General features: G+C 41.7%; 5 protein-coding genes and 1 pseudogene across 5 annotated transcripts; 5 read left to right on the top strand and 1 right to left on the bottom strand.

Moving 5' to 3' along the window:
* Positions 1-26,323: 26,323 nt before the first annotated feature.
* LOC140715629 (histone H1-like) lies at positions 26,324-27,016 on the top strand. The gene has a single exon (XM_073027995.1). The coding sequence runs from the start codon at positions 26,366-26,368 to the stop codon at positions 26,996-26,998; it is 633 nt and encodes a 210-aa protein (XP_072884096.1). The 5' UTR covers positions 26,324-26,365; the 3' UTR covers positions 26,999-27,016.
* Positions 27,017-27,873: 857 nt separating this feature from the next.
* Positions 27,874-28,284, top strand: LOC140715764 (histone H3). Its single transcript, XM_073028135.1, has one exon. The coding sequence runs from the start codon at positions 27,874-27,876 to the stop codon at positions 28,282-28,284; it is 411 nt and encodes a 136-aa protein (XP_072884236.1).
* A 57-nt stretch (positions 28,285-28,341) lies between these two features.
* Positions 28,342-32,223, top strand: LOC140715763 (histone H2A-like). Its single transcript, XM_073028134.1, has 2 exons — positions 28,342-28,368; positions 31,686-32,223. The coding sequence occupies exons 1-2, from the start codon at positions 28,342-28,344 to the stop codon at positions 32,088-32,090; spliced, it is 432 nt and encodes a 143-aa protein (XP_072884235.1). The 3' UTR covers positions 32,091-32,223.
* A 425-nt stretch (positions 32,224-32,648) lies between these two features.
* LOC140715762 (histone H4) lies at positions 32,649-32,960 on the bottom strand. Its single transcript, XM_073028133.1, has one exon. It carries the CDS (start codon positions 32,958-32,960, stop codon positions 32,649-32,651), a length of 312 nt encoding a protein of 103 aa, XP_072884234.1.
* A 5,634-nt stretch (positions 32,961-38,594) lies between these two features.
* On the top strand, positions 38,595-39,408 carry LOC140715628 (histone H2B 1/2-like). Its single transcript, XM_073027994.1, has one exon. It carries the CDS (start codon positions 38,620-38,622, stop codon positions 38,989-38,991), a length of 372 nt encoding a protein of 123 aa, XP_072884095.1. The 5' UTR covers positions 38,595-38,619; the 3' UTR covers positions 38,992-39,408.
* Positions 39,409-41,797: 2,389 nt separating this feature from the next.
* LOC140715626 (histone H2B 1/2-like) lies at positions 41,798-63,428 on the top strand (annotated as a pseudogene).
* The last annotated feature ends 8,661 nt before the right edge of the window (positions 63,429-72,089 follow it).

Raw genomic sequence — 72,089 nt, 5'->3', positions numbered from 1 at the left:
TGCTGAGTTCCTACAGCATTTTGCATGTGTTACCATATTCTAAATACAATATTCCAACTGGAAAACAAGGGCACTTACGTCAGAATGCTGTTTCTGGATTTCAGTTCGGTATTCAACATTATTGTTGCTCAGACCTGGTAAACAAACTCTTACTCTGCAGCTTAAATATACCACAGTGCAACTGGATGTTGGATTACCTAACCACAGACATCAGAACACACAACTGCTCCTCTGTCTCCCATCATCCTCAATGCACATGACACCCACCTGCCACCCCCAGGCTGCATGATAAGCCCATTGCAGTACACTCTGCTCACAAGAGACTGTATGGCCAAATATGCAAGGTTGCAAAATATGCATCATTGTCAAGATTGCTGATGACACGACAGAGGAGGGACTCATTACCAACTACAATGAGGCAGTCTACAGGGAGGAGTGGAGGAGCTGAAGGCTTGCTGCCAGTCAAATAACTTCTCCCTCAATATCAATAAGACAAAGGAGATGGTTATCGACTTCAAAAGTCACACCACTCACACTGCTCTTTACATCGGCTGCAGAATAGTAGAAACTGCGAGCAGTTTCAAACTCCTGGGAATGTACATATCGCCCAAACTCTCATGGTCAAAGAAAACATCTGACAGAATCAGGAAAGATCACCAACTCTACTTTCTGAAGAGGCTGAAGAGAGCTGGACTATGCACATCAATGCTCGCGACTTTCTACAGATGTGTATTAGAGAGCATCCTAACCTCCTGCATAATACATAAACTGCACTGCGGCAGACAGGAATGATCTGCAATGGGTATCCAAACCTGCCCAACACATCACCAGTACCAGTTTACCCAGCATTAAGGACATATATACAGAAAGGTGCTGGTAAAAAGTCAGCAATATCATGAAGGATACTAGTCACCCAGCTCATGGACTGCTTGATTTACTCCCATTAGGGTGGAGGTTATGTAGCAACTTCACCACGATCACCAGGCACAAAAACAGTTACTTTCCCAAAACAATAAGTCTGATCAACACATCTAACCACTAACCCACCCTTGCTCACCTTCCCCTCTACTTCTTCATTTCCTGTCAATGTCCTTATGTACAGACAGTCCTGTGCGTAGCATCACTTTATGGACATACAATCAATCTGTGGAAATAAACTATCTGTCTATTTATATTTGTGTTTTTTTATTATTGTATTTTTTGCTGCATCAGATCTGGAGAAAAACTATTTTGTTTTCCCTTACACTTATGTACTGGAAATGACATTAAACAAGCTTGAATCTTGAAATATGGCCACAGTGCCATGTTGCACAACTGTAACATTACATCCCAACTTTATACTCGGTGTCCTGACCGATGACAGCCAGAATTCCAAAGACCTCCTTCGCTACCCTGTCCTCCTGCGACCCAGTTTGAGAAACAGTCAGCTGGTTTGGTGAAAGGTTTGTCTGGCACGTTTGTCAAATGTGCCAGAGATCTTCAAGACTTTACAGGGGAAGCTGAAGAAGTTGTGTGTTTGGATTTTCAAGGTGCCACAAAAGAGGTTGGTGCACAAGACCAGAGCGCATCGTACTGGGGTGAGTGTGTTAACATGGAATGAAGCCTGGTTATCACATAAAGACAGAAACAGAATAAACAGTCCTTTTTCAGGCAGGGAGGATTGGAGTATCCCAGGTCTCTATAATCGGATACAAAGTGGGTGAAAACCTGCTGAATGGAGCTTTATGTGGGGAAGTGTGACGGCATGTACAGTGGTAGAAGGAATCAACAGGCAGATTCCTATTTATGTAAAAGGAAATTGACAGTGAGAGAAATAGAGAGGGATCCATGTGTTGTCCTACACAACAAAACAGCAGACAGGAGCAGTGCGATGTTTGGAAAGTGAACGGTGCATTGACATTCATTGCTGGCTGGTTGGTGCAGACAAATACTGAAGTGAGTGAGCAGTTTTAAACTCCTGGGAGTGCACATCACACACAACCTCTCATGGTCCCACAGCACATCTCCACAGTCAGCAAAGCTCACCAATTCCTCTACTTTGAGGAGGCCCAGGAGTACTGATCTGTGCACATCAATACTCAGAACCTTCGACAAGCGTGCAGTAGAGAGCATTCTAACATGCTGTATCACTGTATGGTACAGATACTGCCCTGCAATGGACAGGAAAGCTGAGCAATGGGAAGTGAAAACTGCCCAACACATCACCGGTACCAGCCTACCCATTATCAACAAAATACTGTATATATACAGAAAGGTGCTGGATAAAGGCCAGCAATATCATGAAGGATCTACCCACAATGCCTATGGACTTTTGGTTCCAATCCCATCAGGAAAATGCTACGCAGCATCCTCACCAGGACCGGGAGACTCAAGAACAGTTAGATTCCCCAAGCCGTCAGGCTGATCAACACCTCCGCCCATTAACCCCCACACTACCACTACATTCACATCACCAAGCGTCACTTTATGTACAGAGTACAATCGATGTATAAAAGTTACATTACATTGTCTTATAGTTACTTCTACATCTTTAGATTTTAAAAAAAATTGTGTTCTTGATGCTTATTGTGTTTTTTTATGCTGCATCAGATCTGGAGTAACAATCATTTTGTTCTCCTTTACAGTCATGTACGGAATAATGACAGTAAACAGTTGTGAATCTTGAATCATTGTTACAGTGATGGACTTTGGCAAGCTAAAGCAGTCCAGGACATACATAGTGAATGGGAGAGTCCTGGGGAGTGTGAATGAAGAAAGAGATCTTCGGATACAGGTACATATTTGGCAGCACAGGTAGACAAGGTCGAGAAGGCGGCACATGGTATGCTTACCTTCATCAGCAAAGGCACTGAGAGGAGTTGGGACATCACATTACAGTTGTACAAATCATTCAGAGCACCCTGTGCAGTTCTAGTCACCACACAATAGGAAGAATGTGATTAAGCCAGAAAGGTGCTGAAAAGATTCACAGTAACATTGACTGGACTGGAGGGATTGAGTTGCAAGGAAAGATTGGATGGGCTGGGATTGTTTTACACAGAGTAAAGAAGGCTAAGGGGAGACCTGACGGAAGTTTATAGAACTATGAGTGTGTGGATAAGGTAGAGAGTCAGAATCCTTTTCCCAGGGCGGAGACGTCAAATACGAGGAAAGATAACTTTCAGATGACATGGTGAGAATTTAAAGCTGGTGGCAGTGCAAGTAATAGTTTTGTTTTATTTATAGTGGTGGGGTCTGGTGTGGGCTGCCATGGAGACTGGGGAAGTAGATAATAGGCTTTTAGACATGAAATGAAAGGATATAAATCACATGTAGGCAGAAGAGATTCAGTTGCATTTGGCATTGTGTTCAGCACAGTCATCGTGGGAAGCAAGACCTGTTCCTGATCAGTACTGTTCTGTGCTCTTGGTGAGCAACGGTGACAGAAAACTCTTCAGCCAGGGGCACACACAGGTGTATCTGCGGCAATGAGTAAGGTCCTCGAGAGAGTTGGAGAACAAAAAGGCCAAGAAGGACAAGTACTGTAAATAGTTTTCTGAAAGTGTAGACAGGGTGGTGAAGACATTTGGCACATTGCCTGTATCAATTGTGGCTTGGAGTTCAGGAGTTGGGCCTTCATGTTGTCACTGTACAAGTTAGTGGTGAGACCACAATATATTATGTGTGGTTCTACTCACCCACTTATAGGAAGAATGTCATTAAGCTGGAAAGGGGCAAAAAGTTTAGGGGAGTCTAAAACTCTCCTAATGTAAAAGAGAAAGACTCATCATGGGGAGAGTGTGTGGAGAGTTTGAAAGGAGAAATTAGAAGGACAAAGACAAGTCACAAATTACCAGTGGAAAGAAAGATTAAGGGTATGCTCAACAGAGGTTAATAATATATACATACTAATGAGTGGTTTAAGGATATTAAGAACAAGAGTGTAACCAGGGAATGAGTGGGGCCTGTTGTTGAGCAAAGTGACACCCTGTGTATGGGAGGAGAGGAGGTGGACAGGGTCCGAAATGAATAGCTCTCCGCTATATTCACCAAGAAAAAGGCATTGCATTTGGAGATTTCAGTTGGTGCACTGAAATTCCAGAGCAGATGAAGGTTAACAAAGGAGGCGATATTAGATGTCTTAGCATGGTTAAAGGTGAATAAATCCCCAGTGCCTGATTAGATATATGTCAGGCTACTGTGGGTGACAACAGCAGAGACTGTTGGGGTGCTGAAATACTTCAATCGCCATGGCCACAAAAAACTCAATCTTGATAACTGTGAGGCAACACTTACCTTCAGTTAAATAAGGGTAGGACATTCAACAAATGGTGGGGTCTGAGGGAGTACTGAGAAATAGAGGGATCTTGATGTACAGATACAGAAATATCTGAAGGTGGCAGAAACAGATAGAGTGAAGAATGTCAGTGTTCATTAGCTGAGGTTCACAAAAGAAGTGTTGGAAGGACTTTTAAAAAGATTAATCAGGCCACAGCTGGAACATAGTGCACAGTTTCGGAAGGGTGAGATTGCACTGGAGAGGTGATTCACCATGATATTATGTGGGAAGATAGATTGAGTTAGATGTAGAGGCTGCATAGGTTGGTCTTTTTCCCCTGGAGCATAAGAGGATGAGGGGTAAAATTAAAGAGAGCATAAAATCATGAGGAACATAGACAGTGTGAATGGTCACAGACTTTCCCAAGCACAAAGGAATCTAAAACTTGAGGGCATATATTTGAATGGGGAAAGGCTGAGAACAGAGCGATGAGGGACAATGTTCTCTACATAAGCTCAACACTCAGCTTTCCACATTCTGGGGAAATAGGCCCAGTATTTTCAGCCTCTCCTTTGAACTCAGTCCCAGTCACATCCTTGTGAACTTTTCCTGCATCCCCTCCAGATGAATCATTTCCTTTCCATTGCTCGGCAACAATTCAACTCCAGCCTCATCAGCGTATTGTACACTTGTAACAATCCACCCCAACTCTTGTACTCAGTTCCCTTTTGAAGGATTTATGACACAGGACTTCTTCACCAACCAGTCTCCACTGTCATCACTTTAAATAAACCATGTACTCTGAGGTCTTGCTGTTCTACAATACTCCCTGGGTCCTGCCACTTACTGTCTAAGTCTTGTCCTCATTTAACTTGTAAAAATGCAACATTTTGAACTTCTGTAAGTTAAATTCCATCTAGTTTATCCACATCTTCTTGTACCTTACTACAAGGTTTGCAACCATCAGTGAATTTATTTATCAACAATTCACATCCAAATCATTAATGTAAATGACAAACAACAGGGGAGCAGCCATGGATCCCTGTAGCACACCACTGGTCACAGGTCTCCAATATGAAAAGGGAGCGGATGTGTAGATGCAGAAGGGCCACAGAGGGATGAGAGCAGATCTATGAGAGTTTATCAGGATGGGAGGAGGTTACAGAGAGAGTGAGGGGTGAGGACCCAGGAGGGATGTGAGCCCGAAGATCGGATGGAAAACATCAGGTAGGGAGCTGGGACACTAAGGAATTGACAGACACTTACTGTCCCCAGGACAGCAGGCAGGAAGTGAAGAAGATTAAGAAAAATGCTGGAAAAATCCCTTCTTTTTTACCCTCTTCCCCTATAGTTTTATGTATTCTGTAAAAGTGTCTCCCCTTATGGCCATTATCCCACAAATCTTTATGGAACCCCCTAAATCTTAATCCTACGAACCCCTTCTGATTTGCTTAGTGGGAGGTTTATATCCACTCCTGAACTTTTAATGGCTTTCTCAGCAAAACAATCACCCCACTCATACCCCTCAACACCTCTATGTGTTGGGACCCTTAAGAAGCCAACATATAAACCAAGAATTTGTATACAAAATAATGTTTAATGAGCTTCCAACAGTAAATCTGACCTACTGCTAGAATAAACTGTTTTAAGACTCATCAAAACTGAAAAGGAAATAAACAAATTACAAATTTACATGGACAAATTTCCTCCACCCACTTTAAGCCTCAGATGATGGCAACCAGTTCTGTGGTATATACTGATAAATAGTTAATAAGTTGTTTTTTGTTATTGTTACCTGGAATTCAGGCACAATAACAGCACACCAACATTCCCAGTTAAATTATCTTCTGTAAAAATCGTTAACATACCGTAATAATTTTTCTTAATATATTGATGAACCAATACACCCTCAGGCAAAACAGAATCCTTAGACCTTATTAAAACGTGTAATCTAAAATCAACTGAAGTCAATGGAAAAAGCAAGGTGGGGTTACCAAGAAAGCTGCAGAACATATTGTGTAATCCAACAAACATTTTATTCCTGGTGTGATAAGAACCCAGCCACCCAAAAGTAAGAACACTTCTCCTGGTGTTCCTAACAATTTCCACCACACGTTTAACGGGGTGATCATTCCTCTGCCCAGACAAATTAATCCAGTATGTTAATATCAACTTCAACCTCTATTGTAAGGGTAATTGTTCCACTTCAACTAGTAAAGCCGGACGAGGGGACGACCTTACTGCACCACAACACAATCTTAAATCCTTTGCTTGTATCACATCCAAACGTTTTTAAAATTGACGATGAAGCTGACCATATGCCATACAGCCGTAAACAAGAAATCTAAACAAACAAAGATAAATTGCCAATAAGGATTTTCGTGTAGCATCCCAAGAATATCCACTAAGATGCCTGAAAACATTAAATATTTAATATTTATCAATTATTTTACTGATATGGTGCTTCTACATCAGATTACTATCCATCCACATGCCTACAAATCTTACCGCCGGCAGTTCTTCAAGTAAGCTACTATATAATTTCCATTCAAGTGCAGGTCTATTAATCCTTCTTGTGAAACATGTTTTGAGTTTTAGCTATTGAAAGCTTAAATCCCCATCCGTCTGCCCACTTTGTCCTTGCCGCCCGGGGCTGACCGGACCGTTGCCGAGGAAACGACGTCGGTGAAGAGCCCTCTCTGTGACGTCAACGCGCCAGGGGTCGCAATTCGCAGGCTGTCACGTGATGGTGAGGAAACAGCCCGGCCAGGGGAAAGTGGCGCTGTTAATCAGAGGAGACGATGGGAACCTGGTGAACATTATAAATAAATCACCGAACCCTTCATGAAAACAAAGAGCGTCACCGAAGAACATTTGTCATGGTCTAAGTAAATTTATTATCAAACCATATGCTACCTTGAGATTAATTTTCTTGTGGGCACTTACAGAAAAATAAATGCAATAGAATTTATGAAATCTATAAATGGCACAAAATCAGAATCAGGTTTATTATCACTGGAATCTGACGTGAAATTTGTTCTCTTAGCAGCAGCAGTTCAATGCAAAACAATCTCTCAGAGAGAAAAAAACAATGATAATAAGTACAATAAGACAATAATAAATAAACAAGTAAATCAGATTGACAACCAATGTGCAAAAAATTCGCATCATGCAAATTATATAAACAATCAATAATATTGAGAACATCAGTTATAGAGAACTTGAAAGCGAGTCTGCAGATTCTGGAATCAGTTCAGTGAAGTTATCTCTGCTGTTTCAAGAACATGACTGGTGTAGTGTAATAACTCTTCCTGAACCTGGTGGTGTGGGACCTAAGGCTCCTGTATCTCCTTCCCAATGGCAGCAGTGAGAAACAACATGGCATTGATGAGGGATGTCCTTGATGAGGTAGAGCTCCTTGTAACTGTGCTCAATTATTGGGAGAGCTTTGCCTGTGAAGAACTGGGCTGTATCTACCACTTTTTTGTCATCTTCTGTGTTCCTGGGCATTGGTGTTTCCAGACTAGGCAATCATCCAACCAGTCAGGATACTCGCCACTGAGGATCCCTCAGTGGTACATATTGCAAGAACAAAACACTCGATTAATTACAAGTTGCAAGAGAAATACAGGAATGGTAATATTATAATTTAAACAGCGGGGTTATCATAACATTAATTTCATTTAGGTAACAAATCACTGAACACAGGAGAGGCCTGACACTGCAGCTGCCGAATCTCTTGCTTAAAGCAGTAAGATCAAATAAACTGTGCTACAAAGCTAACTATTGTATGACTTTGACAAGATTGAAAAGGATCCAAGATGCAACATGAACTGATCCCCGTGGACAATAAAAAGGCAGGCATATCTATTTTTTCTAAAACTTCAAAAACCTGCCTCTCTCGCAACTAAGTTTCAGTAAAGGCTACAACATTGCAGTTGCATGCCCTAAGTGCATTATCCTTAACTACAATACTTATGTTGTTAAAACATACAGTCTTCAAACTATCTGGCCCATCATACCTGTTATGTTGATTTTGCCTTTCAATAATTTCTCTAACATCTGCCTTCTGTTCTGATCCTTACCTTGCTGACCTGGTGCTTTGGTTCACACCCCTCTACAAAACTCTCCCAAGTAGCATCAGCAAACTATCTTGGAGTATAATCAGCATGTCATCTAAACCTTTGACTACTTTTGTAGATTCACAGTGGTTCGATGACAGCCTGGTCTGGAAACACCAATGCCCAGGAATGGAGGTCTACAAAAAGAGATGGATACATCTTAGTTCATCCCAGGCAAAGTTCTCCCCGTCATTGAAAACAGTTACAAGGAGTTCTGCCATAAGAAAGCAGCATCCATCAGCAAGGACATCCGTGATCCATGCTGTGTTCTCCTTTCACTTCTGCCATCAGGAAGGAGATACAGGAGCCTCCTTCCGATCATGCTTTTCAAACAGCATAGATAACTTCACTGACATGATTCCACAATATGCAGACTCACTTTCAAGTTCTCAACAACACATGTTCTCAGCATTATTCATTTTTTTATTATTTGCACGTTTTGTCATTTTGACACGTTGGTTGTTTGTCAATCCCTGTCATTTATAGATTTCATAAATTCTATTGCATTTATTTTCCTGCACATGCCTGCAAAGGAAGAATTCTCAAGGTAGTAAATGCTGACATGTACATACTTTGATAGTCAGTTTACTTTGACTTTGACAAATGTTTTTCAGTGACGTTCTTTGTTTTCATGAAGGGTTCAGTGATTTACTTACAACGTTCACAAGGTTCCCAGCGGTTCCTCTGATTGACAGCTCCCTCTTTCCCTCCTCCCGGGCTGCTGTCTCACAGTCACGTGACAAGGCGGCCCTTTTTTCCCTCCCCCCCAGAGCGCGTTGACGTCACAGATGGTGGTGCTTCGTAAAGAAGCACGTTTCGTGACGTCGTTTCCCCGGCAACGGTCTGGACCGGGGCTGAATTTTTCTTGCACAATGGAGAGTCATTTGAGACTCCTGGGCCTTCCTGGAACACAGTGAGTTTTGAGAAAATTGAACTTACGTCTCCACTTTCTCTCCAGGCACTTCCTGTAAAACCATCTTTTTAAACATTTCTTATTCAGTTTTTATTGAACACATACAAAAAACACTGAATATATGCTAACAAAGCCAGGGAATCACACTTAAGCAGCAACAAATATATAACTATTAACTTTAAATGTACAAATAAAGAAAAAAAAAACACTCTAAATACTGTTGGACAGAAGGAGCTATTTTTAAAAGGAGTCACAAAACAAAAACATTTAGAGAAATAACCCGAAACGTTGACAAACTTGTACAGTCTTTACCGCTTTCTGGTTATGGGAAGTTTTCAGAGTACTAATGTATAGTTTGAAATTTGACATAAACTATAAATGAATGCTTCTCATTGCTGTATTTCCATTAATGGATATAAAACTTGCTGTAAATTAACAAAAGATTTATGATAAAAAATGATCCCTATGAGATTTGATATTATTAGTAAACCCAAATAAAACATTTTCAAAACAAAATGTAAAATCCGCATTAATATATTGATCTATAAATTCACAATCATCAATCCGAAATGTTTTAACACATTCACAATCACAAAACAGATTAAATAAATCCTCTGGATATAAACTACAAAAAGAACAGTTAGTTTAAATATCAGAATTAAACCTTGTCAAATAAACATTAGTTAGATAATATCTATGTATAATTTGAAACAAATTTCTTTAATTTTTTTCCTCAATAAAAATTAATTAAATTAGCCCTAAATACTCCTCCACCTCAGATTCCCCAAGCAACTATTCCAAAAACTAACAGCTGTAGGAATAGAAGTAATGTCTTTTTGAAACAAACTTCTAATACTTATATTATTTTTTTAAAAGACAGAGGAAAACAAATCTTTTCTACAGCTGTACTGGATGGATGCAAGCTGGGCAATTCAACTACCCACTATTTCTAAACAGCATAATTACACCATAGGGAATTGCATCCATAACAACAGCAAATTCTTTTGGAGTCACAGTAAATTCAAAGGTGGATAAAAAAATCGGTATAACTCAATAAAGTACTGGTTTAATTAAATAACTGTTTAACTAACAAAATATTATTATCAAACCAACCTTTATAAAACAAAGACATATTCTTATAAGTTATGTTGTGGCTATTCCAGATAAAATAACCATGAGGAGAAAAACTGTAAATCATAGACTAAGGTAAAAGCATCTTTTTATGAAACTGAGATAAACGGAAAGGAACTTTGTCTATTTTGTAAATTCATGTAAAACCATCATGTGCAGGTCGTTGGGACCTGGTGACGTTTTGCTTTTAATCCCATTAGTTTTTTTTCCCTCTCATGTTGATGACTCTTGTAAATTATTGCAGTGTTGGGATGTTTGTTGTGTTTCTGATATGAACACAATTGACAGTACTGAATTTAATTTATTGCCATTTCCCTGTTTTAGCTTTTGAGTGTCTCACCGTTGGTTCTTGATGGATTTTCAGTCTGCTGGTCTACCTCTAGCCCTTGTCACCCTCTGTGCTCTAGTCTTTGATTTAATATTTCCCTTGACCTTGTTTGTTGACCACAGATGTTCAACTTTCTCCTGGATCCCTCTGTCTAATTGGTGTCAATGTCACTTCATCTACTGATCTGATCCCTGAGCCTAATTACCCCTGTTACGTACCCCGTAACTGGGTCACTTACCAGCAAAGATAGAGAGGTCCGTTGAAGTCTGATGGTACTATTTTTAAAAGTCTTTATTTATAAAGGAGCGCAAAAATAAGATTAATACAAACATTCAGATAATATACGTCGTCAATACTCAATCTAAAAGCACGGGTATAGTAATAATCATCAATAAGAAATAGCTCTATCATTTGTCTAGGGGATAATATATTGTCCGATGGAAATATAAAAGTTACTCAGTTCCTGCAGGCTTCAGCCTTTGGGGACCGCTGGGTTTTCACTTGTTGGAGAGAGAGAGATTTGTAAGAAAAAAAACTTGCCCGGGTCTTTTGATGAGGCCAATCCGTTGAGTCAGGGGAGTTGGTTCCCCGTTGTTAGTTCAAGAAAATCGTTTCTGTGGTACCCACCACCGGCTGCCAGGCAAGGGAACCGAACGCACGTGGCTTCCTTCAAATGGCTTCCCGCTATTACGGGATCGCTAGCGTTTCTTCTGGTGCGTCTGAGGGGCCGTCTCTACAGCCCCTCTTTTATCTTGACTCACAGGGTAGTAGATGTCAATCAGGTTGGGGGTGATGCAATCTCTCTCTCAAACAGCTCACTTTGCCCGAGGGCTTGCACGTAGCCTCGTCCCCAATCTACAAATGTGTCTCCAAGAGACAATAGCCAATGTCGCGTTATTTTGCATTGCCGGGGAACGAGGCATCCGGCACATCTCTCTCCCATTTCCTGGGTCCACTGACCCACCCCCCCTAGTGCTCTTGCAATTCTCACAAAGGAGGGGGCTCTTCCGGTAAGATGGCGATTGCTTAGCTGCTCTGAACTTTTGTTCAGTTATTGTCGCTATCTTTGCACTAAATGTCTCCATTTTTTAAACTTTAGTTAGGAACTATTTTGGTTTCTTTTACTTGCCTGTGAACACATCTACCTTACAATGTCTAGCAAGAGTTCTAAATCCGGGAGAAAGGAAGTTCCGGCTCTGCTGGCTGAGACCCTCGCTGCGCTGGAGCAACTCCGAGATGATATTTTAAAGGAATTGAGAACCGCTTTCAAACAGCTGGAAGCCAAACTGGATCGGATCAACGATAGAGTGGACGAACATGCTGAACACTTATCTCGCATCGATTCGACTTCTGAAGATTTAGAAAGTCGTGTTCGATACTTGGAGACTCTCTGTTCCAGCCTAGAGGAAAAATGTAACAAACTCCTTTCCAAAATGGTGGATCTCGAAAATCGCAGCAGACATCGTAACCTGCAAATTCTTGGGTTGCCATGGCCACCGAACAGGGATCAACTGTGAAGTTTTCTGCCGAGTTTCTCTGTGAGATATTCGGGAAAGATTTGCTTCCGAACCTGCCTGAGCTCGAAAGGGCACCCAGGGTCTACGTTCTCCCGGAATTCTGGGCTCCCGCCCGTGACCGGTAATTTTGTGCTTTCATCAATACCAGGTAAAACACCATCTGATTATGGAGGCACGTCGCAGAGGTACTTTTACTTTCCAAAATACGATCATTCGCTTTGTGGAAGATTTTGCACCCCAGACCTTAAAGATGCGCGCTGAGTTTAAAGGCGTAATGAAAGTGCTTTATGATCGTGGTTTTAAACCCTCTCTTCGCACTCCTGCCGATTTACGAATCACGCTTAATATTGGAAAATATAAGTGGCTTAAGTCAGTGAAGGAGGCTGAGGCATTTGTTGCAAGTCTTCCGGCTATCCAGTCATCTTCGGAACCCGATCGGACCTCCTAAAATGATGGATAAGTACTTCTCGTAGTAAAATTACTTTTTCTGGACTCAGACTTTACTTGAATCACTCAGACATTATTCATTGAAACTCTAAGGGCTGTTGACAATCTCTCCCTGGATTTGGTGTGTCTTTTTTAAATAGACATTCTGTGCTTAATGTTTCCCTATGGATGTTTAAATAGTACTTGTGTAATCTATTTTATTCTTGTATAACTTTATCTATAGAGTTCTACAACTGACTCTAACTTGTTTTGGAGGTTTGAAGTCTTTATTGAAGGCCTCCCTGTTTGTTGGTTCACAGCTTAATTGCTGATTTATTTATTTTTTTATTTATTATTTTTTTTCCACCTTTTTTTTAATCTTTGAGTTTTTTTTCTCCTCTCTGTAAATGGTTGATAAGTACTCTTCTTGAATTTATAATTTTCCCCTTCCTCCCTTACTTTTTTTCCCTTTCTCTTACTTTATTCTTCCATAATTTTTCGCGGGTAGGTTAGTTTTGGTTTTCTTACGATTTTCTCTGTATTAAGTTTTATATTTCTGCAGAAGATGTTCCAATTTGTAGTTATGTTTTCTAGTGCATAAACTAGTTACTATTTGCTATGGTATTTATACGGAACTGCTGTTAATGACACAGATCTGGAAGTTATATTTGGGTTAATTTTTTTGGTAGAGCTAGCTGCTTTTTTTGGGTTGTGTGGATGGGGTGGATTTTCCAGTTCCAACATCACTCACTGTAGTTATTGTTTTTCTTTATTGCTCAGGAAATGTCTATGTTTTGATTTTACGAATCTATTTTTACATTTCTGCTCCCAGACTGCTATTGTATTGCTTGACTTTTTATATGCCTGCTGCCGTTTATGCATTAGTAATTGATAATGGCTAGTGTACTTAAATTCGTGAGCTGGAATGTAAAGGGATTGAATCACCCTGTTAAAAGGAGGAAGGTATTCTCACATATTAAACAACTCAAAGCTGACATTGCTTTCCTTCAAGAAACTCATATTCGTTGTTTTGATAACTCCCGGCTTCTGTCAAAGTGGGCGGGTCAGCATTTTCATTCATCCTTTGCTGCTAAAGCTAGGGGAGTCTCCATTCTTATTAATTCAAATATTCCTTTTGAACTCCATAATAAAATATCTGATACAAATGGCCGTTTTATTATTGTTTCTGGTAAACTATATAACACTAAAGTTGCACTAGCAAACCTGTATGCCCCCAACTTTGATGATGTTAACTTTTTTGAACAGTTTTTTTCCTCACTACCAGACTTAAACTCATACTCTCTTATACTGGGTGGTGACTTCAACTGTTGGTTAGATCCTAATCTAGATCGATCGTCCTCTGTTACCAGATCACCTACTAAATCTGCCTTAGCTATCCAATTGTTTCTCTCTAATTTTGGTATCTCAGATATATGGTGTTTCCTTCATCCTACTGAGAGAGATTATTCTTTTTTTTCACGTGTTCACCATACCTTCACTAGAATTGACTATTTCTTACTCAATAACCAACTTATTCCATTTGCCTACTCTTGTGACTATCAGAGTATACTGATTTCTGAGCATGCCCCAATTACTCTCTCTCTGAACTTTCCTGGTCTCCCTCAGAGGAATAAACACTGGCGGTTTGATTCAACTTTACTATCGGATGATGATTTTCTAAAATTTATTAAGGATCAGATAACCTTTTATTTTAACACTAATACATCACCTGAAATGTCATCCCAGATTGCCTGGGATGCCATGAAAGCATATCTGAGGGGTCAAATAATCTCTTACACAGCAAATCTCAACAGAAGATCCTGTGCAGATCGATTAGACCTCATTAACCAGATTAAAGAATTGGATCAACTATATGCTCAAACTAAGAACCCTGAACTATACAAGAAGCGTGCTGAACTCCAAACTAAATTTAATCTTCTGTCTACTCAACCTGTTGAACGCCAACTTCTTGAAATCAAGAGTCGCTTTTACATTCGTGGGGATAAGTCTGGTAAATTTCTAGCCAACCAGCTGAGGCGTTCCAAAGCCAAACAACATATTACAAAGATCCGGAAGGAGAACGGAGACTTTACATCGGATCATTTAGAAATTAACGACGCATTTAAAAAATTTTTATTCTCGGCTTTATTCCTCTGAATCTTTGAATTACAATATCTCTGTTGATCAATTTTTAAAGAATCTGAGCATTCCCTCACTTTCATCTGATTTTAAAGCCAAACTTAATGCGCCTATATTATCAGAAGAAATATCTTTTGCAATCTCTGCACTGTCCTCAGGGAAATCTCCTGGACCTGATGGGTTCCCTGTAGAATTTTATAAATCATTCTCTTCACTTCTTTCTCCTCAGTTACTTTCAGTATTATCTGACTCGTTTAACTACGGCAAATTGCCACCCTCTTTCAATGAGGCATCTATTATTCTTCTATTAAAAAAGGGCAAAGACCCAACAGAGTGTTCCTCGTATAGGCCGATTTCTTTGCTCAATGTTGATGTAAAGATCTTAGCTAAAGTGTTGGCTCATAGATTAGAAACAGTTATTCCCTCCATTATCTCCGATGACCAATCAGGTTTTATTAAAAACCGTCTCCCTTTTTTTAACATTCGGCGTTTATTTAATATCTTATACTCACCTCCAACTGGGATTCCTGAATGTGTTATTTCCCTCGATGCGGAGAAAGCATTTGATCGTATAGAGTGGAACTACCTTTTTGCAGTCTTAGAAAAATTTGACCTCGGTCAAAGTTTCATCTCTTGGATCAAATTGCTGTACCTGTGTCCTACTGCTTCTGTTTTAACTAATTTTCAGAAATCCCAGGTATTTAATCTCAAACGTGGCACCCGTCAGGGATGCCCCTTAAGTCCCTTTCTTTTTGATTTGGCTATAGAACCTTTGGCGATAGCATTTCGAAATTGTCCTGAATTGACCTGGATTTGGAGAGGGGGTGTTGAGCATAAAGTTTTTCTTTATGCTGATGACTTATTACTCTTTCTCTCAAATCCGTCTACATCCTTACCTCTAATGTTTTCACTTCTTGACCAGTTTAGCCAGATCTCTGGCTATAAACTTAATTTACATAAGAGTGAACTTTTCCCAATTAATAAAGAAGCACAAGAACTAACATTTCGTGATCTCCCTTTTAAAGTAGTCCATAATCAATTTACTTATCTTGGAATTGCAGTCACAAGGAAGATTAAAGATCTCTTTCGTGAAAACTTTGCCAATCTTTCATATACTATAAAACAGAGTCTAGTACAATGGTCACCTCTATCTATGTCTTTGGTAGGTCGTATTAATGTTGTTAAAATGTATGTTCTCCCCAAATTTTATACTTATTTCAATCTATCCCAATTTTTATTCCTAAATCTTTTTTTGATTCCTTAGACTATTATTTTGTCATATCTGTGGAAGAATAAGCGCTCTAGAATTAATGAAATCCATCTCCAAAAATCTAAAAAAAAAGGGTGGCATGGCTTTACCTAACTTTCGTTTATTATTGGGCAGCTAACATACGTTGTGCTACCTTTTGGCCTTTCTTCCACGGCCAACCCGAGTGCCCTAATTGGGTGGCAATGGAGTTGAGCTCCCCTAAAGAATTATCTATCTCTGCACTTCTTGGCTCTGCACTCCCTAGTAGTCTGCCCAGATTAATAGCTAATCCTCTTGTTAGACACACTTTGCGTATATGGGCTCAGTTTAGGAAATGCTATGGTTTCCATGGTTTTTCCGTTTCCAGCCCTGTCGTACATAATCACCTTTTTTTACCTACTACGTACGATTCAGCATTCCATGTTTGGTATAGGAAGGGCATTAGACATTTTGAAGATCTTTTCATTGATAATCGCTTCGCTTCTTTTCAGCAGCTCTCTGTTAAGTTCAATCTGCCCAATGCTCATTTTTTTAGATATCTCCAAATTAGACACTTTATTCCTCCTTTAATTCCTAACTTTCCTGAAATGCCTGCGAAAAATGCTATGGACTTATTTCTTTCCATTAATCCACTAGGTAAAGGTTTAATATCAATTATTCAAGATAAATTAGCAGCTTTACGACTGGCCCCTGTGGATAAAATTAAAATGGCCTGGGAGCAGGATTTAAATACCTCCTTATCTGATGAGAGCTGGGACTTGATTCTCAAATCGGTTAACTCAACCTCTCTTTGTGCTCGCCATTGCCTTTTACAGTTTAAGATTGTTCATAGAGCCCATATGTCTAAATCTAAACTATCTCGATTCTACCCTAACATTAGTCCGCTCTGTGATAAATGCAAGAGGGGCGTGGCCTCTCTCATTCATATGTACTGGTTCTGTCCTAGCTTGGAGAAATTTTGGAAAGATGTCTTCACTACGTTATCGTATATTCTGAATCAGCACCTAGAACCAAACCCCTTAATTGCTTTGTTCGGTTTCTGGGGCGAAACAGATTTACGTCTGAGTCCAACCAAATGCCGAATATTATCCTTTGCCTCTCTCCTGGTTAGACGCTTGATCCTCCTTAGATGGAGAGATGTTGCCCCGCCCACCCATGCTCAATGGCTTAACGACATTATGGCCTGCTTGGACCTCAAAAAAATTCATTATTCAGTTCTTAATTCGGATCTAAAGTTCTATAAGGTCTGGGGACCTTTTATCGAGTACTTTCATAACCTTCCTCTTGACTAGGGTTTTTTTTTCTTTTCGGTCCCTTGCTTTCTGCTCCCTTTTTTTTTCTGGTAGAAGGCATTATTATCCTCTGTTGCTAAGTGTATTCACAGTCTGGGAGTTTGATTGTCCTGATTTATATTCTCTATATTGTGTTGTGGTTGGTCTGGAGTTTTTTTTTGTGTTGTGGGGCTTGGGGAGGATACTAAGTTTACTTGTCTTTAATTTAGGTGCTTTTTTGTTAAATTCTCTTCCTTTGTAGCATATTGTCATTGTATGCTTAATTTTGCACTGTATTAATGTTCCTTATTGTGACTTGGGGTTTTTTAATTTGTAAAATATATAGATAAAACTAATATAAAAAAAGGAGGGGGCTGCGGGCATAACACCTGCGATTCTCACAAAGGAGGGGGCTGCGGGCATAACACCCCATCCACTCCAGACAACACCATCCTCACATCCGTGTAATTGGCCATATTTAGTTAGACGACATTGCTTCAAAGGAGGTTCACGAAAATGATTTCAGTATTGAATGGCTTGTCATATGTTGGGCGTTTGAATATTCTGGGCCTTTATTCACTGGAATGAGGGTGACCTCTTTGAAACCAATCAAATGGTGAAAGCCCTTGTGATAGACTGGATATGGAGAGGATGTTTCCGAAGGTGGAATTCTTTGCCACAGGCAGCTGTGGTGGCTAAGTCTTTATGTATATTTAAAGCAAAGGTTTATAGATTCTTGATGGAACAGGGCATGAAGTGATATGGGGAGAAGGCAGGAAATTGAGACTGAGAGGAAAATTGGATCAGCCATGATGAAATGGCAGAGTATGCTCGATGAGTCAAGTGGCCTAATTCTCCTCTGATATCTTATGGTCTAAACTGTGTCATGTTGGGGGGTGGGGGGTGCTGGTGGAATTTTCCACCAGTGATCCTTCACAGTAGATCTGTTATTAATCTCACCTCATTGTGCAAGTTACAACTAAAGTGACCTGTTCCTGGTTAGGTTCTGTAACAGACTGCTGTAAGAAAGAGTCCCTGACCACTCCACAAATTCCTCTTCCACTCTACCTTGCAGTTTGATTAGTTTTATCTCATGAAGAGGTAACAACTAAGGGTGCAGAGGCTTCTACTGTTCATACTGTACATATCTCCTCACCACACCATGATGAACAAGGCCACCCTCCTCCTTTCCCTTGTCCCAATCTGTGTGGAACATTGTTAGTTAGTTGAGGCCATCACCCCTACTGTGATAGAGGCCATTGACAATAGCTCACCAGAGTCCACTGTCCTGGGTCAGTCTTTCATGGACCTCAGGTGAAGCCCATCTTCTTGGAGGATCCATTCTCTTCCCGGGTTGAGGTCCATGGAGCTTCTGTAGCTTTGGGTTTTTACAAGATGGGGCTACTAGCCCTTTGTCCAACCCTCCTTTTGCAACTGGGCTTGGGGCCATCCATGGCAGAGTTGTGGAACACTGAATATGCTGGAATACTGAGTTCTCAGTCCTGGACAGCCTTCCACCATGTCCCTGCAATAGCTGTAAGATCAAACACATTTGTCACAACACAATTCAATGCCTGCACTCACTCCCCCTACTGATTCTCCTCATAAATTTGTATATTCTGTTAGATCTCCACTCATTCTCCTACACTCCTGGAAATAAAGTCCTAACCTGTTCAACCTTTCATTATAACTCAGGTCCTCACATCCTTGCACTTTTTCTATGCACTCTTTGAATCTTATTGATATCTTTCCGGCAGATAGGTGATTAGAATGGCTAATTTGGCCTCACCAATGTCTTACAAACTTCACATAACATCCCAACTCCTGCAAATAATTTATAAGGATTAATTGACCAAAAGCTCTCTTTCCATCCATCTTTACCTGCAATGCCACTTTAAAGGAATTATGCATCTATACTCCCAGATCCCTCTGTTCCACTACAGTCCTCAGTGCTGTACCATTCGCTGTATAAGTCCTACGCTGGTCTGTCCTCCCCAAGTGCAACATTTCACACTTGTCTTCATTCAATTCTATCTGCTCTTACAAAAATGCAAAGTACTCATTTATAATCTTACCCTCTGGCTTCAGACAGAAATTCCGTCATTTATCCTTGAGAGGTATATGTTCTCCATAGAAAAAATCTTCTTTTAAACATATGTATAAAAAACTATTGAAAATTTTCTTAATCTTCCTCATGATATTTCATGTTCCCTTTTTGAGCTCTTGGAATACAGAACAGATGAAGAGGAGTACAGGCCATTCAGCTTCTGATATTGATGCAACACACACAAAGTGCTGGAGGAACTCAGCAGACCAGGCAGAATCTATGAAAAAGCGTAAACAGTCAACTTTTCAGGCCAAGGCCCTTTGGCAGGGCTGGAGAAAGAAAAGATGAGAAGTCGATTTAAAAGTTAGGGGGAGGTGAGAGAAAGACAAAAGGTGATCGGTGAAAATTGAAGGGGGAGGGATGAAGTAAAGAACTGGGAAGTTGATTGGTGAAAGAGATACTGGGCTGGAGTAGGGGGAATCTGATAGAAGAGGACAGAAAGCCATGGAAGAAAGAAAATGGGGTGGGGGGGGATGACCAGAGAGAGGTGACGGGCAGGTAAGGAGATAAAGTGACAGAGGAAAAAGGGGATGGGGGATGGTGAAGGGGGGTGGCATTAATAGAAGTTCAAGAAATTGATGTTCATGCCATCAGGTTGGAAGCTACCCAGATGGAATATAAGGTGTTGTTCCTCCAACCTGAGTGTGGCCTTACCACAACAGTTGAGGAGGCCATGGATTGATATATCTGAATGGGAAGTGGAATTAAAATGGGTAGCCACTGGGTGATCCTACTCCTTCTGGCGGTTGGAGCGTAGGTACTTGGCGTAACGGTCTCTCAATCTATGTCGCGTCTCACTGTTATACAGGCGGCAACACTGGGAGCACTGGACACAGTATATGACCCTGACAAAGTCACAGGTGAAGTGTCGCCTCACGTGGAAGGACTGTTTGGGGCCCTGAGCTGCACTGAGGGAGGATGTGTAGGGGCAGGTCTAGCACTTTATTCGCTTTCCAGGATAAGTGCCAGGAGGGAGATCAGTGGGCTGGGACGAATGGAAAAGGGAGGTCAGTGAAACCCTTTCTCACTGCTCCCCCTCTGTGATCTCGGCAGTCCTCCGGCACTTCATTGACTGTACTCTTTTTTCACAGATGCTGCTTGGCCAGCTGAGTTGCTCCAACATTGTGTGTGTTCCTTGGATTTCCAGCATCTGCAGATTTTCTCTTGTTTGTGATTGGCCCCTGATATTGTGCTAAGTTTGATGCCAGTTTATATGGCATGCTCATTTGTCTATCATCTATATCACTCTAGTACCTTTATATTCCCATGTCCACAATTAAGCCAATCTCGCTCCTTCCACTCCATATCACACTGTGTTCTTTGATAGTTCTTTACGCCTTCGACAATCTCCCAGTCATCAGTTCACAAGTTCAAGGTAAACTTACTATCAAAGTATGAATGTCATCATATACTCACTTGCAATTTTCTTTCAGGCATTCACAATAGAACAAAGATATACAATAAAATCAATGAAGAACTACACATAAACAAAGATTGACAAAGAGCCAATGTGCAAAAGGAACTGCACAAATCAATCAATCAATCTGGTAACATGATTTGTAGAGACCTTCAAAGTGATTCTGTAAGTGTATAGAATCACTTAGAGATATAGATATAAGTAAATAGATAACGTGAGTAATATTTTTCCAGGTGTCTGATGTCTAAAACTGGAAGGCAGAGATTTAAGTAGAGAGGGAACATGAGGGATAACTTTTTTTACACAGAAGCTGCAAGAGGAAGTGGTAGAAGTGGGTAGAATTACAATATTTAAAAGGCATTTAGATAGGTACGTCGAAAGGGAAGGTTCAGATGGAAATGGATAATATTAAGAGAGAGAACTGACAGGTCAATTACAGTGTGAGGCTCCCTGTATCATCTCAGAGGACATGGGGTTCAGTGAGGCAAACTCAGAGCTGAGGTCCAAGGCAGCCGAAGACACTGCAGGCAATGTGGAGTGTCGTGGAGTCATAGAGTTGTACAGCACAGAGACAGGCTTTTTGGCCAATCACATCTGCTCACCTATACTAATCCCATTTGCCTGCATTAATTCCATATCACTCTGTGCCTTGTTCATTGAGGTGCCTCAGGTGTTGTTACACAGTTCCTGAAAGTGGCATCACAGGCTGACAGGGTTGTGAAGAAGGTGTGTGGTCTGCCTATTTCATCAGCCAAAGATTGAGTACAAGTGTTGCGACATCATGTTTTCGATGTACAATGAGTTGGTTTGGCTGCATTTGGAATATTGTGTACAGTCCTTGTCACCACAATACAGACGTGATGTGATGAAGCTCTGTTTGACTTTGCTGTAGTGAAGAAAACAGGTGTCATGAGAGGTATGGATAATGATATGTGGAATAAATTGGATAAATAGACAAACTATGTTACACATGAGATGGGTGTCGAAAGCTAGAGAGTGTTAGAATCAGCACCTTCTATGCCTGTTTTGAAAGGGAGAATATAGCTAGAGCTGTGAAGATCCCTACTCCACCTGATACCCTGTGATCTCTGTCTCAGAGGCCGATGTTAGGCTGTCTTTAAAGAGAGTGAACCCTTGCAAGGCAGAAGGTGGAAGGTCCTGATGGAGTTCCTGAAAAGGCTCTGAATATGTGTGCCAACCAACTGGCGGGAGCATTCAAGGACATTTTCAACCTTTCACTGCTGCAGGTGGAAGTTCCCACTTGTTTCAAAAAAGCAACAATTATACCAGTGCCTAAGAAGCATAACATGAGTTGCCGTAATGACTGTCACCCAGTAGCACTCACATCTAAAGTGATGAAATATTCTGAGAGGTTGGTCATGACTATTCTGAACTCCTGCCTCAACAAGGACCTGGACCCATTCCAATTTGCCTATCGCCACAATAGGTCAACTGCAGATGCAATCTTAATGGCTCTTCACATGGCTTTAGACCACCTGGACAACACAAACACCTATGTCAGGATGCAGTTCATCAACTAAAGCTTAGCATTTAATGCTATCATTCTCACAATGATTGAGAAGTTGCAGAATCTGGGCCTCTCTACCTCACTCTGCGATTGGATCCTCGACTTCCTAACCTGAAGACCACATTCTGTGCAGACTGCTGATAACATCAACTCCTCACTGACGATCAACATTGGTGCACCTCGAGTGTGTTGTTAGCCCACTGCTCTACTCCCTCTGTACCCATGACTATGTAGCTTGGCATAGCTCAAACACTATTATAAATTTGCTGATGATACGATTGTTGATGGTAGAATTTCAGGTGGTGACGAGAGGTTGTACACGAATGAGATATGCCAGCTAGTGGTGTGGTGTCCCAACAGCAACCTGGCACTCAATGTCATTAAGACAAAAGAGCTGATTGTGGACCGGAGGGTAAGACAAAGGAACACAGACCGATCCTCATAGAGGGATCAGAGGTGGGGACATTGAACAGTTTTAAGTTCCTGGGTGTCAAGATCTCTAAGGATCTAACCTGGTCCCAAGATATAGATGCAATTACAAAGATAAGACAGTAGCTATACTTCATTAGGATTTTGAAGAGTTTTGGTATTTCAACATGTACAGTCAAATACTTCCATAGATGTGCCATGGAGAGCATTGTGATAGGCTGAATCATTGTCTGGTATGATGGGGGGGTTACTGAGGGTTAGCTTTACAAAGGCTACTGCATTGGACTGAAAAAAAGCTGTAGAGGGTTGTAAATTCAGTCAACTCCGTCTTAGGTACTTGCCTACAAAGTACCCAGAACATCTTCAAGGAGTGGTGTCTCAGAAAAGGCAGCGTCCATTGTTCAGGACCTCCAGCTCCCATTGCATGCCCTTTTCTCACTGTTACCTTCAAGTAGGAGGTTCAGAAGCCTGAAGGTACACACTCAGCGATTTAGGAACAGCTTCTTCCCCTCTGCCATCTGATTACTCACTACCTCACTTTTTTAATATATATTTCTGATTTTTTGCAGAATTTTTAATCTATTCACTATACATATACAGTAATTGATTTTCTAATTTATTATTATTATTATTATTATTATTATTATTATTATTATTATTATTATTATTATTATTATTATTATTATTATTATTATTATTATGGCTTTTTCTTCCAGATTAGGTATTTCACTAAACTGCTGCTAAGTTAAAAAATTTCATGTCACTTGCCAGTGATAATAATCCTGATTCTGATTTAAAGTGACAGTATGGATGTTTGAATGGATCTGAAGGGTATATTTTTCTCACAAACAATAATTATCATATGGAATGAGTGGCCAGAGGTTGGTGGTGGAGCCAGAAATACACAGGATCTCTCTTCAGCAACGCTCCCCAGGGCCCTGCCATTCACTGTGTACTTCCTGCCTTGGTTTACCTTCCCTGATTTGTACAACATGGAAATAGACCCTTTGTCTATCTGCATTCTCTGTTACCTCCATTCAGGACCCCAGAAAATCCCTCCAGGTGAGGGAATACTTCACCTGTGAGTCTATTGGTGTTGTCTATTGTACCCAGTGTGCCCAAAGTGGCCTCCTCTACATTGGTGACACTTCTCATAAATTTGGGTACTGCTTATCGAGCGCCTTTGCTCGATCAACCAAAAGTGGGAAGAACTGGTGGCCTAAGTTTTCAAATACGATTCCAATTCCAATTCCAACATGTCGTAACAAGAACATAAGAAATAGGAGGAGTAGGCCATCCAGCCCATTGAGCCTGCCCCGCCATTCAGTAAGATCACGGCTGATCTGTCTGTAAATTCAGATCCATCTCCCTGCCTTTTCCCTATAACCCTTAATTCCCTTACTTTGTAAAAACCTATCTAACTGTTTCTTAAATATATATAGTGAGGAAGCCTCAACTGCTTCCCTGGGCAGAGAATTCCACAGATTCACCACTCTCTGGGAAAAGCAGTTTCTCCTCTTCTCTGTCCTCAATCTTCACCCCTGAATCTTCAGGCAATGTCTGCTAGTTCTAGTCGGTTCCCTGGCCTCCTCTTGTACCAGAATGAGGCCACCCTCAGAGTGAATGAGCAACATATTCTGTCTGACTAGCCTCATAAACTAATGGCATGAGTTCCAATTACCCTTTCTGATTAAAAAAAAAAACAATCCCTTCATCTCCCCACTTGTTCTGTTCCCCACTCTGGCCTCTTACCTCTTCTCACATGTGCATCAGCTTTCCCTGGTGCCCCTTTTCCATCCCTTTTTTCCTATGGTCCCCTCTCCTCTCCTCAGTGGTTGGGAATGTGTTGGAGTCCATTATAAAGGATGAGGTTTTGGGAAACTTGGAGACTAATGATAAAATAAGTCAAAGTCAGCTTGGTTTCTATCAAGGGGTATCTTGCCTTACAAACTGTTGGATGTCTTCAAGGAAGTAACAAGGAGGGTGGATAAAGGAGGGACAGTGGATGTCATTTACTTGGATTTTCAGAAGGCATTTGATAAGGTGCTATACATAGAGCTTCTTAACAAGATAAAATCATATGATGTTACAGGAAAGATACGGGCATGGATGTTCTTATAGTGCGGACTAATAGCTAAGTGTGGTGAAGGTTCAAACATCAGAGGTGCAGGGGGACCTGGGAGTCCTCTTAAAAGACTCCCAGGTGGTTAATTTACAGGTTGAGTCTGTGCTAAAGGAGACAAATGGAATGTTGGCATTTATTTCGAGGGGAATAGAATAAAAAAAGCAAGACGATAATGCTGAGCCTTTATAAAACACTAGTAAGGCCACAATTAGAGTATTGTCAGCAGATTTGGGCTCGATATCTCAGAAAGGATGCGTTGTCATTGGAGAAAGTCCAGAGGAGTTTCACGGGGATTATTCCGGAAATGAAGGGGTTATCAAATGTGTAGCGTTTGGCAACTTCTGGCCTTTACTCACTGTAATTCAGAAAAATGGGGGAGGGGCGGTGTGTCTCATTGAAAGGAATAGATAGGGTGAATGTCGAGAAGATGTTTCTAATGTTGGGATATCGAGAACTAGACGGCACATCGTGGAAATTGAGGGACGACCTTTTAGAACGGAGACTAGGGGGGATTTTTGTAGCTGGACAGTAGTGAATCTTAGGAATGCTCTGCCATTGGCTGAGATGTTACTGAGCTGGGAATCTACAAGTAACAGGCGAGCGGAGAGGAAACCCTGTGCACCGGGCCCCCAGTTTGTGCTGTAATTATGCCGATATGAACGGTGTGTCGAATAGTGTTAAAGGACTCGACGGCTCAAGCTGGTGTCACTGTCGGGCAAATCAAGTTTATTGCCATTTTACAGTGTACATGAAGACGTACCGGCAAACGAGAAAACGTTTCTCCGAACATGAGTGTAAAGGATGAAATTTCCAGATAGATTACACATAAATAAACAAACTAATGTGCGTAGGTTAAAAATTGCAAGATACAGAACTGTTAAGCCAGTGACAGTTTGAATGCGACGCGGCTGTGTTTGTAAATCCGATCACGTCGCCGCATTTCGCCGGCCCTCCTGTGGAAAAATACAAAGATTTCCCTGTCACGAGATGGCCCAGTTCCCCAGCTCAGCCCTGAAGTGGGAATTATTGCATATTTTTAGTTGGTTGCAGTATTTCGGGCGGAAAACGGCGAACATGCCGGTGATTGCGGGAGAGAACGACTTTTAGTGTAGCAGGTAAACGGGTTAATATGAAATCTGTTGCCTTTAATTCGGACCAGACTTGTTTTACAGCAAAGAATCCGGCCTCGGACACAATCATAGAGCGGTCTGGGTGATGGAGATGCCTTATTTTAATTGGATTCCGCTGGAGGGTTTTTGAGGAGAAAGAAACAGAGTTGGAGCGGCCGGGGGCAGGATGACTCCGCCCCGTCCGCTTGCTGCCTTTAAATTGCTCCGCACGGCTGCCTCTCGCTTCATTTCTCACTCAGTTCTGAGTTTTGGGAGAGTTTGCGCAGAGTAAACGACATGACCGAGACGGCAGCAGCTGAAGTGGCTCCTCCAGCGGCGCCTGCCGCTGCACCCAAGGCTCCCAAGAAGAAGGCGGCGGCCGCCCGGACCAAGCCAACCGGTCCCAAACTGGGCGAACAGATCGACAAGATTGTGGCGGATTGCCGCAGTCACCGAGGGGTGTCCATAGTCGCGATAAAGAAAGGGTTGGCCGCCAACGGCGTAGATGTGGAAAAGCTGAAAAGTCAGATCAAGATGGTCATTAAAAGGAAGTTGGAAAGCGGCTCCCTGGTTCACACCAAGGGCGCAGGTGCCTCCGGCTCCTTGAAAGCCGCTAAAAAGGACAGTACCGCGAAAATCGCGAAAAAAGTGAAGAAACCAGCGGCCAAGACTTCTCAGATCAAGAAGCCAGCGATCAAGAAAACTGCGGCCAAGAAAGCAGCAAAGAAATCTCCCGCCAAGAGACAAAGTGGTAAGAAACCGACGGCTAAAAAAGCGGCAGCTAAGAAACCTACGGCCAAGAAGTCTGCGAAGAAGCCCAAGAGCCCCAAGAAGATTTCAGCTCCGAAGGCGAAGGCGCCCAAGAAGTCAGCAAAACCTAAGCCGAAGGCGAAATCCGTGAAAGCCAAGAAGACGGCTGCCAAAAAGTAAATAAAAACCGCAACTTTAAATACCTGAAACCAACGGCTCTTCTGAGAGCCACTCACATCCCACGAAAGAGTTAGACAATTTACTTTTGTAGTAACGTCGGGAGGGAGCTGGAAGATAGAGGTCTGTCTCTGCTCTATTACTCTGATGCCGTCTCTCTTGGGCAGGTCAGGGCGATGTTATAAAAGGAAACAGCGGCCGTCGGTTTGCCTTTAAACAGCGATTTGGAGCGGGAAGAGATAAGGAATTTGATTATTTGGTTGTAATAAATATTTTACTGATATATTAAGCAGCATTTCATTTCAGTGTTGGTTTCGATGGTCCTTTTGAAAACCTTGCGGCTGTTTTCCCGCAGAACCATTTAGTAAACATAGTAAAGTAAAATCAATCGAAATCCTCTCTGTCCTCCCGTTTACGGCAGGACTGAATTCGCTCACCTTGAGAAACTATTCAGTCAAAATGCAAACATTCAGTTTCAGCGAATTGAGGAAAGAAAATGGCGATTTAATTGAAGGTGGAATTTGAGAATTCATTATTCTGTTTGATGTAAGAAACCCTTTTGCCCTTAGATTTGGCGGGCGATTTGAAATTGAGCCGCATCCAATCACTGGAGTCAGATTGGCTGAATCGTGACTGTCTCCAGTTTCCATATTTGGTCAGAGGTAATATTCCACACCTCCCTCCAGCCCCTCCATTGGCCAGCTTCAAACTGCTGATGGAAAAACAGCCAATCGCAACGGTACAATGCTGCAATCTCCCTTGTAACCAATCAGAGAGAGAGGGGTGCTCCTTCATCAATTCTTTAAAATCCGGTCCCCGAACGCGTTCCGATTGTTTCAACCTAGAATTTGAGCCCGCTTTAAGGTTGCTGTAGGACAATGGCCCGGACCAAGCAGACAGCGCGGAAATCGACTGGAGGGAAAGCTCCCCGCAAACAGCTGGCCACCAAAGCTGCGCGGAAGAGCGCTCCAGCCACAGGGGGAGTGAAAAAGCCCCATCGCTACCGGCCTGGCACTGTGGCCCTGAGGGAGATCCGGCGCTACCAGAAATCCACCGAGCTACTCATCCGCAAACTGCCCTTCCAGCGCCTGGTGCGAGAAATCGCTCAGGACTTCAAGACCGACCTGCGCTTCCAGAGCTCGGCCGTCATGGCTCTGCAGGAAGCCAGCGAAGCTTACCTCGTTGGACTCTTTGAGGACACCAACCTGTGCGCCATCCACGCCAAGCGAGTCACCATCATGCCCAAGGACATCCAGTTGGCCCGCCGCATCCGCGGGGAACGCGCCTGAGTCCGGCCTCGGTACCAAGTACCACAAAAGGCTCTTTTAAGAGCCACCAATCCGACAATGGAAAGGGCTGTCTGTTTCTGTTCAGTAACCTTTGCATTCCCCAGCTTTTACTGTGTGCTTTGTGTCATAACTGCACCACAACACAGACGTTAAACCTGGCTGTCAAAGTGTTTACGCTGTGTAACTCAGCTGCTGTGTTGATTCCATCTGTGCTTTATCAACATGATGGAATGGTTCCATTGTTTACAGAAGGTTCTAAAGACCCAGTCTCTCAGAACACTGGTGCAGCAGTCAATGTACACCCAGTTTCAAGTGTCAATTAGAAAAAGGTTATCTCATGATTTTCCAGCTCAAACTATTGAAATAGTGGCAATCATTGCATTGGATAGAGGAATACAGTCGAACTGTGTTGTCTGTTCTGATTCCTTCCCTGTATTTTTTTCTTATCTTAAGGTGGATCCGTCCAATAGTTTTCCAAACATTTTACTGGAACTTAGACAAACAGTCTGCTTTTCTGGATCACAGCTCATGTTGGAAGTGAAGTAGTTGATAGGTTTGTTAAGCAATCTATGAAGGGCAGTGCTGTTCATGTTGACATTCCACTAAGTAAAAGAGAGGCAAAGGTTTTAATTAAGGGTCACATTCTCTCAATCTGGCAAGGACTGCTGGAAATTCAATTGAAGGGGAGACATTTATGGAATTCAGAACAAGTTTACTTCCCTTTGGAGATGTGCATCCGAAAGGGATGAAGTTATAGCTACTCTGCTTGGACTTTTCCATACTGGTTTAAATCTACGTCCATAAGACATAGGAGCAGATAACGGCTATTTGGTCCATTGTCTACTCTGCCATTTCATCATGGCTGATCTATTTCCCTCTCTGCCCCAGCTTTCTGCCTTCTCCCCATAAACCATCAGGCCCTGACCAATCAAGTATCTATCAACCTCTGCCTTAAATAAACCCACAATCACTTGGCTTCCACAACCACTTGTGGCAACAAACTCCACAGATTCACCATTCTAGCAAAATAAATTGTTTTTTTTTTATCTCTGTTCTAAATGGATGTCCCTCTTTTCTCAGTCTGTGACCTCTGGTCCTAGACTTCCACATCATTTGACATATTCTCTCCACATTCTCTCTAACAGGACCTTTTTACCTTCCATCAACTTCAATAAGGTCACCCCCATTTTCAGAATTCCTATGAGCAGAGGCGGAAAATCACCAAGCTGTTCATAAGACAAGCCTTCCTATCCTGAACTTATTTTAATGAACTTCCTTTGATACCTGTGCAATGTCGGCACATCCAACAAAAGCTGCTCACTGTTCTCCAAGTGAGGCCTTATCAGTACCTTATAAAACCTCAGTTTTGCATCCTTGCTTTTATATCTAGTCCTCTTGAAATGAATGCTAACATTGTGTTTGCCTTCCTCACCACCGACTCAACAAGCAAATACACCTTTAAGGTATCCTGCACAAGGACTCCAAAGTCCCTCTACACCTCGGACTTTTGAATTTTATCTCCAATTAGAAATAGTGAACGCATTTATTTCTTTTACAATGTGTGTGAATGTACAATTCCCAACTCTGTATTCAATCTGTCACTTCTTTGCCCCTTCTCCTAATATGATTAAGTGATTCTGCAGACTCCCTGCTTCTACAACAGTATCTGACCTTGCACCTATCTTTGTATCATTTATAAACTCAGCAAATAGCCATCAATTCCATCATCTGGATCATTGATATAAAACATAAAAAGTGGTACCAACGGAGACCCCCGTGGAACACCACGAGTCACGGACAGCAATCTTGAAAAGGCTCCCTTTATCCTCACTCTTTGCTTCCTGCCAGTCAACCAATGCTCTATCCATACTAGTATTATTTTCGGAATACCATAGGCTCTTAACTTGTTAAGCAGCCTCATGTGTGTCACCTTGTAAAAGACCTTCTGAAAATCTAAGTACATAGCAGCAACCGATTCTCCTTTATTGGATCCTGTTTGTTATTTCTTCAAAGAATTCCAACAGATTTGTTAGGCAACATTTTCCCTTAAGGCAACCATCCCGACTTCAGCCTATTTTATCATGGGCTGCAAGCATCCAAAACCACATCTTAACAATAGACTCCAACATCATTCGACTTGATTTCCTTTCTTCTGCTTCACTCCATTATTGAAGAGTGGAGTGGCATTTGCAACCTTCTAGTCTTCTGTAACTATTCCAGAATGTAGTGATTCTTGAAAGATCTTTATGAATGCCTCAACAATCTATTCTGCCACCTCTTTCAGAACGCTGGGATATATTCCACATGATTTATCCATCTTCAGATCTTTCAGTTTCCCAAGTACCTTCTCCACAGTATTGGAAACTTCACTCACTTCTGCCTCCTGATACTCTCAAAGTTTTGGTATAAAGTACTGCTAGTATCTTCCACAGTGAAACTATTGCAAAATACTTATTCAGTTCATTCATTTCCTTCACCCCGTCACTACCTTTTCAGTCATGTTTCGGTGGTCCAACATCTACTCTCAACTCTGTTTTACTCTTTATGTAAAGGAAGCTTTTGGTATCCTTTTTAATATTTTGATAATATTGACTATTACCTTCATATTCCATCTCTATGATTTTTACTTGCTTTCTGTTGGTTTTTAAAAACCTTTCCATTTTGTAACTACCCAATAATCGTTGCTCCATTATATGCCCTCTCTGTTGTTTTTCTGTTGGCTTTGACTTCCTTTGCCCCCCTCACATTGCAGAGCCTGTAGGCTAAACTCCAGTTGCCGTTCGAGAAGAGCAATTCTGATCCGACCCGCAGAATGACTGACCGGGCACAGACACTGAGAGTCGATATTTGTTTTGAGTTTTGTATCTGTTGAAAGAAATGCGCAAACACTGTTACAATATATTTGATCTGGTGGACTTCAGAAATGAGTTAATGCGGAGACCACACCAACAAACAGACCTGAAATAATTTGATTTAAGATTAGGTTTCTCAAATATATTTTGGCGGGCTGCTTCAAAATTCAGTTTATTTTAATTGTGTATTTAAGTGATTATTTTCCGCGCTTCTGCTGTGTTGCTTCTTGATTGGTGAATAAAACAACTCTCTAATTGGATTATTTGTTCCCTCCTATGACATAAGAATTGCTGCACCGATCATAATCGTTCACCGTGCATTTCCCCAAAAGGTACAAGAAAGGCGAGCGCCCGACGCATTTCCTCATTCTCTGTGAAAGAATTGCTGAGTTTGTTAAAGTGACTGTATACCCCCGAATGTAAATATGAAAGAACAGAGTGCCACGTGGGTGGTAAAAATTTTGAAAATGTAAAGACAGTAATGGAAAAAACTGTAATGAATTGAAAGTCATTGAATGGTTTATCGTGTATAATTTTATGTTTGAATAGAGTATATTTTGTTTAATAAAAAAAAAGACTGGACGTGGAAAAACCGGTGGCAAAGCTCGGTCCAAAGCCAAGTCTCGCTCGTCCCGGGCAGGACTGCAGTTCCCGGTGGGCCGTGTTCACAGGCTGCTGAGAAAGGGTAACTATGCTGAGCGGGTGGGTGCCGGAGCCCCGGTCTATCTGGCTGCTGTGCTCGAGTATCTGACGGCTGAAATCCTTGAGCTGGCCGGCAACGCGGCCCGGGACAACAAAAAGACCCGCATCATCCCCAGGCATCTGCAGCTGGCCGTCCGCAACGACGAGGAGCTCAACAAGTTGCTGGGAGGGATGACCATCGCTCAGGGCGGGGTGCTGCCCAACATCCAGGCCGTATTGTTGCCAAAGAAAACCGGCGGAGCCAGCAAGTGAAGAGACAGAATCTGACCCAGTGACCCAAAGGCTCTTTTCAGAGCCGCTACAGTGTCTGTGAAGAACTGCTCTGCGGATATGCTGAAAGCGGGGGTGGGGGAAGGGCTCTTGTTCAGATTACATTGTTGTACTAATGCAGGGTGCATTGAAAATCCTTACTGGTGTGAAATGCAACTCACAGGGTTAATGGTAGTTGCACAGTCTGAAATGTCAAAGCAGGGTCCTCTGCCGACTGTTGTTGATGAATGTCCGCCGCGATCGCGTCTATTATAGGGCCCCGGCGGTGTGATTGGCTTCGTGTCCGTTATCGAATTCAAACATCCTCCCCTTACAGAACAACGGGGGAGTGGGGACAGTGTAGTACAGTGTAGATACGACCGATGTCGTATCGTAACGTGCAGGGCCCTCACCTCCTGTATTAAATAAACTACGGAAAAACAAAGCTGACCTCATAAACAAAGGATATCTCTTTCGGGTCCGGGTTTATGCTCCCTCTTTGAAGTGGTGGGTGGCTCTTAAAAGAGCCTTTGTGTTGTGTTCAGGGGAATGCAGAAATATTTATCCACCGAAGCCATAGAGAGTGCGGCCCTGGCGTTTCAGCGCGTACACCACATCCATGGCAGTGACCGTCTTGCGCTTGGCGTGCTCCGTGTAGGTGACCGCATCCCGGATCACATTCTCCAGGAAAACCTTCAATACACCGCGGGTCTCCTCGTAGATTAGACCAGAGATTCGTTTGACGCCGCCACGCCGAGCCAGACGGCGGATGGCTGGTTTGGTGATGCCCTGGATGTTGTCCCGCAGCACTTTACGGTGCCGCTTGGCTCCGCCTTTGCCGAGTCCTTTGCCTCCTTTTCCTCTGCCAGACATATTACCGCTTCACTGCAGACGCTGCTCAGTTACGAACTGACTGCTGCTGTCTCATTTTATACAAAGCGCCCCGTCCTGCCCGAGAACGGCGCTGAAAGACAGAGAGGCGGGAAAGGGATGGAGACAGAGCAAATGACTGTGTGGGGAGAGAGAGGCGGGGAGGGGTGAAGACTGAGTCAGAGGGACAGCCAGAGCAGAGACCGGACGCTCATTTACCTTATCCGCCGATTTTCAACGGTTACCACAACGGAACACAAACTGTAACATTATCACACAAACCCCTGGATATCTGGCGCAAAACCTCATCAGTTTATGCTCAATTCTCTGAAAATTAAATGCTAATATTCTGAACACTACTGTTCACCGGCAGCCATCCAGAAAAAGCTCCCTTTTCATTCCCACTCTTTGCCTTCTGCAAAGCAGCCACTGCTTTGTACATGCTGAATTTTTCCTGTCATACCATGGGCTCGTAGCTAGTTGAGCAGTTTCAGGTGTGGCACCTCGCTAAAGTCCTTCCGAAAATCCAAGTGCACAACATCAACAGATTCTCCTTTGTCTATCCTTATTATTTCTTTAAAGGATTCCAATAGATTTTTCAGGCAAGATTTTCCCTTGAGGAAACCATACTGACTCCGCGGCCTGTTTTATCATTGACCTGCAAGTGCCCTGAGATCTATTTTGCTTGTTGTTGAGGAAAGAACATGCAGAATAGACAAAGAAAAGTCAGCAGATGTTGGTTATTTGGATTTTCAGAAAGTCTTGCACAAGTTGCTGAAGACAAAAGCCGATGGTATTACTGGAAAAGTAATAAAATGAATAGAAGATTGGCTGACTAGCAGCAGGTAAAGACTGGGAATAAAGGAGACCTTTTCCCGTCAGCTGCCAGTGACTAGTGGTATACTGCAGGTTCAGTGTTGATAATACTCCTTTTCATATTATACGTAAATGATTTGGTTGACGGAATTGTTGGCTTTCGGGCCAGATTAATGGATAATACAAACAGTTGGAGGGGTACGAAGTTTTGAGGAGGCAGGGAGTCTGCAGAAGGACTTAGACAGATTTGGAGAATGGACAATGTAGTTGCAGATGCAATACAGTACATAGAAGTGTATGGTCGTGTACTTTGGTAGAAGGAATAAAACGTAGACTATTATCCAAAGATGGAGAAGATTCAAAAATCAGAAGTGCAAAGGGACTTGGGAATAATCGTGCAGGATTCTGTAAAGATTAACTTGTCTGTCGAGTCAATAGTAAAGACAGCAAATTCAGTGTTAGCTTTTATTTTGACATGACACAAACATAAATGCAAGGACATAAAGCCAAGGCTTTTTTTTTAAATATAAGTCATTGGTCAGACCGCACTTGGAGTCTTGTAAGCAGTTTTTGGCCTATTATCTAAGAAGAGTTGTGCTGACCTTTGAGAGAGTCCAGAGGAGTTTCACAAGAATAATTCCAGGAATGAAAGTATGAATGTATTTTGTGCATTTGATTGCTCTGGGCCTTGACTCATTGCAGTTTTGAAGAATGAGGGGTGATCTTCTTGAAACATATTGAATATTAAAAGGCCTAGACAGAGTCAAAGTGGTGAGGATATTTCCTGTAGTGGGTGAGTTTACGACCAAATGGTATAATGACTGAATAGAGAGATTTCTATTGAGAACAGAGGTGAGGAGGAATTTCTTTAACCAGAGGGTAGTTATTCAGTAGAATTCACAGTCACAGAGGGCTGTGGAGGCCAAGTTATTATATTTAAAATGAAATATGATAGGCTCTTGATTAGTCAGGTTGTTAAAGATTACAGTGAGAAGGCAGAATGGGATTGACAAGGATAATAACTCAGCTATAATGGAATGACAGAGCAAAATCGATGGACTGAATGACCTATTTCTGTTCTTATGGTCTAAATCTATTATGATTCCTCTCCAAAGTCTTCAATCCTTTCCTATAATGCATCAATCAGAATGGAATGCAGAATTTCAGAGGTAGCCTTACTAGTTTTTAAACTCTACTCCAGATGAAGCCTGACTAGTCTTTCAGGCTCTTTTGCAGAGGATGCCTGGATAGTACTCCAGTGTAGGCCTAACTAGACCTTTCAACTCTACTCCAGAGGAGTAGACTGTATGCCAGAGGAAGCCGAGACAGTACTCTACAGGCAGCCTCAATAGACTCCAAACTAAAGCTACAACTTAACTTCCTGACTCATGCAGTCACCTCATTTAATAAAGTCAAATGTGTAATACACCTTAACACCTTAACAAGCTATGCAGCCAGCACCAGGGAGCTGTGAAATTGAACTCCAACATCTCTCTGTATATCCTGGCACTGCACATTCTCTGATTATATATAATGTTGTATTCCACATTTCTTTTTATTTTCCTTTTTGTACTACTTCAACATATTTATGCTTTGAATTACTCTCCCTGGATGAACTCAGGGATTGATACATGTGGATTCTTGTAATTTTTTCTGTCACCCTTCTCTCTTCTATTCCCTGCTCTGGCCTCTTACCTCTTCTCCTTGTCTGCCTATCACCTCCGCCTGATATCCCTCCTCCTTCACTTTCTCCTGTCCTATTGGATTCCTTCTCTAGCAGCACTTTACATTTCCCAAACACCTAGCTTCACTTATCACCTTCTAGCTATTCCCATCTCCCCACTTTTTTATGCTGGCATCTTCTCCTTTTTTTCTGGTCCTGAGGAAGTATCTTGTTCTGAAATGTTGACTGTTTATTCATTTCCATCAATGTTGTCTGACCTGGTGAGTTCCTCCAGCATTTTGTATGTGTTGCTCCAGATTTCCAGCAATTGCAGAATCTCTTGCGTCTATGATGTACTGAGAGTCTCTTCTACAATTAACCGAACTCTGAAACCTTGCATTATTCCTCAATCTCACTCTACTTTATTGTGCACAAGGAGAACAGCTTGGCCCTGTCACCACATTGTTCTGATATTTGAATAAATCAATGCTATCTTTAGTCAGAAATTGACTAGCTGTATACAGATATTGGTCCAGTAGATAATGCACTTTTGAATTCCATAAATTTCCTGTCTAAGTATCAATCATAATACATATTTCAGGTATTAGAATCAATTATATCTACATGCCATAGGTCAATAAGGCTTGAGAATTAGGAAAATAATAGACCAGTAGCAGGTGTTGCCTTAGATTAATTTGTTTCCAACTTCATTTTGCTATACTTGGTATCCGTGGTTCAGAAATGCTGTACAAAGGAGAGTTATGCTTTCAAGAGCCATGTTCAGCTTGGATAACTGTACTATGACTGCACACTGTCTCTGGCAGTTTGTCATCTTGACTGGGGCCTGACTGAACTTCTATACAAAGAAAAGCTACACAAGGGGAGTCCAGCTCTCAAAGGTCTGGTTCAGCCTGTCACTGTACTGTCACCACTCTCTGGATAAAGAAATTCATCCTCAATTCTGTTCTATAGGGATGACCTTTTCTGCTGAGGTCATTCCCACTGGTCTGAGATTCCCCCACTACAGGAAACACTTACTAGGCCTTCTAACGTTCGATAGGTTTCAATGAGATTTCCCCTCATTCTTCTAAATTTCAGTGCACACAGGGCCAGAGCCATTAAACATTTCCCGTACATTAACATTTTCATTCCCATGATAATTGTCGTGAAGATCCTGTGGGACTTCTCCAATGCCAGTACATCCTTTCTTAGATAAGGGGTCCAAAACTGCTCATGATACCCCAAGTACCATCTAACCAATGCCTTATTATGCCACAATATTATTTCCTTGCATTTATATTTTAATCCTCTTCAAATGGATATGAACTTTTCATTTTCCTTCCTTACTACCAATATAACCTGTAAATTAACCTTTTGGAAACTTGCATGAGTCCCTTTGCACCTCTGATATCTGAACTTTCTTCATTTGTCTCCTGCTGCCAATGGTCATAAAATAAGAGACTTACAGTACAAGTCCTTAACAGTGTCGCTGAGCAGAGAAATCTTGGGATCCAAGTTTATAGCTCCTTGAAAGTGGCTACACAGATTGAAAAAGTCATTAAGAAGGCTTATGAAATGCTTGATTTAATTAATCAAGGCACTGAATTCAAAAGTCAGGAGGTTATGTTGCAACTTTGGTTTGGCTGCATCTACAGTATGGCCTACAGTTCTGGTTGCCCCACTATAGGAAGGATGTTGAGGGTTTGGAGAGAGTTTAGAAGAAGTTTACCAGGATGCGGCCTGGTTTAGATGCCATGTGGAGTAGTGTGTGTTCAGATAGATGGCTTGTTTTCTCTGGAGTATTAAAAGCTGAGGGGAAATCTGATAGAGGTTTACAAAATTATGAGAGGCATAGATAGAGTGGACAGAGAGAGCCTTTTTCCCAGGGTTGAAGTTTCAGAGGGCATGAACTGAAGGTGACACAGGTAGGTTCAAGGGGAATATGATGTGTGTTTTTTTACCCAGAGTCATGGATGCCTGGAATGGTGGTAGATGCAATTAAATAGGAGGCTTATATTAGATGTTTGGATAAGCACATGGATTTATGGATGATGGAGGATATGGACATGGTGCAGGTAGAAGGAATTAGTGTTTGCATGTTTATGATTTGTTTTATAGCTTGTTTGGTACAACACTGTGGGTTAAATGGCTGTTCCTGTGCTGTATCGTTCTATGTTCAATATGTTTAATGTTCTATATTGCAATATTTCATATTCTATAAACTTCTATAGATGTCTGCTGGAAAGTATATTGACCACCTGCAGCACAGCTGGTATGGAAATGCCAGATGTCCTTGAATTGAAAGCCCTACAAAAACCTAGTGGATACAGCTCAGTACATCACGGGCAAAGTCTTCCCTAGAATGAGCACAGTATTTGAGGAAATTGGTAGCTATCATCAGGTATTCCCCCCCCCCCACCTCACTGCAGCTATCAGGTAGAAGGTAAAAGAGAATCAGGACTCCCACAATCAGTGTCAGCAATGGTTATTATCCCTCAACCGTCAGGCTCCTGAACCAAAGGAACATCCTCTTCATCACTGAAATGTCTTTACAACCTGGTCTCACTTTCAAGGACTATTCATCTGATGTTCTCAACAGATTTTGCTTATTTATTATTTCTTTACTTTTATTTGCATATGTTGAGTCTTTAGCACACTGGTTGAATCTCCAAGTTGGATCAGTCTTCCATTTATTCTGTCAAGTCTAGTATGTATTCTCCTATCGATTTATTGAGTATGCCCGCAAGAAAATGAATCATGCTTGTTGATAGTGACATTATGTACTTTGATCATGAATTTGCTTAACTTTTCATCTGAACGTGTTTTTCTTCCTTCTGCAATTGTATTTTACGTTTCCCATTGTGTAATTTCAGTCCCAACCCCCTCTCTACCCTCTTGTCTTATTAAGTGGCACCGAGAACCGCCACAGTCTGGCAAAGTTCCCTGTCCGCAGACTGGGCGAGGCTTCTCTTTGGTGGAGCGTGCGATTGTAATTCGTTCCCTCTGATATCCAATGAAAAGATTTGTCGAATTAAATTCAATGGGTGATTCGTCTCTCTAAGCAGCCAATGAAAGTGCTTAACTTCCCTATCCCTCCTTAGCATATCGCTGTCAGCGCTACCTATTTAAGCCGCATTCCGCAGGTGGTTATTCTTATTGTTGCGTTTCAACTCGACAGAAGAAATGCCCGATCAGAAGACTGCTCCCAAGAAGGGCGCTAAGAAAGCGCTGCCGAAACCGTCAGGCAAGTCCGGCAAGAAGCGCAGGAGGGTGAGGAAGGAGAGTTACGCCATCTATATCTACAAAGTAATGAAACAGGTTCACCCCGTCACTGGTATCTCCTCCAAGGCCATGAGCATTATGAACTCGTTCGTGAGCGATATTTTTGAACGCATCGCTGGAGAGGCTTCCCGCCTAGCCCATTACAACAAGCGGTCGACCATCAGCTCCCGGGAGATCCAGACAGCAGTGCGCCTGCTGCTGCCCGGTGAGCTGGCCAAGCACGCCGTATCGGAGGGGACAAAAGCCGTGACCAAGTACACCAGCTCAAAGTGAGGAGTGCCGCCAAAACAAACCACAAACCCAAAGGCTCTTTTAAGAGCCACTCAATCTTTCATTAATAGGGCTGTTTCTTTTTCATATTGTCTCAATCCCATTTCAATGCAAGACGGTTCTTTCACGAATCATTTGTTAAAATTGCAGGCAAAACTTAAATCGTATTTTGAGAAGAGCAACTCGTTCATATGCAATTCACACAAAGACTGACTGGGGACCGCAACTGCGAGGACTTTTGTTCTGTGTAAAGAGATCGGTGAATTGCTCCCGCACAGAGCACACAACACGCTGGACGAATCGCAGGCCAGGCAGAATTTTTCCATCGATGCTGCTTGGCCTGCTGAGTTCCTCCAGCATTTTGTGTCTGTTGCTTGGATTTCCAGCGTCTGCCGATTTTCTCTGTAGAAATAAATCCCCAGACACTTCTGCAATATTAGCTGCACTGAAAGATTAGATCTGCCGGACTTCAGTAATGGGTTACTGCGGAGAATAACCCAACAAGTAGATCTGCAATGATTTGATTTTAGATTAGACTTGAACTGAAGATTTTTGGCGGGCTGTTTTAAACTTCTGTTGATTTTCGGAGGGGAAACGGTTGTTTTCCGCGCTTTAGTTTTAATTTTGATTGGTAAATAAGGCAGCTCTCCGATCGGAGATAACTTTTTTAACTAATAATCCAGTGAAGTTAAAGGTTATTACAGCAATCCGCAACATTCCCCCAGCATTCCTCCAGGCCGTAATGTTGCCCAAGAAAACCGGCGGTGCCAGCAACAGAAACTGACCCAGTGACCCAAAGGCATTAATAATTTTCCTAACAATTGAAAGCACTACTAAAAGAGTAGGGCACCCAGAAAAAAAGGCTCCTTTTATTCACACTCTTTGCCCCCTGCCAATCAGCCAATCTTCTATCCATGCTTGCAACACACAAAATGCTGGAGGAACTCAGCAAGCCAAACAGCATCTATGGAACAAAGTAAACTGTGAGCGAAATTCTTCAACTTTGGAATGTATCTATCTTGTTCCTTCCAAACTGTTACCAAAAACTCCAGCCTCTCCTTTCAGTCAACTTGGTCAGCACCTTTCTTATGTTTTTGTAATTCCTGTTACTCCACAGTAATACCAATACATCTACCTTGAACTTTTCCCTGAAGGTGGTGTGTCAAACACAGAAACTACCCTCATCAGTATATATATTTACCTCTTAAAAATATCCAATGAAATCAAGTTGATGAGATTTAAAGGAAAAAAATCCTTTCTAATTGTTTGTTCTTCTTGTAAGTTTTAATGGCAGTTGGCAGAGTAACACGAGGTGCATTACCAGCACCTGAACTGGAGTGTGGAGGAAAGAGACAGGAAGAATACCAATTAAATTCTCCCTCAAAAAAATATCAAAATGTTTATTACTTTTCAGAACATCAAATACAGACATATATTACAACAGCAGTGATATCCTAACAAACTTTCCATGTTAAATTTAGATGCTTCCTTTGCATTTCATGGGAATTGCATTTAATCAATCTATTTTGCACAAGTTCCTGTGAAGTGCACTCCATACAAATGCTCATATCGTGCATATTAATTGTGAACAAGGAGTCATTCAACCTAGTATTTCCAAAATGTAAATGTGAAACTATAACTTTATACACATTATCTGAGTTTTCACCATCATCTCAATTTGATATAATTGCCATCCTTTAGTTTCTTTATCCAAGCATTGTTGCTACAGTGATCAAATTGATGTTTTAGTTAGTTATAGGTTTCATCTCCCCTATATGCAAAGGCACTATGATATTGATATCCTTAAAATTAACTGATTGGTTGGCTAGAATATCTGCTACTTCATTTTGTTCAACTCCAACATGGGCAGCAACCCATAACAATTATATACAGCTGCCTCCACCCTGCAACCTCAACGAAACCAAAAATAATGTTTGGCCTATACTTCGGTATACCTGTTTTAATAGATGTCAAAACCAAAATTTGTGAAGGCACTGCCCAGATGAAGGTAATGGTAGTCTACTGCTGTGGAAAAGATTGCTAAGAGCAGTCATGATCATGGAAAGACTGATCGCTAATGCCATGTGTGTCTTTGCATAATGAACAAAATTGAAAACTAATCAAAGCACAGATGTACAGAATCAGGGCATACTTCTTCAACCTATTCAAGACTAAAATGATAGAAGATATCTCAGGCATGAATTTGAATACTTAAACTGATAATCTTCTTAATAGTCACCTGAAATTTAAGAACATAAACAGAAAAGCAATGGGTCTCTGGATCTTTCAAACTATCTTTGTACAGTGTAAGAATCGACAATGTCTTCACCTATCACTGTACTACCTGTGCTACTGATATACAATCATTCTTCATCTTGATCTTTTCTCAAAAGCTGAAATGAACCACATGCAAAGGGGAAAAATCATGGAATGATAGAAAGAGATACACAATGATCATATTCCATTAATGAAAAGACAATATTTTGTGTCCATGCATTTCGTTTCCACCCAAAACGAAAGACCTCAGGAATGAACTGCTCCCAACACTCTATTACTGTTGCCAATAATGGCAAGTCCTCTTATTGCCAATAAACCTTGCGAATTGTGTCACCCTGGGATGGGTGTTTCGCCAGTTCACATTACCCAATCAAAACGTTAGATTGAAATACTAATTTTCATTCGTCAAAATCTACCAATGGGAACCTAACTTTCCCGATTCCTCATTAGCATAGGGCGGGGACCACACTGCCTATTTAAGCCGCGCTCCAGGTCGTCTCGTTTATTTCTGTGTTTGAACCTGAATAAAGAAATGTCTGAGCCGTCGGAAGTTTCCAAGAAGGGCGCCAAGAAAGCCGTGTCCAAAGCGCAAGGCAAGGGAGGCAAGAAACGCAAGAGGGCGAGGAAGGAGACTTATTTACGTTTATAAGGTAATGAAGCAAGTTCACCCTGATACCGGCATCTCCTCCAAGGCAATGAGTATCATGAACTCATTCGTGAACGACATTTTCGAGCGCATCGCTGGTGAAGCTTCCCGCCTGGCTCATTATAACCAGCGATCGACTATCACTTCCCGGGAGATCCAGACCGCCGTGCGCCTTCTGCTGCCCGGGGAACTGGCCAAGCACGCTGTGTCGGAAGGGACCAAAGCGGTGACCAAGTACACTAGTTCCAAGTGAAGCGGCCGAATGTTAAGACAAGCCCAAAGGCTCTTTTAAGAGCCATTCACAGTTTCCGTTGAAGAGTTGTACTAATGATTTGATATTGGATGGCTGCCAGTTTGACGTTACAGGTAATTTTATTTATTTTTATGTTGAGTATTCTTTGTGTTCCGTATAATCCCGTCGTTGCCATTCCTGCCCACTTTTCTAACACGGACATATTGCTCACTCCCGTCAGTTTGTCGCGATTTTCACACAGCGGGTTGAGGTGGATTTCCTCGTGTTTACTCTTGAGGTGAAGATGTTAGCTGTTGCTGAAGTGATATAGTTGTTGTGAATACACCCCGTGTTATCAATGGTTTGAATTGTATCTCAACTCGCAATCACAATAGATTCACTCGAGTCGTTTCACAGAACCGACAATTTCTGCTCCGACTGCAGTTTGTAAGTGGTCACCCGACTACAAGCTGATGTGTTCTACATATTAGACTAACCTGGTTGCATTCGGTGAATCATCCTTTATTCCACTAGATTACAAGTGGATTTGGCAAGTGTAGAAACACTAAATATCTCATGTGATGAATCCACGCACGGTCTTTATCGTAAATAAGTGTGGACTCTGACGGTGAAATCCTGTTCACAATATTATCTTTATTTTTGACTAATGGGTTGGTTAGTCTTGGCGGCATTTACATATTGTGGCGAATGAATTTAGTTTGGAGAATCTTTTTATCACCTGATCATTGGTTAATAGGTTCGTTCGCGGAATTAAGCGCTCTGCACTGCTCCAGAAAGTGCCGGGGCGAGCCCAGGAGAACTTGCTCATTAATTTCCCTTTCTCATGAGCCTGTGAACACGGCCCACCGGGAACTGTAGTGCTGCCCGGGACTAGGCAAGACAGGTTTGCTGTTAGCCTTACCACCGGTATTCCCTCGTCCAATCATTCTTGCAAAACACTTCACAAAGAATAGGGAAAGTTTCTGGATTCGCCCTTTTTCTAGCTCCTGGGGGAATGAGGAAGGATACTTACGATTGGTGCTGCGTCGCTTTCTCGGATTGGTTATCTGAAATAACCCAATGAGCGAGCTGTCCGGTTCTCCAATGATCAGCGGAAGCTAGAGAAGCGCGGAAAATAGCTGTCAATTACCAAAAATTATGAAATTTGAAAAGCCCGCCAAAAATGAATAAAAAGTCTACAATATAAATTAATTACACATCTCCGTATGAACACGGATTCCCTACGTGACTACTCCGTTTCTGCACATATGTAACGTAAACTAATTGTTCCACGACTGAATTCAGGAATTTCTGTTTCTTTGTGGAAACATATCAGCTCATGGACGTGTCGCTCTTCTCAAAATGCCCAGAGCCACAGAAACAGTCAGGTGGACGATCTCAGCCTCACCTGGAAGTGCTCATTCAGTTCATGAATGGTGGAGAGAGAAAAGTTAGTCCCGCTTGTCAATGATTGGCCCACAGCTTCTAAACCTCCCCTTTCCATCTGCTGATCTCGATAGTTTTTAGAATGTTGCTCTTGTGCCTGCCTCACCACTGTTTCTGACAGCTCATGCCAAACAAACAGCAGCCTTTTTATAAAGAAACTGTTGCCTCAGAGGTCTCTTTTATATCTCTCAACTCTGATCAGAAGCTAATAATCTCTTGCTATTTGCACACACCTACCCTGGAAAATTGACTATGCACTTTTACCCTGTGTATGCCCCACATGATCTTGTATACTTCTATCAGTTCATCCCCAAGTCTTCTATGTTCCAGAGAGTAAAGTCCAAGTCAACAGAACCGCTCCCTCTAATGGATGCATAGAGAAACTGCAAGAGTCTGAAATACACCCAATGACCTCTCCTGCAAAGCTGCCTGTGGTAACAAATACCCATCCTCTGGCTAAAGAGGTTTCTCCACAGTTCTGTTTTAAATAGATACCACTCTATCCTAAGGCTGTGCCCTTTTATCCTAGATTCCCCACCGTTGTAAACCTCCTTTCCACATTTACTCTGTCTAGGCCTTGCAACGTTCAAAAGGTTTCAATGAGATCTCCCCCTCATCCTTCTAAATTCCAGTGAGCACTGACCCAGAGCCATCAAACATTCTTCATATCATGACTTTCCTTCCTGGAATCATCCCTGTAAGGCACCTCTGGACCCTCTCAACTCCTATACTCTCTCGGTCCTATATCAGCTCTCATCTCTCTTTTATCTTTTTACATTCTTGAAACAACTTTCAATCTCCACTTCAATATTGTTTGCTAGCTTTCATTCATATTTCATCTTTACCCTTCTAATGATCTTTTAGTTGCTCTCTATAGATTTTTTAAAGTTTTGCAATCCTGTATCATTGCTTTGTTGTAGGACCTCTCTTTTCTTTTTTACATTAGCTTTGACTTCCCTTGTCAGCCACAGTTGTACTATTTTGCCATTTGAGTATTTCTTTCATTTTTTGAATAGATCTGTCCTGCCTCATTTTTTCCCCAGGAAACTCACACCATTGCTTCTCTGCTGTCATCCCTGTCAGCAGCTCCTTCCAATTTACTTTGGCCAGCTCCTCTCTCATACCACTGTAATTTCCATTACTCCACTGAAATACTGCTATGTCAGAATCTACTTTCTCCCTTTCAAATTTCAAGTTGAACTCAATCATATTGTGATCACTGGCTCCAAGGGCAGTTTTACCTTATTCTCCCTAATCTCCTCCGGTTCACTACATAACACACAATATTCTGCAAATAACTGATCCCCTAGTATGTTCAATGACAAACTGCTCTAAAAAGCCATCTCACAGTCATTCAACAAACTTACTCACCAAACTGATTTTCCAATTGACTTGCATGTTAGAATCTCCCATTACAATCATAACATGGTTGAATTCTACTGATATGTCTTAAGGTCTTATAGTCTAAGACAACCCACTCACTGTACTTTATGTACACAGACCTATAAAACACAACCACTACCATTCCACACCCTAGATATGTGTCTGCTCTGTGCTGGCAGTCATGTCCTGTATCTTTAATGTTTGCATTAAGTTCCATCTGCCATTTATCAGCATTTTTTTCACAAATCCAGATACTTCTGCAAGCCATGATGGCCTTCCTTGCTGTCCACTGCAGCACAAATTTTGGTGTCATCTGCAAATTTGCTGATCTGGTTAACCACATTTTTATGCAGATTGTTGATATAAATAACAAACAACAATGGAAACAGCACCAATCCCTGCGGCAGGTCTCCAGTCAGAGAGGCAACCATATATTACCACTCCCTGGCTTCTCCCACAAAGCCAATGTCAAATCTAATTTAATACTTCATCTTGAATGCTGAGTAACTGAAACATTTTGACCAACTTTCCAAGGTGGACCTGAGAAGTGTGTTGTTAAAGTCCATGTAGACAACATCCACTATCTTACCTTCTTCCATTTTCCTTGTAACCTCCTCAGAAAATTCTATAAGATTGGTTAGATATGACCTACCATGCATGATGCCATGCAGACTATCCTTAATGAGTCCATGTCTGTCACAATGCTTGTATATCTAGAAGATATACAATTGGAATTTAGAAGATTGAGGGGGAATCTTATTGAAACGTATAAAATTCTAAAGGGATTGGACAGGCTAGATGCAGGAAGATTGTTTCCGATGTTGGGGAAGTCCAGAACAAGGGGTCACAGTTTAAGGATAAAGGGGAAGCCTTTTAGGACCGTGATAAGGAAAAACTTCTTCACACAGAGAATGGTGAATCTGTGGAATTCTCTGCCACAGGAAACAGTTGAGGCCAGTTCATTGGCTATATTTAAGAGGAAGTTAGATATGGCCCTTGTGGCTAAAGGGATCGGGGGTATGGAGAGAAAGCAGGTACAGAGTTCTGAGTTGGATGATCAGCCATGATCATACTGAATGGCAGTGCAGGCTCGAAGGGCCGAATGGCATATTCCTGCACCTATTTTCTATGTTTCTATCTAGTCTCTTAGAATACTTTCCAATAGCTTTCACACTACAGATATCAAATTCTCCAGCCTATAATTTCCTGGATTATGTTTATTATGTTTAGAGCCTTTATTAAACAGCAGAACAACTTTGGCTAACCACCAGTCCTCTGGTACCTCTCCTGTTCCCAAAATATCTTTGCCAGAGCCCTGGCAATTTCTGCACTTGCCTCCCATAGGGTCCAAACTTTGTCAGTCTCTGTGGATTTCTCCACACTGATTTGCCTCAGAACATAAGTCAAGTCAAGTCACTTTATTATCATTTTGACCATAACTGTTGGTACAGTACACAGTAAAAACAAGACATTTTTCAGGACCATAGTGCTACATGAAACAGTACAAAAACTACACTGAACTGCGTGAAAGCAACACAGAAAAAAAACTACACCAGACTACAGACTTTCCCAGGACTGAATAAAGTACACAAAACAGTGCAGGCATTACAATAAATAATAAACAAGACAATAGGTAGAGGGCAGTAAGTTGGTGTCAGTCCAGAATCTGGGTATTGAGGAGTCTGATAGCTTGGGGGAAGAAACTGTTACATGCACTGGTCATGAGAGTCAAAATGCTCTGTTGCCTTTTCCCAGATGGCAGGAGAGAGAAGAGTTTGTATGAGGGGTGTGTGGGGTCCTTCATAATGCTGTTTGTTTTGAAGACGCAGCGTGTAGTGTAAATTTCCATAATGGCGGGAAGAGAGATCCCGATGATCTTCTCAGCTGACCTCACTATCCGCTGCAGGGTCTTGTGATCTGTGTTACGTACCCGTGTCACGTGACAGGTGTTGAAGCTATACTGGACTTTTGGTAATGGTCTTGTGATGGTGGAGTGACATCATTTTTCCCGCCAGTAGAGGTCATGTGACAGGTTTTTTTTACAGGGTATAAAAGGAGGACCCCTCCCTGTGAGGAGGGGCAGTTCGTGGCTGGATTTGCCATGTTAGCTTCATGCCACTGCGTGATTTAATGTTATGACGCAGTTTAGTTGAAAGATGGAGTTTTATTTAATGCCTAAAGTTTAAAAGGTCATTGCCAGCAGTTTCTTTATGATACTGCTAGTTAAAAAACAGTGGAGATCGGAGTTCGGGAGTTAAAAGATCGAGGAAAGTCGATTTCGACGGTGAAACAGGTTCGACCTTGTTTGATCCTCATTCGGAAGGAATTCGTTGACTGTGCTCATGTTAATGCCTGTGAAATAGCAGAAAGGATTGAGTACAGTTTTGTAAAGGAAAGGTCAGTGCCTTTAAGCCGTTTCAATTTCCATCTTTGTAAACTCTTCGTGGGAAAAGTAGTTCAACTGGGAATCGCAACAACACGACATGAAAGAGAATTTAAATCGTCTTAAAAAGTCTCTCCCTTAAATGGACTGTAAGCATTTTGAACTTTTGCAATACTACTTTGAAGAACTGTTTTTGCAACATCGCTTTAAGAACTGTTTTTGCAACATCGCTTTAAGAACTGTTTTTGCAACATCGCTTTAAGAACTGTTTAAGCTTCATTGCTTTAAGAACTGTTTAAGCTGCCGCACAGCAGCTGATTTCCGGTTACGTTAGTGGTTTTTTTTACTTTTGGGGGTTTGTTTTTCAGTGTTTAATAAATGTTTTATTTGTTATAAAAATCCCTGCCTCACTTATATATTTATTGTTGCTGAATCTGTAACATCTGAAATAGTCCAGTTTTCAAACCAGTCAGTGATGCAGCTGCTCAGCATGCTCTCAATACAACCCCTGTAGAATGTGATGAGGATGGGGGCGGGGGTTGGGAGATGGACTTTCCAGAGCCTTCGCAGAAAGTAGAGATGCAGCTGGGCTTTCTTTGCTCTGGAGCTGGCATTGAGGGAGCAGGTGAGATTCTCCGCCAGGTAAACGCCAAGAAATTTGGTGCTCTTAACAATCTCTACCGAGGAGCCGTCGATGTTCAGTGAGGAATGGTCGCACCATGCCCTTCTGAAGTCAACAACCATCTCGTTTGTTTTGTTCACATTCAGAGACAAGTTGTTGGCTTTGCACCAGTCTGTTAGCTGCTGCACCTCCTCTCTGTAAGCTGACTCATTGTTCTTGCTGATGAGACCCACCACAGTCGTGTCATCAGCGAACTTGATGATGTGGTTTGAGCTGGGTGTTACAGCACAGTCATGGGTCAGCAGAGTGAACAGCAGTTGACTGAGCATACAGCCCTGGGGGGCCCCCATGCTCAGTGTGATGGTGTTGGAGATGCTGCCTCTGATCCGGACTGGCTGAGGTCTCCCAGTATGGAAGTCCAGTATCCATGTTGTAGAGGGAGGTGTTCAGGCCCAGTAGGCTCAGCTTTCCAATCAGTTTCTGAGGGATGATTGTGTTGAATGCTGAACTGAAGTCTATGAACAGCATTCGAACGTATGTGTCTTTTTTTTGTCCAGGTGGGTTAGGGCCAGATGGACTGTGATAGCAATGGCGTCATCTGTTCAGTGGTGTTTGTAGTTTTGAAGGAGTAGACAATCTTCTAAATGGGAATCACATACACAAATCAGAGAGACAGAGACTTTGAAGTCTTCGTGCAGAATTCTTGAAGTTAACTTGCAGGTTGAGTTGCTTGGAAGGAAGCCAAATGGAATGAAACAAGAATGTAAAGCATTGGCCAGATCATACTTGGAGTATTTTGAGCAACTTTGGCCCCTTATCTAAGAAAAACTGTTTTGGCTTTAGAAAGGGTTCAGAGGAGTTTTAGGAGGATGATTCCGGGAAAGAAAGGTGCGTGAGCTGCTTCTCGGGCTATATTGGGTGGAGTTTAAAAGAATGAGGGGGATCTCATTCTAATACATCTCTAATACAGAAAGACATTGGTAGAGTGGACGTGGAGAAGATATTTGCATATAGTCAGGAATACTTAGAGCACAGGGCGTGGCCTCGGAATACATTAGAACAGAGATGACGAGGAAATTATTTAGCCAGAGTGTGGTGAATCTATGGAATTAATTGATTCACACAGCTGTCATGGCTCAGATGTTCGGTATATTTAAATTGGATGTTGATCGCTCCTTCCCTAGTAACAGTGTCAAAGGTTACGGGGAGAATGGGTTTGAAAGATATAAATTAGCCATGATGGAATGGTGGAGCAGACTCAAATACTAATATGTCAAGTGTTTCTTTCAGCTCCTCCCTCCTGCAATCCTATTCTTAACAATTCCTGGTAATAACAACAGTCTCAGAATCTTCTCTGCACAGAACAACAGTACAGACGCAATCAAAAGCACCACCGCTTTGTTTCTGTTACTTAGTGATTCATGAAATTATTCTATAATCGGACGGCTGTACTCAGTACCAGCAAATTGCCCGGATCGTCAGCTTGTGTAGAGTTAAATCTCCGTGTAAACTATGGTAGTTCATGTAGGTAGGGAAATAACCAACATTTCAGAACAGATTTATGGAATTCCTCCTCCTGCTGTTCTGCCAACAGGCATTTTAATGCTGTTAGGCTTTTCTGTAATATAGAAACGTTTAGCTGTTTCAGTTTTATTGTGTTCGTCTCACAACCGCGTTGCCGTCTTCTGCTATTTGTGTTTCTGTACACAGGGGTGTCAAACTCATTTTAGGTCACGGGCCGGATTGAGCAAAATGCAGCTTCATGCAGGCCGGATCAGTCGGACGCGTGTGAACGCAGCTTTCGTTGCCTCCATTTTTTCAGCCTGCTCTCATGTGTCTCAGTCTCTGCTATAACTACAAAGTGTTTCACTTTACAAATTCCGTTTCTTATGAAGAAGACTGCCGAGCAAGACTGCTGAATAAACACTAAAAACCCTGAAAACCTGGTACCTGAATAAACTCAGCATTAGCCATATCATACGCCATAGGCGCTTCGATTACTGGGGCCAGCTTTAATAGTAATTAGATATTATCTCGCGGGCCAAAGATAATTCCACCGCAGGCCAGATTTGGCCCACGGGCCTTGAGTTTGACATATATGCTGTACTGAATTTAAAAAACACTACTTTTTTTACTGCAAGATAAAATACTGAGGGATGCCTAGTGGTGAATCTAAATTCCAAAATATGGTTCATAAAACACTGTTAAAATTTACCACTGGTCAATGACGGCAGAAGATGTGCATGTGGAGAGCACTTCACCTTAGACGGTTGAGGTAGTTTGATACAGGCCCGCAAATTCTAACAATGTTCTACAGGGGCATAATTGAGAGCATCCTGACTGGCTGCATCACTGCATGATATAGGAACTGTATCTCCCTTAATCGCAGGGCTCTGCAGTGAATGGTGTGGACAGCCTAGCGCATCTGTAGTTGTGAAATTCCTATGATTCAGGACATTTACAAGGACAGGTGTGTAAAAAGGGCCTGTAGGATCAATAGGGACCCAAGCCTTCCCAAACACAATCTATTCCAGCTGTTACCATCCGGGAGGCGGTACTGCAGAATAAAAGCCAGGACCAACAGGCTCTGGGACAGCTTCTTCCACTAGGCTATCAGACTGAAGCTGACTTGAGTGTACTCTTTCTTACATTGTACATTCTATTTATTATAAATTACTATGAGTGCACATTGCCCATTTAGATGGAGATGTAACGTAAAATTTTTTACTCCTTACGTATGTGAAGGATGTAAGAAATAAAGTTAATTCAATTCAAACAGCAAGTAAGGGTACAAGATGTTCCCCGAAATGGATGGATTGTTTACTCAATATTTATCTGTGTTCTTCTGTGTAAATTCGTGCCTGGTGGGGACAAGTTCCTCTTTCTCTGAATAACTGTTCCTTTTGTTTAAAACTGCCTCTTACTTTATGACAGCCAGCTCTTTTAATGCTCTATAAGAAGTAATCATTTTCTCAAATTATGTATTATTAAAAAAATATATATTTGGGGGTATTCCTTAAAAACTTAATCACGTGGTTCGATTTAAACTTATTGCATTACTGCTACTTCGACTCTTACAAATTCATCTTCGCCCAGTGCATGCCCCCCCTCACCTGGGCTCACCCTCCCCCCCCCCATATTATTCTGTTAGCACGTTGTCACCAAATGCACATATTCAGACATTTTATCACATCGATAAAGTAATGAATACAAATTTGGCGGGTAAATCTGCATCTTATAACAAGCAAATTTGGTTAAAAAAGAACACATAAAATTGCTTTCAGAAAATTATACTATGAAGTGTGTGTATTTGTTTTACTTTGCAAATTAAGTGTTGAAATACACGTATTGCTCAATTCCAGCAGTCATGTTGTGTCTCTGAGCTGAAACCACATTTCCGTTTCAACACCTTCCTTTCACAGATCAATGAAGAAGTAATGGTCTGTGGTTCATAGGCGGAGGCCAGAAATGCATAGAAATAAAGTCCAGCAAACAGCAGATCTCATTAACTGGAGCAGTGTTTACATCATCGAAGAGGCCAAATTTACTGGAAAAAATGTCAGACACAAATACTATTCCCATGTTCAGTTCTGTGAAATATTCTATGGAACAATTTTTCCTTGTATCTAGCAATTTATACCGTGACGAATATACATTAAAGACAAAGATATTTCTAAAAAATAGTTTTCAGTTGTTTCCTCAGTGAAATCTTGCTGCTGTGGCGCTGACATCTTTGTATTAGACATTGACTGAGATAAAGCCACTGATTTCCGTTATCATGCCATTCTGAATTAACTTTACAGATAAACTGTCGGTTTAAAGTTTTATTTCTTCCTTAAAATTTTACTGTTGCTTTTTCATTTCCTATTTACCGTCCAGAGGACTTGTGTGATAATTCAGAACATGTGGAGTATTTCTAATAAAGTTGGTGCATCCTAAAATGCATCTAAACTTCACTTACTTTCTGTGTCTTCAAGAGTGACACGTCGAGCTACAGATCTGCAGAGAGGTGTGAGGACAGGATCCTTCAGAAAACACAGTGCTGCACCACCTCTGAAATCAGCAGTTATCTCTTGACAATGAACAAATTATTTCTACTCATAATTCCAGATGCTGCTGTAATTTTTAACAAAACAAAATGCTTATTCTAAAGGATTTGTTTTCCCTCACCAGTCCCGATGAAGAGTCTCGGCCTGAAACGTCGACTGTACTCTTTCCCATAAATGCTGCCTGGGCTGCTGAGTTCCTGCAGCATTTTCTGTGTGTGTGCTTATTTGGATTAATGGGGAAAGGTTTTTTTCTGGAGAGGGATGAAAAGAAAAGAAAACAAAGAATGAGAGAAGGATGAAAATAGTGAAAGAAAGGAATATCAAAAGAAGAGAGAAAGAAGTGAAGTGCAAAAGAAAGAATGAAAATGAGGAAAAAACAATAAAAGGAAGAAAGAGAGGGAGACAGGCAGAAAAAGAGGAAGAAATAGAAGAAAGTAAGGCAGGTTGATATATGCAGTGGAGAGCAGAAACTTTGTGCGAACATATCGCGGTTAGAGAAAATTTATTTACCCTCAGTGTTTAGTTCTATCATTTTCAGACACACAACAATTTCAAGAGAGGCAAAATTTACTCGCAGGGCCATAACATATCAATTTTTTTTCTAATTTCAATGTCAATTTCTGCTTTCACTTCCCTCTTCCCTGTAGATGACTCACAGGTTCCTGCACTTCTGAGAGGAGGCTCAATACTAGGAAAGGTACTGCACAACAGCCTCTTGCACAAAGAGACTGTTCTAAATATTGGTACACAACCTATTCAAGTATATCTGACGTAATTAGTTGGAAGAGAATCTATCAGCACAGACAAGGCAAATGTAGTTAACACAGACAATGCTGAACCTCCACAATAGCTATTTGTTAATCTTCTGCATTTAACATTTGTTGAGGAACGTGGGACTGACTAAAATGCCCACTTGATGTTTCTAAGAATAGTAAGTTTTCAGCAAGTACAAGCTCCCAACTCAGATTCAACCAATTTGCCATGTAACTGTCAATTTGGTTAACACTTTGCTTTCTTCTCCTCACTGTGCCATTTCACTTGCTTCAGCTCTCCGAAAGAGCAAACAGATCGGTGCACAACATTACCCAGCATGTTTAAGCACACTGCAAGGAAGGTTGGCGGTTGGGTACAGACCGAGTGAGATATATGCAGAAGTCTAAAACTGTCTGGCTATAAGACTGCACAGAACAAAAGTGTTTACCCTCACATCCCAATCAAAATGATTATTCTGAAGAAACTGAAGTAAATATTCCTTTCTCTTCCTGCAAATATGATTTTCTTTTCTTTATAGAACTCATTCAGTTAATCATCTTGATAGGGATTTTCAAGCTATCTATTCAATTTGATAAATTGTAGAGAGACAGAGAGAAGGAGAGGGAGAGAGGGAGGGGATGGAAGAGGGAGAGAGAGAAATTGTTGGATAGATAGATACACAGACAGGTAGATGTATGAAAGGGAAGTTTGGGAGCTAGGGTAGGGAGTTTTGTAGTTTTCTATGCTGAGCCAGGAGGTTAGGTTCCAAATGTTTTGTCATATGTTCTATGTACGAATAATGTCTAGTGGAGAGAGTGCCTGATTGACAGAAATAGAAGTTACAAAGCTGATTGATGCTTGAACAGTTGGGAAGGACTGGGAATGGCATTTGTGGGAAGACAGCGCTGCCAATAGGAAGTCATGGAATAATGACGAGGGTTCATCTGCGAAGCTACTTTGAACGAAATATGGAGGGGGGTAGTATGTAGAATTGTTGTAACTTGCTATAATTTTCTCTACACAGTGGCCGTGATGGCCCAGAGTGAAAATGTTCAAGGTCAGTGATAAATTTTGATTGTTCTTGAATGCTGCTGTTGTATCTTGCTGTTTGATCGATGTGTTTTGTGATCGAACCAACATTATCTGTTGTCTTTACTTTTTCTACAGCTCTGATATGATTGATATAAACCTACCGCTATCAAGAGTAAACAACAGAGACAACTGTCATTCCTTGGCTGAGTTCACAGAAATTATATTTTATGGAGATAGATTTCAGGAAGGAAAGATTATAAGATTGTATAGATCCAGAGTGCATTTCTTAAGGAGAGATTGTTAATAAAAGTCGACTCAAAGTATGAAATTGGGTGCAAATTTTTATCAACTTTCAAATTCAGAGGTTATATTTCCACAGTTACAGGTAAAGGAATTGCTGCAATAAGTTTCATTCTATACATAACAGGGCAACCAACGTAAGTGCTGATATGGAATCGATCAACGTCACACGAAGAGAAATGTATAAGGTCCATTGGGACCTGTGCAGTCTACATTTTCAGCATATCTGTTTTATGCCAACCCAAAGGAAACTGAATTGTTGCAGGCTTGTGAAAGAAAACAGACATCCACTATGTAATTTCCGATCTCTAGAAGGTACTGAAATTGCTTTAAAAGATGTGGTGTTTACTATCCACAAGGTAGAGTTCATGATCAGCTTTTAAAAGTCCTAAGCAGAATCAATCACAGAACCGATGTGTGTGACAATAACATAGCTAGCTGCTCGAAGGGACCCAAAAGACTTATTCCTTGCCAATCCCTAAATAAGTTATAGACAGATGGGAAAAGTAAATGGCCAGAGAAAGAGGATTCTGATAGGTGAAGAGAGTGGACTATAGGATCAAGGGGAGGGGAAGAGGCATCAAGGATTGATGACAGACATGTAAAGACAAGAGGTAAGAGGCCAGGTTGAAGAATTGAGGAAGGGAGAAGGGGAATGGTGAGCAAAATGTTACTGGAAGTTGAAGTAATCATGTTCACACCATCAGTTTGGATAATTATGAAAACAGAACAAGTAACGTTATGATAATATTCCATTCGAACACAACAGAATGGTTACACTTTGCTACAACAGTTAATCAGCTATCTTCGATAGACGCATTTACATTATGTTCACCGCGGGGAAAGCTTACTAAATGTGACAATGCGTTGGAAATAACGGGTCTGTAGAAAATTCAGAAGAGACATTAAATAACATATTAATATTAGCTAAACACATGTAAAGATTTCCCTGAGTCAGTATTGCGCGGTTTGAATTGATTTTTTTTCTCTGTATTTGCAGTTCATCTGGAGAAACCTATTCTGTCAGCTGACCGTGAGGACAGAGTCTATATGTCCAGTGAAGTGATTACTTTCAGTTGTAAAACAGCAAATAGTCTAGATCTGAACAATAGATTTCCCCTGTACAAAGAAGGGGGGAAGATGTATCAATTGAACCCACTAATACTGAGCAAGACAGTTCCAATTTTACTATGATGACAACATTGAACGGCTAGAAATATTGCAACTGTGCTTACACATGCAATGTGCTTGGGAGAAATGTAGAATCGGATAACAATACAACAGTATGAATAAATGTCGTCAATGAGTTTAATGTTTATGGACTTCAGTATGAATAGTACGCAATGACGCATGCGGTTTGTAGAAGAAATATTTGACAGGACAGATATAATCTGCAGATGTACAATATACTATCTACCACAGTCTATTGACCACTTCTGCCTTTGCCAAAAGGGCAATATGCATAAGTACAACCCATCTGCTCACATCCAGATGTATGTCACATCTTGTCTCCAGGGAAGCCTATTGTTGTACATAATATTTCAAAGTGGAAGGAAACAAACATGGAAAAAAAATTGCAACTCTTCGGAAAGAATGTGCTCTTACATGTCAGCTTACAGCAGTCTAAATTGACTTATTTCTTCTGTTTCCAGCTCCTCCAGAGAGATCCCGACTGTGTCCTGGCCAAGCGGTCAATGTTTATGTGTCAAATGAATTGATTATTTTGACTTGTACACCATCTAACGGCCTACATCCGATTTCAAGCTATCTGCTGTACAAAGTCGGAGAAGTGATACCAGTAAATAGCCGATACTATTCATTGCAAAGTCATCCAACTTATACCATCACAAACACAGGGACCAGCATAAATGACTACTACTGGGTTTACTCGCGCTCAATGTTTGGAAGAATTGTAATGTCCAAGCAAACTGAAACAGTGCCAATAAAGGGTGAGTTTAATATTTGTAAATTCAAGGATATGTTGCATGTGTTGATGATTACGAGTTATGGAAAGGTACTTAGACATAAGGAGCAGATTAAAAGTTACTTTCCCTCCCACCTCTCATTCTCCTTTCTGTCTTTGGTATGGGCGTGTCTTCCCCAGAGTGATAGAGTCGCAGGACCATACAGCACAGAAACAGGACCTTCGACCTATCTTGAGGGTGCCGAACGATTTTAACGGCTTACTCCTGTCGACCATGGCTTTCCATTCCCCTATCATTCATGTACCCATCAAAACTTCTCTTAATCATTGAATCCAAACTCACATCCACCATTTGCGCTGCTGCTTGTTCGATACTCCAAAGAAACTGTGAGAGATCAAGTTTTCCCTCATGTTCCCCTTAAACTTCCACCATATTCTCTTGCAGTTCTTATGCTCCGGAAGAAACTTTCTTTTCATCTGCCTATACCTGCAATACAACTCCTCTAGTCCTGAACCTGGATCTCAGTATATTTCAATTACCCACACATGCTGATGGAGTCTATGTATCTGGTGAAGTGATCCCTTTCACTTGTTTAAACAATGGAGAGTCTAGATTTCAACAGTAGGTTTCTCCTGTACTAAGAAGGGGAACATGTATCCATTGAACCCAGATACACTTCTGAGCATGACAGCGCCCCGTTTACTATCATGGCAACATTGACAGTCTCAGAATATTACAACTGTGTTTACACATGCAATGTGCATGGCATAACTGTAGAATCAGATAAAAGTTCAATGGTATTGATAAATGTCATATGTATAGTACGCTATGATGGACACGAATGTAAAGAAAAATTGAAAGGGCAGATATAATGTGCGATGTAGAAGTATAATAAAATATAATTGCTATCACAGTCTTTTGACTCCTTCTGCATTCGCCTAGAGGTCAGATTGCATACGTACAACCCCTCTGCATTCATCCAGATGTATGTCACATCTTGTCTCCAGGGAAGACTATTTTTGTACATAATATTTCAAACTAGAAGGACATAGAAATGAAAAATATGCAGTTTTACTGAATGATTGCTGTACCATATGAAACAGAATGTTCTCTTACTTGTCGGCTTCCTACAATCTAATCCCACTCAGTTTTAATGCTTGTAGCTCGTCCATAGAAGCCCAGACTGTCTCCTGACCGAGCGGGAAAAGTCTCTGTGTCAGATGAATTGATCACTTTCACTTGTACAACAGCTAAAGGCCTACATCCGATTTCGAACTATCTGCTCTATGAAGTCTGACAACAAACACCAGTAAAAACCCGATACAATTCATGGCAAAGTAGTATGAATTTTACCATCACAAACACAAGGACCGGCATAAATGTCTACTGCTGGGTTTATTCACGCACAATGCTTGGGAGAACTGTAATGTCCAAGAGAAGTGAAACGGTGCAAATAACTGTTGTGGGTGAGTTTAAAGTTTCTTGATTGAAGGGTGTTGTATGTATTGATACCTGCGTGTCATGGAAAACAGATGGGTGATAAAGAGCAGACTAAAATTTACTTTCACTCCTGCCCTCTCATACTCCTTCCTGTCTTTGGGATGGTCATGTTGTTATCAGAGACACACAGTCACAGAACAATTACAGCACAGAAACATGAACTTAAGTCTCTCTACTCCATGCTGGAAGATTTCAACGGTTTACCTCCACCGACCTTCACAGGGTCCATAGCGCTCCATACCCCTATCTTTCATGTGCTTTTCGAAGCTTCTCTTAATCATTGAAATTGAACTCGCATGCAGCTCTTGCTCTGGCTGTTCATTCCATACTCTCATTACCCTGCGAGAGAAAAGGTTTGCCCTCATGTTCCAATTAAACATCTACGTTTCACTCTTAAAACATGAACTCTAGTCATAGTCCTTCCACACCTCAGTGGAAACAGCATGCTCACATTTGCGCTGTCTATACCCCTGATATTTTTGCATATTTCTATCAAATCTTCTCTCAATCTTCTACCTTCCAAGGAATAAAGGCCTGATCTCCTCAACCTTTCCATCTATATCAATCACTTAGCCCCGGCAACATCCTTCCAAAGTTCTCTATACTCTTGCAAAGTTACTTATATATTTACTGCATGCAAGTTACCAAAACTGTCAAGTGTCCAAGTGAACACATTGTCAGTCCCTGGAGATCTATCATTTCTAATTTGCTTCAAGACAGCAAACACCTCGTGCTCTGCTACTGTACAAGGTCCAGTATGTTGGTGCCATTCTGCCTCTCTTCTGCAGACTCTGTATCCCTCTCCTGAGTAAATACAGATGCAAAAAAATAATCATTTGAGATTTCCCATATCACTTCTTGCGCCACACATTGATTACTATTCTGATCTTCTGGAGAATCAATTTTGGCCCTTATCATTTTGCCCTGTAAGCCCTTAGTATTCTTCTTCACCTTGTCTGCTTAAGCAACATCATGTCTTCTTTTAGCGTTTCTGATATTTTTAAGTGTCTCTTACATTTCTTATGCTCTGTAAGCAACTTGTTTCTTCCTATCTGTCTATACCTACCATGCACATCTGCTGTTCCTTAACCAGGATCAAAATATATTTTGTTTACCCACACAGGTTTTCTTTACCTGTGCCTGTTATCGTTATCTTTTATTCTGCCAGACACAGACAGGCTTTGAGCTCTCAAGTTTTCAATTCTGAAGACGGCCCACTAACCAAGTACACCTTTGCCAGAAAGCAGCCTCTGCCAATCCACTCTTGCCAGATTTTTACTGATACATTCAAAATTGGCCTCTATCTAAATCAGAATCTCAACCCACTGACTGCGTTTGAGATTTACTCTAAATCTAATGCATTGTGATCACTACATGCAAAGTGTTCCCCTACACAAACTTCTGTCACCTACCATATTTCATTTCCTTATAGCAGAGCAAGCATTGTGCAGTCTTCCCTTCAGATTTGTAAGTACTGATTTAGATAGCATTCATGAACACATTTCACAACCTCTCTTCGATCCAGTCGTTTTGCAGAATGGGGTTCCCAGTCAATATATGGAAAGTTAACATCATGTCCGACAACACCATTACAACTTTGTTTCTTGCTACAGTCTGCAATCTGTCTACAAATATGTTCCTCTAAATCACTTGGACTGTTGGATGGTTTGGATTATAGTCCCCTTAATGTCGTCATGTGTTTCTTATTCAGTTTCATCCATAAATCCTCACTAGACACAAGATGTTGTGTGAATTGTTGTGGACCGCAAATGAAGTAGAGGCCCTGCAGTACTTTCTTCGTAACTAAAGTTACCTGTTCGACCCTGGACACGTCCTTCGAAAGGATAAAACTGAGCTATATATAATTGCTGACCCTCTCCACCTATGATTGTCTGATAAGGACTGGCTCATGGACCTCTGGAGTCCACCTCCTAAAGTCAATACTCAGCTTCTTAATGTTAATCACATTGTTTAAGAATTTGTTGTTGTGGTACGCCTCAGGCAAATTTTCAACTTCTGCCCTATATGCTGAATCCTAACCACTTTTGATTCGGCCTACGACAATTGTATCATCAGCAAACTTGAATGTGGTATTGAAGCTGAATTTAGCCGTACAGTCATACATGTAAACTGAGTAGAGCAGTGGGGGTTACTGTTGCCAATCTGAACTAATTGGGATCTGCAAGTCAGGAAATTGAGGGTCCAAATGCACAAACGGTATTCAGGCCAACAGGGAACATACTGATGTGTGCAACTTTGCTGTTCAGATGTTCCTGGGTTGCGTGAAGAGCCAATGACATGGGATCTGCTGCTCCGGTAGGAAAATTCGGACCAATGTTAGAATAAATAGACAGTTGCAGAAGATCATCACATCTCTACACCATCTCTGATTTCTTGTTGCATTTATTGTTGTAGAAGATGACGTCTTGTGCGAAATGCTGTAAGATCCAAACTTCATTATACACCGTTTTTTTTTTCTGGAGTCTGATAAAAGCATGTGAAATCCAAGACTGTCAAAGGTTTACACAGATTGTTTTCATGTGCTTCCATGCCATATCTATCAGGTCTGTTCTGGCTGGCATTTTCCAGTCTAAGAATTCAGACCCCTCTCAGTCTCCACCCAGCCATAGTATTCACCCGCCACTCTTTCCAAGCTCATCACCTGCAGGCTATTTAATCCCTTTTCACTCACAGTCTTTGTTCACTCAGCGATCTGTCCAACTTCAACCATTTGTTGTCTTCACTCTTGCTGCCTAAATTTACCCTGTTAGCTGTTGTATTTAGATTCTGTTCAAGTCTGTTTTGTGCCCCCTGGTAGCTGGTCTATTGCTGAAGATTTCATTTATTGCTAAACCGTCTCCCCGGCTCTGATTTTGGGTCAAGCCTTCTCTATGTTTTCTGGCACAGCCACTTTGAGCTAATTTCAGGTTGTTGAAATAACTGTGAAGAAACTGCTGTCACTATTCTTGAGCTGCATTTCTCCTTTATGGACTATTCATATTTAATCTCCCTCACGCTCCGAATTCAAACCTAATATGCATAATAGTTTGCGTTAACTGCCATTTGCAGTTTTCTGTTTAGGTGCTTCAGTCCTCATAATCGTGTTTTCTTCCATCACAAGCCACATTAAATCCAATTTTCTTTAGTAATCCATAGTATTTACCCCCTATGACCACAAGCACATTATGGTACACTGGATACGGAGATGACATTTCCTATACTGGTGCAGCCTGGGACTGGATGGCAAATAAGAGAAAGGATATGGATTAAGGGTGGAAGAAGGAATTTTTAAAGGGAGCATGGGGGGGAGGGGGGCTTCTTCACACTGAGCGTGGTGGGAGTGTGGATTGAGCTGCCAGATGAAGTGGTAAATGCGGGCTCACTTTTAACATTTAAGAAAGAACTTGGACAGGTACATGGATGAGAGTTGTATGGAGGGATATGGTTGACAGGCAGGTCAGTGGGACCAGGCAGCAAAATGGTTCAGAACAGCCAAGAATGTTTCTATGCTGTAATGTTCTATGGATCTATGTGCTGGTTTTGGGGATGGCCCAATGGCATTTCACGTAAAAGATTCAGCAAATGAATGGGTTAACGTTTGAGGCTCTAGGACCTACTCACTGGAGTTAAAAAGAATGAGTGTTTACGGTCTCATTGAAAGCTTTTGAACTATGAAAGGTCTGCATAGAGTGGACATGGAGAGAATGTTCCCCATAATACAAGAGTCTTCGACTAGAGTGCACAGTCTTAGACTAGAGGGACTGGCCTGTAGAACAGATATGAGGAGGAATATCTTCTTCTAGAGAGTGATGTATCTCTGGTATTCATTTCCATAGTCGTCAATGGAAGCCAAGTCATTGGGTGTATTGACAGAGAAATTTGATCTGTATGGGAGTCAAAGATTGTGGTGGAGAACCAGGCAAATAAGGCTGAGAAGGATAAACAATATGGAATGGCGGAGCAGACTTTATGGGCCGAATGATCTCATTTTGCTCCTATGTCTTAAGTTCTTATATCTAGTTTCACGAAAATAGTTGCATGCCAGGGCTATATGCTTGTGTATTCATTTCATTTTTTTTTTGCTCTCTGCACATTGGATGTTTACGGTATTTTTAATGCATTCTTTTGTGTTTAGCGGTATATTAAAAGACGAATCTCAAAGTTGTATAATGTATATATTCATTGATAATCTTTAAATTTGACTTCCCTGTGTTTTCTCTTTCTGTGACAGATCTGTCCAGACCAAGCATATCACTAGCCTCCAGTCATGCTGTTCAAGGTGAAGATGTTACATTTACCTGCACATCCACGAAAAGCATCTCGGTCGGAACATTCTTATATAAGAACGGCGTTCGACTCGGTTCCCCAGGGTGCAGATGCACAGAACAAATCAGCCACTTTCACCATCCAGAATGTAGATCCAGGAACTAGCGGAAATTACACGTGTCTATAAATTATTGCAAGGAGACAATAATCAAACAACGGCACCGAATAATCCTGTGCTTCTCTCCGTAAACGGTAAGTTTATTCAAAGCCAACCATGCAGCTAAACTTTATCTTTCAGAAAGGCGTAAATTCAAAAAAAAAAACAACTTCCAGTTTCTTTTTGTAAATGACTTAATCTGGTCCAGTGAAATCAGTCAAATCGTTCCACAAGCACCAACCAGAAAGGACAACACTTCCATTGGTCTATCTGGGCAGATATTCTGGCATCATCTTGAACATATGGGTCTTCAACTTACTGGGAAGTTAACTCTTCATAGGGTTAAATGACTTTCAACCTATACTTTTAACTGTTGTCTTGCCCTCTACTTTCCCCTCTCTCGTTTTCATCTGCTATCCAAACACGCCACTATTTTTCACGTTCACGCCACAGTAGCGTAGCGGTTAGATTGACGCTATGGCAACTTGGGGCCTATTCTGCACTGTATCTGTGATGCCTATATTGGATTGTCACGCGTGTTTCCCTCAAGTGCGCTGTGGTTTGGTTGATAACAAGGTTCCTTTTAAATCAAAATATTATCGATACCGACAAGCGTGTCAGCAGTCTAGAAAGTGTTACCAAGCATTCCAACCTATTTTCCCTTAAGTGAACAAAAATGCTTTAAAGAAATGACTGGACACATGTGAGCCATAATAGAATGATCTGAGATCTTGCCTCCTTTAGGAATGAACTATGGCCCGAAAAATAGAAGGTTATCTTTCTATTTGTCAAATATTTCAGCATATTCTTTGAAAACTACAGAACCCTGTGAAGACCGGCACTAACAGTCAACCTCGGATAGGATTGTAGAAAATGTTGAATTTTATTTAACCAATGCCTCACCTTATTCTGTATTCTTGCAGAAAGCATTTATCTGCAATAACTACTCTGACATAATCTTGGCTATTTATCTATTTTAGTAAAGTCAATTCTGCCGTGGATTCCAGTTTTACCCGTCGTGACCCTAGTCTTGATGCTTCCAGTATTGGGCGTTTACTGCTGGAAAAAAGGTAGGTGACACCAGCAAATGAGAACCAACTGCACAGCAAGCAAGACGAAGATAGTTTTTTCACTTTAATCCCTTCAAATGGTCATCTCTTCTCAAGTTTTTTTCTTCCTTTTCAAGGTAGCTGATGCCGTCGGATCTGGAGTCGGATATCTATAGCTCCAAATCAAGCTTCTACCTCATGGGTAGTGCGTTCTGGCTTTCGGATCTCTCAGATCAGCCTGACTTTTTGATGTCGCCAGATGCAGCCTGGAAGGTATGCAAGATTTGCGCCATAGGGGTACGGCCTTGAGGCCGACACGATTACTCGCCGATGTCGCCGACTGAAGCATCGCGGGAGATTGGAACGAGATATCTCTCCCTCACTCCCCTCTCCCCTCTTTCTCTCTCTCCCCTCTCTCTCTCCCCCACCCTCTCTCCCCCTCTCTTCCCCCTCCCTCTCCCACCCCCCTCTCCCTCCCCCTCTCCCTCTACCCTCTCCCTCCACCCTCTCCCTCCACCCTCTCTCTTACCCCCTCTCTCTCTTCCGTCTCTCTCTCCCCCCACCTCCATCGCTAGTGAGTGCAAGAGGGACAGCGCTTGTTAGTGAAGTTGAAGTGTTTCAATGGATGATAGCTGTTCAGGTACTCTAGATCATGCTCTCCGGAAGATTTGCTTTCATGGTTGGTCGTCTACGGTTGATGCTTTATCTAGAGCAAGTGGAGGGAAGCGGGAGGGTTGAATCTTATGCTGCTGCTTGTATATGGTAGCAGGGAGGGGTGTTTTGGGGTTGTAATGTTTTCTGTCCCTCATTCTTTGCATTGTCCTCTATTTTGTGGATGACTGCAAAGAGTAGGGATTTCAAGTTGTATAATCTCTATATTCCCTATATTAAATTCAACCATTGATACCTTTCATACCTGCATAGCTCAGTATCAAAATTTAATTTCTTTTTTGAGTTTGTATTTTAAAGTAAGCTTTTCGTTGATGACGCTTACCATTTGATTGTGTCTGCGTAATTAATCAGATTGAAATAAATTGATGCAGGAACATATCGTGTGTCGAATTGTTTCTAGTTTACCTTGACATTTTCTGCATTTATCACCTTCAATGTGTTGGTCTTTAATTGTGTATATTCCTTTGGTGTGTGTGTTACTACTGGTCCTGTATTGCTCATAAGAAACCATTCTCTTTCTGTGACAAGGTCTCCATCTGTGGACTGGGCATTCGACGCGTTCTTGTTGACATCTAGTCTGTTCAGACCGTGGTGATGTATTGCATGGAGGGTTATACACTTCCATTGGTCAACTTTTGGTCATTGGTCAACTATACTGATGATACCATTTTTCTGGTTTGTGTTATTATTTAGCTTTGGTAGTGTGAACTTTGTTCTATCATTATTATAGTTAATATTATGATCAATTCACTTTCTTTTTGTATTTGCACAGTTTACTTCATTTGTCCACCTTAGTTGCTGCCAGTCCTGTTGGGTGCAGTCTTTCATTCATTATTTTGATTTTTTTCCCCCTTGTTTTTACTGAGATTGTTCAGGGTTGTATATGGTTATATCTCTGCGCTTTCCGAGAGGCAGGAGAAACATCGAATAGATTAAGCAACGTAATAATCCAATTTAGATTAGGGTATTTTGCTTCTGATTCTCAGTCGGCAATGTTTTAGTGTTCACATGTGCAGTATTAATGAGCTCAAGTGAGGAGAAATTACACTCTGTATATTTTTAATCAAACTAGATTATGGGAAGATGCAGAAACAGACCAACCCTTTACAGGACATGAAGAGACACTGCTCCAAGATTGAATGATTGAGGATTCAAGATGCAAGATTGTCGTAATTTTTTAGGACATGACTGTCAAGGAGAACAAAATGATTGTTACTCCGGACCATGTGCCACAGAAAAGAAAATACAACACACATCAAGAACCAAACAAATAAAGCAAAGATGAATAAATAAACAAACAAATAAGTAAATGAACGAATGCTGAATGGATGGATAAGTAAATAAGAAATAAATAAATAAACAATTCAAAAGATACACCGTAGAAGCAACTGTGATATCCTGCCCATAGAGTGATTAGACAGTAAGACAATAAGATACAGCAGCAGAAGTATGTCATTCGTCCCATGAGTCTGCTCCACCATTCAGTCATGGGCTGGTCTAATTCCTCCAGTATTCCCCACTCGCTGTCTTATCCCCATAGCCTTTCAAGCATTGGCTAATCAAAAGCCTATCTATCTCTGCTTTACATGCACCCAATGACATGACCTCCACAGCTGCTTGTGGCAACAAATTGCACAGATTTACCAGACTCTGACTAAAGTAATTTCACCCCATCTCTGTTCTAAATGGATGTTCTTCAATCCTGAAGTCATGTCCTGTTATCCTAGACTCTCCTACCATGGCAAATATCTTTGCCAAATCTATTTTGTTCAGTATTTTTAATATTCGGAATGGTTCTATGAAATCCCCCCCCCCCCATTTTTCTATACTGTAAGGAATACAGAACCTCTCAGAAAAAGAAAAGGAATACAGCCCAAGATCTGCCAGACTTCACTCATATGATAACCCTTTCTATCCTGGAATTATTCCTGTAAATCTTCCCTCAACCCTTTCCAATACCAGTATAACATTTCAAAAATAGGGGGCCCAAAACTCCACATAATACTCCAAGTGTGGAAGTGTGGTCTCACGAGTGCCTTACAGAGCCTCAACATCAAATCCCTGCTTTTATATTCTATACCTCTAGAAAGCAATGCCAATATTGCATTCGCCGCCTTCACCACTGACACAAGCTGCAGGTTAACTTTTCAGGTATCCTGCACGGGGACTCCCAGGAGGTCCAGGAGATTTATCCACCATCAGACCATTAAGCTTCTTGAGCACATTCTGAGTCGTAATTTTCACTGCACATATTTCACTTCCCTGACATTCTTGGAAGTCCGCTATACTGCAGATGTCTTCCACTGTGATGACTGATGCAAAAGATGCATTCAGTTCCTCTGCCATCTCTGCGTCTCTCATTACACTATCTCTAGCACTATTTTCTCTTGATCCTATATCTACCTTCATCTCTCTTTTACCTTTATATGCTTAAAAAGTTTTTAGTATCTTCTTTGATATTTGTCACCAGATTCCTTTCATAATTCATATTTTCTTTCCTCATGACCTTCTTATTTTCCTTCTGCGTGTTTTTAAAAGCTTTTCAAACCTCTATGTCCCCACTTTTGCTTTTACTTTGGCTCTGACCTTAATTGTCAGCCACGATAGTGTCCTTCCAAATGAAAGTTTCTTCTTCTTTGGAATATATCTGTCTATCACTTACCTCATTTCTTGCAAAAACTCCAGCCATTGCTGCTCTGCTGACATTCCTGCTAGTGTCCCTTTCCAGTCAACTTTGCCAGTTCCACTCTTATGTCATTGTGATTTCTTGTAATTTACTGAAAGACCTACACATTGGAATTGAGTTTCTTCTCCACAAATTTCAAAGTGAACTCGACCATACTGTGATCACAGTTCCCCTAGGGTTCCTTATGGCAGTGAAGAACATTGCAGTGAAGAAAGCTAATGGCATGCTGGCTTTTATAACAAGAGGAATTGAGTATAGGAGTAAAGAGGTCCTTCTGCAGCTGTACAGGGCCCTGGTGAGACCCCACCTGGAGTATTGTGTGCAGTTTTGGTCTCCAGATTTGAGGAAGGACATTCTTGCTATTGAGGGAGTGCAGCGTAGGTTCACAAGGTTAATTCCCGGACTGGCGGGACTGTCATATGTTGAAAGATTGGAGCGACTGGGCTTGTATACACTGGAATTTAGAAGGATGAGAGGGGATCTGATTGAAACATATAAGATTATTAAGGGATTGGACACATTGGAGGCAGGAAGCATGTTCCCGCTGATGGGTGAGTCCAGAACTAGAGGCCACAGTTTAAGAATAAGGGGTAGGCCATTTAGAACAGAGATGCGGAAAAACTTTTTCACCCAGAGAGTGGTGAATATGTGGAATGCTCTGCCCCAGGAGGCAGTGGAGGCCAAGTCTCTGGATGCATTTAAGAGAGAGTAAGATAAAGCTCTTATAGATAGCGGGGTCAAGGGATATGGGGAGAGAGCAGGAACGGGGTACTGATTGTGGATGATCAGCCATGATCACAGTGAACGGCGGTGCTGGCTAGAAGGGCCGAATGGCCTACCTACTGTCTATTGTCTGTTGTCTATTATCCTTAAGCTATCTTATCACCTCCGGATCATTGCACAACACCCAATCCAGCACAGCCGATCCTCCTGTGGATCGGCAAGCTGTTCTGAAAAACAATCGGTAGACATTCTACAAATTCTCTTTCTTGAGGTCCAGTGCTGATCTGGTTTCTCAGTCCACTTTCATGTTAAAATCCCCAGCGACTATCATGACATCGCCCTTCCGACACGTCTTTTCTATCTCCTGCTATAATTGTAATCCATACGCCGGCTGTTGTTTGGAGGCATGTGTACCACTGCCATTAGGGGCCTTTTACACTTGCTGTTTCTTAACGCAAACTGTAGAGACTTTACACCTTCCGATTCTATGTCATTCCTGCACATAAACTGGCAGTTGGTGAACAAACCCTGATTCCTCGGTCTAAATATACCACTGTGCAGCTGGGCGTTGGCCTTCCTAACCAACTGAACTCGGGAAGTTCAGGATGCACACTTACCAGTCCTGCTATTAAACAAACGGTTAGTACAAAAGGGTCATAAGTTACAGAGGTATATGTGGAAGAGGGTTTTCACGTTCAACATATATATATATGTTGCTCCCTTCACAAGCATGGACTTCTGTTAGTTTTATGCCGTGACAGTTTTCCTGCTCAGCGGTTGGTTAGTCCGCGACGCTCTGATAAAAGAAAACAAATAGAGGAAAGTTGCTTGGAAGGGCGGACAGATATTTCATTGCCCTTCGAACGCATCACTCTATTAAACTACTCAGTACTGCTTCTCCCGTAGTGATAAGCGGATGGATATGACAGAGGGCTCATTTTTGTCTTCCCTCTTCATTCACTGACCTCCTGTTCAGTCAGTAATACATAACAGGGAAATACTCACAAAGACAATGTTCCGGTGGCCACTCATTTCAATTCTCCTTCCAATTCCGTCACTGTAAGTCCATTGCCTGCTCTACGACCGCGATGAGGCCACATGAAGGTTGAAAGAGCGACACCTTATATTCCGTCTGCGTAGCCTCCAACCTAATGGCATGAACATCGAACTCTCGAACTCCCAGTAACTGCCACACCCCACCACCACCTCCTTTGACATTCCCATTCCCGTGTCCCTCTTTCATCTTATATCCTTACCTGGCTATCCCCTCCCTGTGGTGCTCTTCCCCTCCCTTTTCTTCCATAGCTTTTTGTCGTCTCCTATCATATTTCCCTTCACTAGCCCTTAATCCCATTCACCTATCAACTTCCCAGCTTTTTACTGCATCCCTCCCCCCCCCGTTTCACCTATCACCCAGTACTTCTTTCTCTCCCCCTACCATTTTTGCTTTAACCTCATTTTTTCCCAATCCTGATGAAGGGTTTCAGCCTGAAACGTTAACTGCTTACTCTTTTACATCTAAACTGCCTGGCCTGCCGATTTTCTCCAGCGTTTTGTGTTTGTTACAGGGAAATACTCCCAGTTGCCATATCGCACATGGCAAATTATCCATACGCAATTATTTCTCACCCTAGTATAGAGATCACGCCCGTCTTAGGCCTCCCTACCGCCTGGAATATTGTTTAAATACATTGTTCACTTGTCCTTCCCTGGTCTGACGGAAGACCTTCGAACTGGAACTCTGAAATGACCGAATGAGTGTTTCTGCACTTCCTGCTTTTATTTTGCAGTCCAATATTTGACCCCATTTTTATTGTTATTGTATATTATGCATGACAAATACGCTGAACATTTCTGACATATTTCCTCTGCATGTGTCGCAACACTCGCTGTAGTGAATAATCATTACCGCTACATGGTGGGATTTCTCAATTCTTGAAGCACCAGCACCGTCGATTTCGACAACTATCTCCTTTGTTATTACCGGATCCGGTTCAACGGATATGGCGCAAACGGATATAAAATGACGATATGAGATTAATTTTTAGTTTAATTCAACTACACCTACCGTAACGGATTCCGGTCTACTTGCAATATTTTTCTTCAGTGAAATCCGAAGTTCAGAAAAATGTCACAAAACTGGAACGATGGAAGATAATCTTCACGAGGATTTTACCCGGACCGGATGCATTCAATTATGAAAAGCGACTGTTCACCAGGAAACTTAGAAGGATGATAAACCTTGTAGAAGATTATGAATGCATGAGGGACGTAGATCTGGTACGTCTTTACAATCTTTCTCTTCCTGTTGTAACATAAGAAATAGATGTAAACTCACGTGGAAATTTTATAATGCACGCAAGGGGAAACACGGTCAGTCAGACGAGAATGTTAACATGCATTGAGATGCCAAAGCAAGTTCTGGAATCGGCTACAATTAACATTTTAAACGTCAGTCAGGGCTCTGCACGCAAAGAAATCTTTACAAAGACAATCTAGTCTGATGGGACGAGACTGGATAGATTTCTCCGTCCTTACGGACGAGTTAGATCAAGGGACTATATTATTATACGACTCTATGACGCGATTACAATTACTTGGGGGTAAGCGAACACAGCGGGGTGAAGATGTCAACTAAAGTGGGCCCGCGCTAGGACACGGTAACTGGGCTAGTATCTAGGGCTAGAACTAGTTCAGATGTTATAGTGGCCAGAGGACCTAGAATAGCGGAGGAACTGAAGGAAATTCACATTAGGCAGAAAATGGTGTTGGGTAGACTGATGGGACTGAAGGCTGATAAATCCCCATGCCCTGATGGTCTGCATCTTAGGGTACTTAAGGAGGTGGCTCTAGAAATCGTGGATGCATTGGTAATCATTTTCCAATGTTCTATAGATTCAGGATCAGTTCCTGAGGATTGGAGGGTAGCTAATGTTATCCCACTTTTTAAGAAAAGAGGGAGAAAGAAAACAGGGAATTATAGACCAGATAGCCTGACATCAGTGGTAGGAAAGATGCTGAAGTCAATCATAAAAGATGAAATAGCGGCACATTTGGATAGCAGTAACAGGATCGGTCCAAGTCAGCATGGATTTACGAAGGGGAAATCATGCTAGACTAATCTTCTGGAATTTTTTGAGGATGTAATTATGAAAATGGGCAAGGGGGAGCAAATGGATGTAGTGTACCTGGACTTTCAGAAAGCCTTTGATAAGGTTCCACATAGGAGATTAGTGGGAAAAATTAGAGCACATGGTATTCGGGGCTAGGGTACTAACATGGATAGAAAATTGGTTGGCAGACAGGAAACAAAGAGTAGGGATTAACGGGTCCATTTCAGAATGGCAGGCAGTGACTAGTGGGGTACCGTAAAGCTCTGTGCTGGGACGCAGCTATTTACAATAGACATTAATGATTTAGATGAAGGGATTGAAAGTAACATTAGCAAATTTGCAGATGACACAAAGCTGGGTGGCAGTGTGAAATGTAAGGAGGATGTTCGGAGAATGCAGGGTGACCTGGACAGGTTGGGTGAGTGGGCAGATATATGGCAGATGCAGTTTAATGTGGATAAATGTGAGGTTATCTACTTTGGTGGCAAGAATAGGAAGGCAGATTACTATCTGAATGGTGTCAAGTTAGGAGAAGGGGAAGTACAACGAGATCTAGGTATTCTTGTACATCAGTCACTGAAAGTAAGCATGCAGGTACAGCAGGAAGTAAAGAAAGCTAATGGCATGTTGGGCTTCATAACAAGGGGAGTTCAGTATAGGAGCAAAGAGGTCCTTCTGCAGTTGTACAGGGCCCTGGTCAGACCACACTTGGAGTATTGTGTTCAGCTTTGGTCTCCAAATTTGAGGAAGGACATTCTTGCTATTGAGGGAGTGCAGCGTAGGTTCACGAGGTTAATTTCCGGGATGGCAGGACCGTCATGTGTTGAAAGATTGGAGCGACTGGGCTTGTATACACTGTAATTTAGAAGGATGAGAGGGTATCTGATTGAAACATATAAGATTATTAACGGTTGGACACGCTTGAGGCAGGAAACATGTTTGCGATGTTGGGATAGTCCAGAACCAAAGGCCACAGTTTAAGAATAAGGGGTAGGCCTTTTAGAACGGAGTTCAATAGACAATAGACAATAGGTGCAGAAGTAGACCATTCGGCCCTTCGAACCTGCACCGCCATTTTGAGATCATGGCTAATCAACTACTATCAATACCCGGTTCCTGCCTTGTCCCCATATCCCTTGATTCCCCTATCCATAAGATACCTATCTAGCTCCTTCTTGAAAGCATCCAGAGAATTGGCCTCCACTACCTTCCGAGGCAGTGCATTCCAGACCCCCACAACTCTCTGGCAGAAGAAGTTCTTTCTTAACTCTGTCCTAAATGACCTACCCCTTATTCTCAAACCATGCCCTCTGGTACTGGACTCTCCCAGCATTTGAAACATATTTCCTGCCTCTATCTTGTCCAATCCCTTAATAATCTTATATGTTTCAATCAAATCCCCTCTCAATCTCCTTAATTCCAGCGTGTACAAGCCCAGTCTCTCTAACCTCTCTGCATAAGACAGTCCGGACATCCCAGGAATTAACCTCGTGAATCTACACTGCACTTCCTCTACAGCCAGGATGTCCTTCCTTAACCCTGGAGACCAAAACTGTACACAATACTCCAGGTGTGGTCTCACCAGGGTTCTGTACAAATGCAAGAGGATTTCCTTGCTCTTGTACTCAATTCCCTTTGTAATAAAGGCCAACATTCCATTAGCCTTCTTCACTGCCTGCTGCACTTGCACATTCACCTTCAGTGACTGATGAACAAGGACTCCTAGATCTCTTTGTATTTCTCCCTTACCTAACTCTACACCGTTCGGATAATAATCTGCCTTCCTGTTCTTACTCCCAAAGTGGATAACCTCACACTTATTCACATTAAACGTCATCTGCCAAGTATCTGCATACTCACCCAGCCTATCCAAGTCACCCTGAATTC

The sequence above is a fragment of the Hemitrygon akajei genome, chromosome 24, assembly GCF_048418815.1.
Source record: "Hemitrygon akajei chromosome 24, sHemAka1.3, whole genome shotgun sequence".
Lineage (NCBI taxonomy): Eukaryota > Metazoa > Chordata > Chondrichthyes > Myliobatiformes > Dasyatidae > Hemitrygon > Hemitrygon akajei.
Note: the sequence above shows the minus strand (reverse complement) of the source record. Positions and strands in the feature narration are given on the sequence as shown.

Bases quoted from the DNA above. Each gene is read 5' to 3' on its own strand.
- LOC140715763 (XM_073028134.1), top strand. From the start codon at position 28,342: ATGGAAAGGGCTGTCTGTTTCTGTTCA. The intron at 28,369-31,685 runs GTAACCTTTGCA...ATGTTTGAATAG, and splicing joins GGGCTGTCTGTTTCTGTTCA to AGTATATTTTGTTTAATAAA.
- LOC140715628 (XM_073027994.1), top strand. From the start codon at position 38,620: ATGCCCGATCAGAAGACTGCTCCCAAGAAGGGCGCTAAGAAAGCGCTG.
- LOC140715762 (XM_073028133.1), bottom strand. From the start codon at position 32,960: ATGTCTGGCAGAGGAAAAGGAGGCAAAGGACTCGGCAAAGGCGGAGCC.
- LOC140715629 (XM_073027995.1), top strand. From the start codon at position 26,366: ATGACCGAGACGGCAGCAGCTGAAGTGGCTCCTCCAGCGGCGCCTGCC.
- LOC140715764 (XM_073028135.1), top strand. From the start codon at position 27,874: ATGGCCCGGACCAAGCAGACAGCGCGGAAATCGACTGGAGGGAAAGCT.